At 43.0% G+C, this 72089-nt stretch overlaps 1 protein-coding gene and 1 pseudogene across 6 annotated transcripts; one reads left to right on the top strand and one right to left on the bottom strand.

Annotated features, from left to right (window-relative positions):
• Positions 1-5198: 5198 nt before the first annotated feature.
• MGAT1 (alpha-1,3-mannosyl-glycoprotein 2-beta-N-acetylglucosaminyltransferase) lies at positions 5199-31599 on the top strand. 6 transcript variants are annotated; one of them, XM_027605299.1, is made up of 3 exons: positions 5199-5331; positions 6230-6655; positions 28955-31599. In XM_027605299.1, exon 3 carries the CDS (start codon positions 29078-29080, stop codon positions 30419-30421), a length of 1344 nt encoding a protein of 447 aa, XP_027461100.1. In that variant the 5' UTR covers positions 5199-5331; positions 6230-6655; positions 28955-29077; the 3' UTR covers positions 30422-31599. The 6 variants fall into 6 exon arrangements, with proteins under 6 accessions (XP_027461100.1, XP_027461103.1, XP_027461101.1 ...); XM_027605302.2 differs by lacking the exon at positions 5199-5331 and adding an exon at positions 5675-5895; XM_027605300.2 differs by lacking the exon at positions 5199-5331 and adding an exon at positions 5918-6152.
• Positions 31600-46165: 14566 nt separating this feature from the next.
• LOC113929964 lies at positions 46166-46464 on the bottom strand (annotated as a pseudogene).
• Positions 46465-72089: the final 25625 nt, after the last annotated feature.

The raw sequence follows: 72089 nt of genomic DNA on the forward strand, positions 1-72089 counted from the left end.
TGTCTATAAGAAGTCCAGCTTCACACTTAGCTATGGTGATGTCTGAGCTTGTCACATCCTTTTCAGTCCTGTATTTGCAGTGCAACTTCTGGCGCTCCCCACCCTCCTGCCTTTTTTTTTTTTAAAGCCACAAGAAACATGAAAATGGGAGTGGGGGATATCTGTGTTCAGTGTTCCAGAAAAGTCCACCCTCACCTCCTGGATTTGCTGAAGGGAGTAGAGTTTAGAGAATGGTGTGGTGACTCATGAATCAGATACTAAGAAAGACATTTAGGAGGAGAGTGTTTTAGGAAAGAATACCGACCTGACCAAAGAGAGAGTGAGAAGACAAAGTCAGAACATGCCCACGGTCAGGACTATCTTCACCTGACAGAAGAATCATGGTGTGATAATTATGTGTGTATGGAGAGGGATAACTAATCGGGATAACAGATCATTTAAAATTGAGATTTCCAAAAATCTAGGATGGCACTGGGTATCAAAGCTCTCCAGAAAACACAAATTGTCCCCAAACGCCTCCTCCTTCATCTGGGGATTCTGTGGCCTTTTCTGTGGAGACTATGGTCTTGTCTCCTTATTCACTCCTTATATCACATTTGCAAAAACAGATATAAAAGTCTCTAGTCTACTCCTAAGTATTAATGTACTCTGAAGGCAGAGCATGGGCAGCAAGACCAGACTTCTGGCCTAACAGCTGCTGACACCTGTAATGTCAAATGAGCACAAAGACAGACTTAGAAGGCAAATAACAAACTGGGAAAATATTGGCAACATAAGTAACAGTATTTTATTTTATAGTCTTTTTTTTTAAAGATTTATTTATTTGAGAGACAGCATGAGGGGGGAGGGTCAGAGGGAGAAGCAGACTCCCTGCTGAGCAGGGAGCCTGATGTGGGACTCGATCCTGGGACTCCAGGATCATGACCTGAGCTGAAGGCAGTCACTTAACCAACTGAGCTACCCAGGCACCCCTTATTTTATATTCTATAAAGAGTTCTAGCAAATGAGTGACATGAATATAAAAGATAAAAGTAGGCAATTCACAGAAGTGACATAAAAACAGGTTCCATGCAGGATGCCTGGGTGGCTCAGTGGTTAAGCATCTGCCTTCTGCTCAGATCATGATCCCAGGGTCCTCGGATTGAGTCCCGCATTGGGCTCCTTGCTCAGCAAGGGAGCCTGCCTCTCCCTCTGCCTACAGCTTCCCTTGCTTATGCTCTCCCTCCCTCTCTCTCTCTGACAAATAGGTAAATAAAATGCTTTTTTTTAAAGATTTGATTAGATTAAGATTTAAGGTTTTAAGATTTGACTATCACTGGGTTGTTTTGTTTTTTAAGATTTGATTATTTCTGGATGTTTTAATTTTTTCATTTTGCTTATTTATGGTTTACTGTTTTTCTCTAATGAATGTCCATTTCTCTTATAATAATTTTAAAAACCGGGTAATTACGTGAAAATAAAAGGATAGAAGTAAAGGCATTAATAAATTCTGAATTCACTGGAATTAAACTGTAACTGATCATTAATAACTAAACAAATCATAAAGTGATAGCATTTACCTTGAATTAATTAGATTTAGTTTTTCCACCATCAGAAGTAATAAGGCCTAGAATAAAAAGTGACTTGAGTTATAGAAAATAGTCACAATGCAGGCATTACCTGTCTTTGAAACGTGAAATCTGTACCTGTTATGTGTTTATATGTGTGGGGCCTAGAAAACATTTGGAAGGATATCCACTAAATTTAAAAGTGGTCCCCTTCAGCAGGATGGGATTAGAGGAGGAAGGAAGATAAGTTTTTCTTGACGCTACTCTGTATTGTTTGACTTACTGGAACAAGCATGCAAAAATCTAAGTATCTTTAAAAAGCATATTATGAATATTTACAAATATGAACAATATCTATGGTATGGTGAGAAAAAAGGTCAGAATGCAAAATATACCATATCATGTATCTACATGTGAGAAAGGCCTGGGTGGGAATACTCTATCATGAAAATAGTTGTTCATTCATTAGTTCATTTATTCCACAAATATTTGTTGAGCACCTACTAAGGGTTAGGCACTTGGGATATAGCAAGGAATCAAGTAGCCAAATATGGCTCCCCTCATGGAATTTATATTCTAGCAAGGGTAGACAGACAATAAGTAGTAAGCACAGTAAATATGTTAGTTGGTAAGTGAGTGCTATGGAAAAACTGGAGCTGATTAAGATAGACTAGCACTGCTGTGAGTGAGGAGGAGGGTTACATGGGTTGGTCAGGGAAGGCCTGACTGAGGTGACATTTGAGAAAAGGTTTGAAAGAGGTGAGGGGGTGAATTAGACAAATATCGAGAAGAGCTTTATAAGCAGAGGGGACAGCCAGTGCCAACGCCCTGAGATGGGTTCAAGGAAAACCAATGAAGGCAGTGTGGCTGAGTCAGAGTAGGCAGAGGGACAGCAGGTCAGAGATAAGCAGGGCAGTTAGTTGGTGTTGGCCTCTGTAAGGAATTTGGCTTTTTACTCCAAGTAAACTGGGCAACCACTGTGTGGTTTTAAGTGGAGAAATGCCAGGATCCCTTTGGCTGTTGTACGGAGATTAGGCTTTTGCTGGGGGGGGGGGGGGGGGGGTGGGCAGTATAGCAGAGACCTGGTTGTTTGGGTGAGGGATGCAGGTTGCTATGGGGATGCTGTGGTGTTGGATACTAGGTATAGTTTAAATGCAGAGTCAAAATTTCCCAATTGGGTAGAGGATGTGAAAGAAGTGTATGAGGATGGCTTTTAAGGTTTAGGCCTGAGTGAACGAAGTGGAGTTGCCATTAATTCAGATGAGAAAGAGAGCTGGGGGCGCCTGGGTGGCTCAGTCGTTAAGTGTCTGCCTTCAGCTCGGGTCATGATCTCAGGGTCCTGGGATCAAGCCCCGCATCGGGCTCTCTGCTCAGCAGGAAGCCTGCTTCTCCCTCTCCCACTCCCCCTGCTTGTGTTCCCTCTCTCGCTGTGTCTCTGTCAAATACATAAAAATCTTTAAAAAAAAAAAAAAAAAGAAAGAGAGCTGGATGGAAGTTTGAGCTGGGGAAAGAACTTATTTGTGGACCTGTTATGTTTGAGTGTAATAGCAATATAAATTCTGTTTGAAGAATGTTTCTAATATTATGATGACATCTTTCCAAAGAAATCATTTCAAGACTCTTGATTCAGCAATTATTACGTTCCCAGTACTGAAAATATGCATTAGTCACTTGCTAGTAATCTGGAGAAATCATGGGAACAGAAGATATGCCAGAAGACTGGAGCCTAGTTCCAGTTTTCAAAAACGGGGAAAAAACCGAGGGCTGCAAATCCATCCACAGTCCTGGCAATATTCTGGAACATGTGAACTCCAAAAATCAGTTATAGCTCCTCTCGGATTCAGCTTGGAGTTGAGCAAGTCAGACCAATATATGTAATAGGAAAAACCCAAGCTTTCCTTTCATGTCTTCTTTCCTATTCTAGAGAACTCTTCACTTCTGATAACGTCTGACACCAAATATGTGGGGTTTTTTTCCCCCCAACCTAGCAATTTTCTCTGACACCAGCTGGTTATTCCACAATTTAACTCAATTCTGACACTATCTACCTGGAGATAGCTAGCATCAGATCCCCCAGTTCCATGAGACTGACCACACTTCAGATACCAACCATATGTAGCAGGTCCCCAAGTTACCCACAACTTCTATCTGACTTGGCTCCTCCCCTTGGATTTGATTATTTGCTAGGGCAGCTCACAGAACTCAGGAAAGCACTTGTTTACACTCACCGATTTATTAAAGGATAAAGGATACAGATGAACAGCCAGATGAAGAGATACAATAGGGTAGGGTATGGGAGGGTGCCAAGTTCAAGAGCTTGGAACCAATGCAACCACAGTCAATGACCAAATATTAGAACAGAAGATGCTCCTAGTGTTCATATCACTCAGGAAATTCCAAGGGTTTTAGGAACTTTGAGCCAGGAATGAAATGAAGACCAAATATACATATTCCTTCTTCTAAATCATAACATCTCATAAGGTAGGCCAGAAGACTGAAACCTAGGTTATCAGAAAGGAGGTAAAAACAGAGGCTGCCAGTCCGTTCATGACTATGAACGGCAAGATTCTAGGACATGTCATTAAGGGGAGGACATAGGAACTCCAAAAATGAGTAGTAGCTCCTCTTGGATTCAAGTTGCACTCAAGAGCAAGTCAGGCCAATACATTAAAAAAAAAAAAAAAAAAGCAACCGGGGCCATTTTGGGACTTGCAAGTCCACTGCAGGAGTGGAAAGGTTTCTTCAGAGAGAGGTCTCAGGTGCAACGCGAGAGCGGCAGTACTGGGTAGTGTTACAGACTGGGAGGCTGGAGGCCGTCTCTACCACCTTCCAGTCCTGTAACGGCAGGCTGACTCTCTGCTGTTCAGGGAGTGGTAACCAAGTATTAATACTGCGCGTATTAATACTTGTAAAGTGCTTCGCACAACGTGTACAACGTGTACAGAAGACGCGGGGCGGGGGAGGGCATTCATTCTAGAGCACTCTTACCCTTTCCTTTCTCTTTTCTGACCCAAGGAAACGTCCTGCCAGGACGAGAGAAGCAGCGAGAAAGAGCGATGAACAAAAAACTTTCCTTTGGTTCTGCTACATAGCTGTCGGCACAGGAACGGTTAACCCAGGCCTCGGTGCTTTCCGAATTGTGTCTCGCCGGGAGGACCCACAACCTGAGAGCGGAGCTGCCTGGGCCGCGGGCAGCACCGGGTCCGCAGACGGTTGCTAGGCGATCGGAGGAAGGCCGGGGGCCAAACTACCCTACCCCCTTCCCACCCACGTCCCACCCAGCCAGGCCGGCCAAGCGTCAACACCCGCGACCCGCCGAGGCGCCGCGACGCATGCGCTCTTCCTACCGCGCGGCGCGAAGTGACGCGCGCTCCCACTCGCCGCCGTACTCTCTGCCCCGCCCCTTCTTGTACGCTCGCCCCAAGCTCAGTTCTCTTCCAGACCCGGTCTTGCCCACACCGCGTCTTCAGTCTTGTGAACAGTGCAGACCCACGTCCCGCGCTCCCGTGGTGGCGGTGGTGATGGGCGGGAGGGAGGGGAGCGGGGTGGGGTGGAAGAATGAGGCGGGATGAAGGGAGGTGGCAGCTGCCGCGGACTCACTTCCGGAGCACGGGCGGAAGTGGCTGCGGTGGATGGGGGCGGGGGAGGAAAGGAGCGCGAGGGGAGGGCCCGGCCGCCGGGGGTCGAGGGGGTGGGGCCTGGGCCGCTGGTCGGGACCCAACCTGGGGCCTGGACTCCGATCTGGGAGGGCCACGGCTTCTGAGACCAGGCGGGCAGGACCCAGGTAACGACCCATCGCAGATGGGGTGAGGGTCGTCCAGGTGGTAGAGGGGTGGGGGTCACAGTCTAGAGTCTAGGGAGGGTCGCAGTGTCACTCCCTTTCCCCGTGAACACGGAGCACGGGGTTCGGAGGAGAAGGGTGGGAGGAGTTAAACTTGGGGGGGGGTCATGTGAACGCCACGCCCCTACAGGAAGGAAGAGGGGGGTGTGTGTGTGTGTGTGTGTGTGTGTGTGTGTGTGTGTGTGTGTGTGTGTGTGTGTGTGTGTGTGTGTGTGTGTGTGTGTGTGTGTGTGTGTGTGTGTGTGTGTGTGTGTGTGTGTGTGTGTGTGTGTGTGTGTGTGTGTGTGTGTGTGTGTGTGTGTGTGTGTGTGTGTGTGTGTGTGTGTGTAAACTTAGAAGAGAGGGGACGACCGGAGTGGGCTTCCCAACCGAGAAATTGGAACACTCTGCAGCTGGCAGGACTCAGGCCTCTCTTCCAGGAGAGTGTTCTCTCAGTGGCCCTGGGAAGGAGTTTGAGATGAGATTAGGAATTCCATCCCTGGCACAGTTTTGGAAGCAGACGGGGAGGTGAGGGTGAAGGGAAAGGAGCAAAGAATGTATGTGGAAGGTGCCAGCATCTAGGTCTGGAATGGATTTAGTTCATTTTGGGAGAGCTGACCCGGCGATTAAAACACTGAACAGTCTAAGAAGCTTGGGAGATGTAGGAGATTAGTGTGTGGCAGTAAGACAAGAGGGAGAAGGAAGAAGGATGTTCTTTTCTGTGTTTCTTAGAAGACAGTCTCCATTGATGATAGAGCAGGGTAAAGGAATCTAATTTTTTTTAGGTAAGGGATCTGGTCTTAGGAATCCATTTGGGTATATAATAGATTAGAAAGTGTCGTAACGTTTAAATATTCCACAGGTTAACACTGAAATCAGCCTTCTGGCCATGCCGGTTCTATGGCCTGTTTCTTCTCATGAACCCCAGCAGAAGACAGACCGGCCAGTCCTCACAGTGGATAACTTCCCTTCCTTGAGCAAGAGATGGGATAGAACCTGGGATCTGCCCAACACCAGACTCTGGGCTTAATAAGCCAGCTGAATGAAGGAATGTAACAGACCCCTGGGAGGGACACCGAACCCTGCAGTGGGGGGGGAGGGGCGTGGACATACCCCTTCCCCCCCAGACTCCTCCCCCTCAGTCCACTCAGCCATGGCCTTTGGACCTGGATAAGAGGAGAGAAGCTGCACTTTGTTTGGTGTGTCTGATTTGGGATTCTTAAGTTTTGGAAATGGAGTGCTGGAAGGGGGTTTGATGATCTCCAGGGGAGCAGCTGAGAGAAGAAAGGTAAGGTTCCTGTCTCACTTCCCACTGGGTGTCTTGCTGCTTTTGTGCAGAAAATGTTGAGTGGGGCAAATCTGGAGACGCTGCCATTTAGGAAGTGCCTGATGAGAACCCTTACCCTGATGGGTACACAGGAAGCTTCACCTCTGTTTCACTCTCTTACTAGAGTGCAGACTTGTTCCCAGCCTATCTTTACCCAGGCAGAAGGAGTACCTTGCAAGGGCTGTGTGCAATGCAATTGTGAAGTTAGGCCTAGGAGAACATGAAAAGAATTTAGGCTTCTGAGGAGAGGTTAGATTAGAGATTAGATTATTTATAAGGGCCAACACTGAGTCAACACATTTTGGGCTAAGTAATACTCTAGGATGGATTACCTAGGCAGAGGCAGGCTGCTGTGTTTTGGGGGAACTAACTGAATAGAACTGCCTTGGGGGAGGGTAGAAGATGGTCTAGGTAACTTCCTAAATTGTCTTTCTTCCTCCTCCCTCTAAAGGGGGTTTAAGCCATGAAGCCTTATGCAGATAGCAGAGGAACAGAATACAGGTTTGAGATCAGTTGAATTTTTGTTCTAGCTCTGACTTTCTTAGTGTGCAACCCTAGATATATGGGTTAAGCTCTGCCATGTTCTGTTCACCTGTAAGATGGGGATAACTGACTTTACAGGTCCCTCACAGGTTGTTACAGGAAGCAAATGAAATGATAGATTTTGAAAAGTATCCAGGGCCGTGTCCATGGAAAACAGTACCATTGACATTGCTTGATAATGCTTGTATAATTAGTACATCCAAAAAAACTCTGAATTAGGAGTTCTTTTATTGAATTAGTGTATTGGCGAAAGCCTTGGATGTCCTCAATGAAAAGCCTGCCCTGAATTTGTCTCATCTTGTTCCTGTTAAACAATACTTGGGACCATCAAATGGTGGAAAAGGTGCACGGGTCCTTGGAGAACTTAGATTGAGGGACTCTGGTCCTCAGGGCTCTCCACACTTGTGATAAGTATGCCTCTTTGGGGTAGCAGATTAAAGAGGGGTGGAGGAAAGTATAAGTCTCAAGGGCCAAGTGTGTGGTTAGGAGACAGAGCTCCATTTCTTGGAGTAAATGCTAGGCCTTTTCTTCCTGTGCCATATCCTGGTATTCTCTCCTGCTCTTGAACATGACAGTTTTTTTTGGACTGCCATCTCTAGCCCTTTATATTTTTGCAGGCTCTCTTTCCAAAGACCTGTTCATAGTTACCTTCTCACCTCCTTCCTGCTCCTTCCTTGAACTCCAGTTTACCTATGCCAAGATACCTGCTTTTCTCAGTGACAACAAACAGAAAGGAGATGTGTTGGGAATTTTGATAGACAGTGGGGTATGGTGGCCTGGGGGCACAGGGCAGAAAGCTTGGCTTCTAGCATCTCCTTGCCTTTTACTAGCTGTGTAACACCTGGAGCTCACATTCATTGGGGTTGGCAGCAATAACTAAGGTCATTTGCAAGCTGAAAATCGTATATTTATGACTTGGTTTCTTTTTTCCCCCTCCTTCACCAGCCCAGTGGTGAGCTGTTCCTTCTCTGATCTGAGGCTGGCTTGGGGCAGTATCTTTCAGCCCAGGCTTCTACTTTAGAAGGTATAGATTTCAGGGTGGCATGTCACTTCCCCCAGCTTAGCCCGGCAAATTCCTGGTGCCAGTCCTTGCGAGGGATATCTGGCCCCAGAATGCGTCTGCAGCCCTCACCTTACCCGGAAGGCCTGTGAGTGCACAGAGTTGTGCTATATTTATATGGCACTTATGTTACGTGAAGTGTCCACGCTGCTGGGTCACTTTTCTGTCACCACACTGTTGTAAGGAAGAGAGAGCAGGGATTATTCCCCCAGTTTGATATGTAAGGGGAAGCTACAGAAGCCTTGAGCACAAAGGGCTTGCCTAAGTGTGGAGAGGCAGATACTGTAATCACCTGCCCAGTGCTGGGCCTGCCCAGCATCTGACCTGATGAGGGCCATCTGCATTCTGCTGCAAACCTTCAGGGAGGGGAATTCAGTGCCCTGTCAGACAGCCTCTTTGGTAAGACCTTTCCTCCCTAGACTGAACCAGAATTCCTCTCCCCTGTCATTTTCACCGAAAGTTCTAGTCCTGTGCTCTGCCTGACCCTGTCACAAGATAGCTTTCTCAAGACAGTCATCGGCCTTCTCACAGGGGTACCAGGATCTCAGACCACTTACCCAGGACCTGTGGTAGACTTAACCAAAAGCTGTGGATGTGTTTTAACTGAATTTATTTATACCATTCTGTCATACAAGAGGAATTGTATGTGGCTAACCAAAAGTCTCATTTCACAGACATTGCTCACTGGTCCTTGTATTAATCTTTTCTCTTTTCTTTGATCTTGATGAGCTGTGTTTCTGGGTCTCCAAGGGGAGTGGGGATGTTGGGAGAATGGGAGAGGGAAAAATAGACACAACATTGATTTAAAACTTTGATTTTACTTCTTCCAGCCAAGATCTGTCTTTTAAGTTCAGAGCATGAATTTTTTTCTAAATTGTAAAAAAATTCAGGGTATCTTAGGTATGGTTTATGGGAAGGCAATTGGAACAATTTTCACTTCCTTCTTATTTTTCCAGTCCTCTTTTGGAGGTGGTGGGGGTGGGCAGGATACAGTATTTTCACTTCTAATTCTCTCTTATCTTGTGATCAGATCTTCCTATTTCTTCCATTTTCATATATTCCAATTTCAGTTTCATTCCCAGAATTCAGGTACCTAGCTCCTTGTTTCTGTCTTTCTTCCCCCTTCTCCCCTCCATAACACCTCCTCATGAAATCTCCATCAAAAGCCCAGGACCTCTTTTCCCAGGTCAATGTGGCACCTATCACCCTGGCTTCTTGCCTCTCAGACCAAATGTTTTCTCTTGTTTCCATCCAACAATTCAGCCCAAACCAGTTCTCTAACCAGGCTCTTTCTGCTTGGGACAGTCCTTTTGCAGCTGGGGAATTTCTACCCTTAGATCTTCCTGTGAGCCTTGGAATTTCAACAAAGGATTGTAGTCGTTGGATGTTGAGTTCTGGTGCACAAACAGTACCCCATTTTGTCCCCACTGAACTGCCTTCGATAGAGAAGGATTATTATTAGAGGTGGGAATGTGACATCTCATGGGCTGGTTGGTCTGCCCCACTTTTCAGCATCCTACCATGTCCTTTGTCCTGGAGGGTGATTTTAGCTCCTGATATCTTGTATCTACAAACCAGTATTTCCCAGCTTTTTACACTTCTCGGAATTACCATTTTCCTTCTTACTTTGACATGGAGTGTGAGTGTGTAGGCCTCCCATATCCCCCAACTCCCTTCGTAAGGAAAGCATAAAGAGAGGGCAGAGATGCAGAGACAGTGGCTACTGGCTGGCATATGGGCATGGGCTTGCATTTCCTGCCATGGTCCATGAAGTCAGCTCAGCTGGAAACCTTGGACACACACACACACACACACACGTCCAGCCTCAGTAAGGTGTCAGCTCTTTTCTCACTCTGCTCCTTCAGGGCTAGGCTCCAGCTGCTTCTGCCAGAACTTCCCTGCTGCCCCACTGTGCACCTGTCATGTTGGACACACAGCCATCTGAGAGCATTTGCACTCAAGGGTGTGTAAGTGGAAGGAATAAGTGCAGAAATGCCTGGGTCTAAAATCTGGCCATACCCCTCACTAAGTCTTGGGACCTTCAGCCAGTTGGCACTTATTCTGAGATTCACACTCCTGATCTGTAGAATGGGATGATAATGCACACTCTGCAGAGCTGCTGGGAGGGTTCTGCATGTGGAGGCTTCTGTGCAATTGGTTTATTTCCTTAGCCCCAGGCAGGGGGGCCTTTAGGGCATGCCCTGCCTTTTTGTGTCTCTAGAACCCTTCATAATTCCTGGTTTCATGTAGAAACAAGTTAGTGAGCGAAATCAGTCAGTAAGCACACACTGCTAAGTTCCTGCCTGCTGTGTGGAACACAGGAGGGAAGTGGATTGGGGGAGGGCGTTGTGCTTGTACAGCGTGTCCTCATCACTTTGGTAGGGCTGGCCCTAGACTGGGTGTGCATGAGTAGCCAGTAGTTCTCAGTTCCCCACCCTCACTTCCCAGGATCAGACACAGACATCAAGGCTTTTCCAGGGGGCTCCCTCACCCCCTTTCATAGGGCTACCACATCATCCTTTATTCCTTAGGTCTCATGGTTCTTACCCCAGGGACAAGTCTGTCCTCTGCTCCTGTACTCAGAGTGAACAGCTCTCATTACCCACCTCGAAAGAAAAAAACAAAAAAAGTATTTAAAAAAGAAAAAAGAACAACAGCTGGCCCCCTTCTGCTTTTGGCAGCAGGTGTTTCCTCTCTGGCTTCTTTTTTGGCACCTTGGTTCTTGTTCTCACATCCCTGCACCCTGTGGCCCCTGTGTTGCCCCAACTCCTCCCTCCCGGAAGCTAGAGTTTAGCAGGTTGATGAGCGCTGTCCCCAGACCTTGGCCTTGGATTTGGTGGACGCACCATCTGGCTGCCCCGCCTACCTCAGGCAGGGCTCTCCCCATCAACTCTATGAGGCTCCGTGCTCTGGGGCTAGGGATGGCAAGACTCCCGAAGTTTCGACTGGACAGGGTTGAGGGGTCGGGATTGTGAGCAGGGAAGGGCCCAGTGTAACAGCTGTCAACACAGCGCCTCCTGAAGTTCAGGACCCCGGAAAACTTGGGATGTCCGGACGGCCGGTAATTGCCGCGTCGGGCGGAGGAGGCGGGCCGGGGAAGCAGGGCCCCCGGCTAGTGCGGGCGGCCAGTCCCGCCCCTCGGCCCTCCCCGCCCCTCGGCCCTCCCCGCCCCGCCCTTCTCGGGGAAGGGCCACGTTGCTCGCCTGGCGGGCCGGCCCGGCGCATGTAGGAAGGGCCGGCCGGGAGGAAGGCGCCGGCGTCCGCGCGAGCGCTGGAACGCGCCGGGGCACCGGGCTCGTCCCCCGCGCCCCGGGGCGGCCCAAGTTCAGGTCCGGGAGGTTGGGAGGACCTGGTGAGTAGGGGCCCGAAACGCCGGCGTCCGTCAGTTCTGAGGCTTGTCCCGGGGAGGGGATGGAGGTCCGACTGAAGGAGGCCCCGCGGGAGCAGAGAGGGCGCTCCCGGGGCTCGGGTCCCGGCTTGAGAAGCGGCTCCTCTCCGAGCGCTCCGTGTCCCCCGACAGCCCGGGTGCCCGGGAGCCCCAGCGAGAGGGACTTGGCCCGGCCCGCCCCGGGTTTCGGCCGCGCACCGCTCCCGAGCCGGGAAGTCGAACTCCGCGTTGCGTTCTCGGAATCCCGGGCCTCCAGCTGTTGGAGGGAGGGCGGGCTCCGCGGGGAGGGAGGCGGTTGTGAAACTCGGTGGTAGGGCGTACGTGGGTGCGGGGCCAGAGGAGGTGGGATTACTGCAGAGAGTTTGGGGAGCGGGAAGGGGAGGTGGCCTTTGCCAAACCCCACCCCAGCGTCCTTTCCACTGGTTACTAGGGTTCTTTTACAGCCGCAAGGAAAAACTGACTCCATATGAAAATATGTAAATTAGAAAAAAAACTTTTTCCTACTTGTTAGCTAACGTGTGTGGTGGGGTCGGGGGCTTCTGAGACGTACAGAGCCCCCATCTTATAAACTGGAGCAGAGGGGCTGTGTGGCCAGCTGATCTGCGTTTGTACTGAACAGTGAGCCCCAGGGTGAGGCTCCACCTTGGTTAACCCTTGCCCCTGTGGCCTGTTCAATTACTCTTTGCGTTAGGTCATCACTGGCTGGGAGAGCCAGCTTTGTTTTCTGTCGTTTGTAACAGTTTTCAGACCATGGAGCCTTTTCTTTTAGATGCTTACATCCCCTGAGTCTGCCTCCCACGGTGAATCACCCCTGTCTGACCCCGTTACTGGAGACCATTGAGCTCTTCTGGATTCCTGCTTCTGTGTCCTTTTCTGAGTTAGCACTGTAGTTTTGTTTAACCTCAGTTGCATATGTGACACCTTAAACTCACTTCCTGTTTGGGACATTGGGGGAAATTGTCCTATGCTTTTCATCATCAGAAACCAGGGAACCTGGGGAAGATCCAAATAATTTCTTTTTCAGTTCAGCTAAGGGAACCAAGGTGCAAGTGGGTCAAGTGACTTGCCCAAGGTTACCTGGTTTCCCAGGCTTTCATACTTTTTGCTGTGCTAACATCATGCTTTCTTTTATCCTTTTCTTTTTCAGGATGAATAACCTGCATCCCTTCCTCCTAGGTCTTACTCTCTAAGCTCTTGAATTATTCAGTGTATCTTCCCTGACTTCTTTTCATTTCTTCCGTCCTTGTGAAAGTATGGAGCCTGATACATGATGCAGGAGTCTAGCAGAGGCCTAATAATGAACGATAAAGTAATTCAGTTAGGTCTCCATTATCTGAGGTGTATTCTGTACTTTGGATTTTTTAGGCAGTGTTTTTTAACATGGTAAGCAAGACAAAGAAGAGATAGCCTGCAATATTACTTTAACTCCCATACTTTTTTTGAAGCTAAGTATGACTTTTCCATTATTGCTCATGAAGGGAAGTTAACTATCTGGTGTTCTTTTGCTGTTTAAGATATAGTTTTGCCAGAGAGTGGGGACTGGCTGCAGAATACCATGGAATCAGGGTGTTGGAAAGGGATCACAGCTTCTAGGCAGTCCTTCAGAGGGAAAAAACTGAGACCCACAGGAGTTGGGACCTGCTCAGAGCCTCCTGGGTTTGGGCTAAGGGTTTTACACACTAAAAATGCTCACTCATCTTCCACCACGGTGCAGATGTCTTTGTACCTGGTGGTGTGGATCAACTGTGTCACTTCCCTAAAGGAGTGTGAAAATTCTAGCAAATCAGAACTAGTTTTTTTTTTTTAACTTTATTTTAAAATCAGAACTAGTTTTGAATCTGTGCCTTGCAGGCAAATGTGCATTAATAACAGAACATCAGGAGCTCAGGTCAGAGTTAAGGACTCTTGTTCTATTTTAGAAAAGGAAGGTGTGGCAGATTATATTTTCCCAAAATGGTCACCCCATAAATATCCCATTCCACTTGTTGTTACAATTGGACATTGTTCTCCACCCACCAGTGGTGGGATCTATGGTTTTCTCCCTTTGAGTGTGGGCAGGCATTCATGATTCCTCTGACCTATGAGTAAAAGACAGAAGTGATCCCAGGCTGGATCATGATAAGGATACAGTTTCACCTGGTTTGCTGTCTTTCTTGGGACACTCATCTTTGGAACCCAGCCATCAAGTTCAGAGGAAACCCAGGCCACGTGAAGAGGCTACGTGGAGGTGTTGCAGCCAGCACTTCATCAAACCATGCTAACATCGACCTGCAGACATGTGACCGAATAAGCCTTTGAGGGAGAGTCCACCCCCCAGCTTTTGAGTCTTCCAGCTGAGGTCCCAGACATCATGGAGCAGAAACAGGTCATCTGCTTTGCCCCACTGTCCAAATTCCTGACCTTTTGAAACTGTAGGAGAGAATAAATTATAGCTATTGAACATTAAGTGTTTTTATTGTTCAGTAATAGCTATTGGTAAGGAAGGGAATATGAGTAGAGGCAGACCCTCAGATTTTGGACTTGGGGCTTTGAGCACAGAGGACAGGAGGAACACTTGCTGTGCTTATCAGGGGTACTTAGATTCTGTTTTACTCATTATTTCAGGTACTTACTGCTATATCACACATCACCTCAAAACTTAATGGCTTGAAACAACAGAATCATTTTATTCCTATCTTAGCTCTGTGGTTCTTGCTCGTGGTCGTTCAACGTGGTTGCAGTCGGATGTGGCCACGGCTGGGATCATCTGAAAGGCTTCCTCCCATGTCTGATTGTTGATGCTTGCTGTTGGCTAGAACCTTAGCTTGGGTTGTGAACTGGAATACCTGTGGGTGGCCTGTCCTTGTGGCTTGGGCTTCCCCCAACTTCTGTGGCCGCATTCAAAGAGCATGCACCTCAGGAAAAACAGGTGGAAACTGTATTGCCTTTCGTGGACTAGTTTTGCAAATCATGCGTGGTCACTTCCTCCATAGCCACAGATCAAAGAGGGAACGTAGACCTCGCATCCCCCACCTCTAGTGGGAAGAATGGCATTACATTTTTGTAAGAAGAGCATGTGGGGGGGGATATGTGGTGATCATCTTTGGAAAATGTAATCCTTCACTCTCATGCTGCTGGTTTGGTCTTTCTCCCTGATTCAGTTAATAATGCAAGCAGTCTGCCAGCTAGCCACTTGAACTTCATATGTGTGTCAAGCACTGTAATAGGGTTAAAGGTCATAGAGCTTTTTTCCTCAGGAGTAAGGTGAGAACCACATAAGCACAGCCACAGATTCTGTTACAGTGTGAAGGGGAGAAACAGGAGGTGTGGGGAGAGTGTGGTGTGAGGGTTGTTGTGGGAAGGCCTGGCTCTACCTGGGATGTTATGGAAGGATTTGCTGAACCGGGCTCGAAAGAGTGTGTGAGTTCCTACAGTGGGTCCATGGGTGATGTTTCAGGATGAAGGAACAGCTGGAGCTAAGACTGCAGCATATAAGTGTACTTGTTGGGGGAAATAAGTAGCTTGCTGAAGCCAGAGAATGGGGTTCAGAGGTTAATGGTTGGGGGTGAGCTTGAAAAAGGATGTTGAAGTTAATTTGTTCTGAAGGCCTTGTGTGTCCTAATGAATTTGAGTTTAATTCTGTGAGCAGTGGTAGCCCCTTCCTGGTTTTTAAGGCAGGTTAGTGTTGTGACCAGCTGTGCACTCTAGGAAAGAAGGATGCTCTGGTGCTGTTGGGAAGGTTGCTTAGGGGAATGCAAGATTGGCATTAGGTAGACTAGCTGAGAAGCTACATCAAGAGTTCAGGCTTAAAAAACAGTATCGCATAAGGAAAGAGAGTTCAGGTTCAAGGGCTTGAAATGGGACTGTGGCAATGAATGAGTAACTGTCTCTTCGATTTTCATAATTCTGAAAGGCTTGGGGCTGGATATGTTTCAGAATTTAGAATTTTTTGAATTTTAAAAAGATGATCTGGTGCATTTATTATATAGTATGAAGTGTGGAACAGCACACCATAATCCAGCATCTTAATTTCTGTGGCAAATGTATAAATAGTCACACTAAATGGATAATAAATACTATAAATAGCCTTACATTAGATCACATCAGATTTCACCAAAGGTTTTACTGCCAAATGAGTGTAGAAAACTTCTCTTTTTCAGTGCTTTTTGGCCATGGGACTTGTAGGTAAGGGATTGTGGGTGAGTGGCATCTGCACAGAAGTCACTTTTTAGGTCATTGGTAAATCTCTCTTGATGGTCAAAGATCCTAGCACAACAACTTGGCTGCCCTGGGGAGCTGGTGCCCGTTCTTGAATAGTTTGTAGCTGAGGGGGTTTAACAGATCTTGAGCAAGAAGTTGCACTGATAGCAATGATTGTGATTGTGAAGGGGGGGTAGACTTCACATTGTCTGACATCTTCCCTGGCAGAGACATGAGTGAAAGCACACCAAATGAAGGAGGGAGGGAGGAACAGACCAGTCATTCAGGCACATGCAGAGGCCTTGAGGCAGGCTCAGAAGGATCTAATAGAATGGAGCAGAGAGAGCCAGCTGGAGAGGGGATGGAGGAGTGACTGGCTTAATTTATGTCACAGCTGGGCACTATTCTAAACACCTGATGCAGATTATCTCACCCAATCTTTATAGCAGTCCAGTGTGGTATTCTATTGTAATTTCCATATTAGAAGTGAGAAGATTGAGTTTCAGAGATGTGAAAAAACGTGGGGTGGTGCCAAGCATTTGTTACTCCTGATGGTAGGCCTGAGAGCAGCACTTCCTCAATGAATGTGTTGGCTTGCTGGCTTTACCATCCCTTGGGCACAGCACATGTGCTTTTGTATGCACACACCATTCATTAACTTCCATACAGAGGAGGATCCTGTCTGGAGAGTATGTGAAGAAGCAGTAGGAAACGGCACTGGCTCTGGAAGAGTCTGTGTAGAGAGCAGTGGGGCTTGGGAATAGACATGTTGCGTTCTCTCTGGAAAGAGGACCAAGTTCTGTTTCACAATTTAGAAAAAAATGGTCATGATCTGGAGAACGACGGCCTGAGCCCTTAGGTAGAGGCCTCGGCTGGACTGGGACAGCTGTTTCCTGTGGGCCGTCCAGCCATGCTTTATGCTTACAAACATGCTTAGTCCAGTCCTCTGAGGGATTGAGAAGATTGCTTTGATCCGCATGGCTTAGAAGGATGGGAGACAGGAGGGCTTCTCGGCTTCCGGAAGTGGATGTGGACCACCTAGTTCCTAATGTCTGGAGAAGAGTGAAGGATTTTACATGTCATCTGCACGGTAGAAAGGATGTGGTCCCTTGGGGTTTTCCCACCAGTCTGAGAGCTTGCTGGTCTGAGGTGGCTCATCGATAAGTCAGAGACAGGTCTGTTCCTCCAACTTTGAGGTAGCATTTCAGATGATGGAGTTCAGTCTCTTTTTTCCTTCCTCCATCCCTTCCTGCCCAGTCAGTTAGGAGGCAGGAATTCAGGGGATTGGGAACCCTGGATAGGAGATTGGAGGGAAAGATCCAACAATGACCACGTCCTGCGGGGCAGTGAAGAAGTTAACTGGAAATCTGTTATCTCTCTCTTCTAGGAAACTCTGATTTGTATATGAGCACTGATAACATAGGAATTTAATGACACAGTAGAGTGGAAACGGACTTGAGTTTTCCTTTTTATTTTCTCTCCTTTTTTCACGTTAATCACCATACATTACATCATTAGTTTTTGATGTAGTGTTCCATGATTCATTGTTTGTGTATAAAACCCAGTGCTCCATTCAGTACATGCCCTCTTTAATACCCATCACCAGGCTAACCCATCCCCCTACCCCCCCCAGAACCCTCAGTTTGTTTCTCAGAGTCCATAGTCTTTCATGATTCATCTCCCCCTCCAATTCCCCCCCTTCATTTTTCCCTTCCTACTATCTTCTTCTTTTTTTTTTTTTAACATATAATGTATTATGTGTTTCAGAGGTACAGGTCTGTGATTCAACAGTCTTACACAATTCACAACGCTCACCATAGCATATACCCTTCCCAATGTCCATCACCCAGCCACGCCATCCCTCTCACCCCACGCCACTCCAGCAACCCTCAGTTTGTTTCCTGAGATTAAGAATTCCTCATATCAATGAGGTCATATGATACATGTCTTTCTCTGATTGACTTATTTCGCTTAGCATAATACCCTCCAGTTCCATCCACATTATTGCAAATGGCAAGATTTCATTCCTTTTGATGGCTGCATAATATTCCATTGTGTATATATACCACATCTTCTTTATCCATTCATCTGTCGATGGACATCTTGGCTCTTTCCACAGTTTGGCTATTGTGGACATTGCTGCTATAAACATCGGGGTGCACGTACCCCTTCGGATCCCTACATTTGTATCTTTGGGGTAAATACCCAGTAGTGCAATTGCTGGATTGTATGGTAGCTCTATTTTCAACTTTTTGAGGAACCTCCATACTGTTTTCCAGAGGGGTTGCACCAGCTTGCGTTCCCACCAACAGTGTAGGAGGGTTCCCCTTTCTCCATATCCCCACCAACATCTGTCGTTTCCTGACTTGTTAGTTTTAGTGATTCTAACTGGTGTGAGGTGGTATCTCATTGAGGTTTTGATTTGGATTTCCCTGATGCCGAGCGATATTGAGCACTTTTTCATGTGTCTGTTGGCCACTTGGATGTCTTCTTTGGAAAAATGTCTGTTCATGTCTTCTGCCCATTTCTTGATTGGATTATTTCTTCTTTGGGTGTTGAGTTTGATAAGTTCTTTATAGATTTTGGATACTAGCCCTTTATCTGATACATCATTTGCAAATATCTTCTCCCATTCTGTCGGTTGTCTTTTGGTTTTGTTGACTGTTTCCTTTGCTGTGCAAAACTTTATCTTGATGAAGTCCCAAGAGTTCATTTTTGCCCTTGCTTCCCTTGCCTTTGGCAATGTTTCTAGGAAGAAGTTGCTGCAGCTGAAGTCAAAGAGGTTGCTGCATGTGTTCTCCTTTAGGATTTTGATGGACTCCTGTCTCACATTTAGGTCTTTCAACCATTTTGAGTCTATTTTTGTGTGTGGTGTAAGAATGACACTTTCATTCTTCTGCATGTGTCTATCCAATTTTCCCAGCACCATTTGTTGAAGAGGCTCTCTTTTTACCATTGGACATTCTTTCCTGCTTTGTCAAAGATTAGTTGACCATAGACTTGAGGGTCCATTTCTGGGCTCTCTATTCTGGTTCATCGATCTATGTGTCTGTTTTTGTGCCCATACCATACGGTCTTGATGATGACAGCTTTGTAATAGAGCTGGAAGTCCGGAATTGTGATGCCACCAGCTTTGCTTTTCTTTTTCAACGTTCCTCTGGCTATTCGGGGTCTTTTCTGGTTCCATACAAATTTTAGGATTGTTTGTTCCATTTCTTTGAAAACAGTGGATGGTATTTTGATAGGGATTGCATTGAGTGTGTAGATTGCTCTAGGTAGCATTGACATCTTCACAATATTTGTTCTTCCAATCCATGAGCATGGAAAGTTTTTCCATTTCTTGGTGTCTTCCTCAATTTCTTTCATGAGTATTTTATAGTTTTCTGAGTACAGATCCTTTGCCTCTTTGGTTAGATTTAATCCTAGGTATCTTATGGTTTTGTGTGCAATTGTAAATGGGATTGACTCCTTAATTTCTCTCTCCTGTCTTGTTGGTGTAGAGGAATGCCACTGATTTCTGTGCATTGATTTTATATCCTACTACTTTACTGAATTCCTGTATGAGTTCTAGCAGTTTTGGGATGGAGTCTTTTGGGTTTTCCACATACAGTATCCTATCACCTGCAAAGAGTGAGAGTTTGACTTCCTCTTTACCGATTTGGATGCCTTTGATTTCTTTTTGTTGTCTGATTGCTGTGGCTAGGACTTCTAATACTATGGTGAATAGCAGTGGTGAAAGTGGACATCCCTGCCATGTTCCTGACCTTAGGGGGAAAGCTCTCAGCTTTTCCCCATTGAGAATGATATTCGCTTTAGGTTTTACATAGATGGCTTTTATGATATTGAGGTATGTACCCTCTATCCATATACTCTGAAAAGTTTTGATCAAGAAAGGATGCTGTACTTTGTCAAATACTTTTTCTGCATCTTTATTGTAAGGATCATATGCTTCTTGTTCTCTCTTTTGTTAATGCATTGTATCACGTTGATTGATTTGCGGATGTTGAACCAACCTTGCAGCCCAGGGATAAATCCCACTTGGTCGTGGTGAATAATCCTTTTAATATACTGTTGGATCCTATTGGCTAGTATTTTGGTGAGAATTTTGCATCCATGTTCATCAAGGATATTGGTCTGTAATTCTCCTTTTTGATGGGGTCTTTGTCTGGTTTTGGGATCAAGGTAATGGTGGCCTCATAAAACGAGTTTGGAAGTTTTCCTTCCATTTCTATTTTTTGGAACAGTTTCAGGAGAATAGGTATGAATTCTTCTTTAAATGTTTGGTAGAATTCCCCTGGCAAGCCATCTGGCCCTGGGCTGTTGTTTTTGGGAGATTTTTGATGACTGCTTCAATTTCCTTAGTGGTTATAGGTCTGTTCAGGTTTTCTGTTTCTTCCTGGTTCAGTCTTGGTAGTTGATACATCTCTAGGAATGCATCCATTTCTTCCAGATTATCTATTTTGCTGGCATAGAGTTGCTCATAATATGTTCTTATAATTGTTTGTATTTCTTTGGTGTTGGTTGTGATCTCTCCTCTTTCATTCATGATTTTATTTATTTGGGTCGTTTCTCTTTTCTTTTTGATAAGTCTGGCCAGGGGTTTATCAATCTTGTTAATTCTTTCAAAGAACCAGCTCCTAGTTTCATTGATCTGTTCTACTGTTCTTTTGGTTTATGCGTCATTGAATTCTGCTCTGATCTTTATTATTTCTCTTCTCCTTCTGGGTTTAGGCTTTATTTGCTGTTCTTTCCTCAGCTCCTTTAGGTGTAGGGTTAGGTTGTGTATTTGAGACCTTTCTTGTTTCTCGAGAAAGGCTTGTATTGCTATGTACTTTCCTCTTAGGACTGCCTTTGCTGCATCCCAAAGATTTTGAACAGTTATGTTTTCATTTTCATTTGTTTCCATGAATGTTTTTCATTCTTCTTTAATTTCCTGGTTGACCCATTCATTCTTTAGTAGGATGCTCTTTAGCCTCTATGTATTTGAGTTCTTTCCGACTTTCCTCTTGTGATTGAGTTCTAGTTTCAAAGCATTGTGGTCTGAAAATATGCAGGGAATGATCCCAGTCTTTTGGTGCCAGTTGAGACCTTTTTTGTGACCTAGGATATGATCAATTCTGGAGAATGTTCCATGGACACTAGTCAAGAATGTGTATTCTGTTGCTTTGGGATGAAATGTTCTGAATACCTCTGCGAAGTCCATTTAGTCCAGTGTGTCATTTAAAGTCTTTATTTCCTTTTTGATCTTTTGCTTTGATGATCTGTCCATTTCAGTCGGGGGGGCTGTTAAAATCTCCCACTATTGTATTGTTGTCAATGTGTTTCTTTGCTTTTGTTATTAATTGGCTTATATAATTGTCTGCTCCCATGTTAGGGGCATAGATATTTACAGTTGTTAGATATTCTTGTTGGATAGACCCTTTAAGTAGGATATAGTGTCCTTCCTCATCTCTTATTACAGTCTTTGGTTTAAAATCTAATTTGTCTGATAGAAGGATTGCCACCCCAGCTTTCTTTTGGTGTCCTTTAGCATGGTAAATGGTGTTCTACCCCCTCACTTTCAATCTGGAGGTGTCTTTGGGTCTAAAATGAGTCTCTTGCAGACAGCATATCGATGGGTCTTGTTTTTTAATCCAATCTGATAGCCTGTATCTTTTGATTGGGCATTTAGTCCATTTACATTCAGGGTAACTATTGTGAGATATGAATTTAGTGCCATTGTATTGCCTGTAAGGTTCCTGTTAGTGTATATTGTCTGTGTTCCTTTCTGGTCTATGTTACTTTTAGGCTCTTTATTTGCTTAGAGGACCCCTTTCAATATTTCCTGTAGAGTTGGTTTTGTGTTTGCAAATTCCTTTAGTTTTTGTTTGTCCTGAAGCTTTTTATCTCTCCTTCTATCCAGCCTAGCTGGATATAGTATTCTTGGCTGCATATTTTTCCCATTTAGTGCTCTGAATATATCATGTCAGTCCTTTCTGGCATCCCAGGTCTCTGTGGTTAGGTCTGTTGCCAGTCTAATGTTTCTACCATTGTAGCTTACAGATCTCTTCTCCAGAGCTGCTTTCAGGATTTTCTCTTTGTCTCTGAGTCTCATAAGTTTCACTATTAGATGTTGGGGTGTTGACCTATTTTTATTCATTTTGAGGGGGGGTTCTCTGTGCCCTCTGGATTTTGATGCCTGTTCCTTCCCCAGATTAGGGAAATTCTCTCCTATAATTTACTCCAATATACCTTCTGCCCCTCTCTTTCTTCTTCTTCTGGGATCCCAATTATTCTAATATTGTTTCATCTTATGGTATCACTTATCTCTCGAATTGTGCCCTTGTGATTCAGTAGTTGTTTATCTCTTTTTCTCAGCTTCTTTATTTTCTATCATTTCGTCTTTTACATCACTAATTCTCTCTTCTGCCTCATTTATCCTAGCAGTTAGAGCCTCCATTTTTGATTGCACCTCATTAAGACCCTTTTTGATTTCAGCTTGGTTAGATTTTTGTTCTTTTATTTCTCCAAAAAGGTTTTTCTAATATCTTCCATGCTTTTTTCAAGCCAAGCTGGTATCTTTAAAATCGTCATTCTGAACTCTCGTTCCGACATCTTACTAATGTCTGTATTGATTAGGTCCCTGGCAATTTGTACTGCCTCTTGTTCTTTTTTTTTTTTTTTTTTTTTGAGGTGATTTTTTCCATCTTGTCATTTTGTCCAGAGGAGAATAGATGAATGAGAGAACAAAATGCTAACAGGGTAACAATGACCCCAGATAAATACACACTAAACAAATCAGAAGAGACCTGAAACCGGGGGGGAAAGAAAGAGAAAGAAAGAAAAAAGAAAAAGATTTAAAAAAAAAAACAGAATATGATCAGATATGATCAGGCTGGTGCATAGATCAGTGCCACACACTAGATTTTGGGCATATTTTGGTCTTAGAAGAAAGTGCCTCTCAAAATTTTAAAGAAAGGAAAACTTATATATGTACAAAAATAAGGGTAAATAATATGAAGGGATGGAATATGACTGCAAAGATGAAAATTATAAAAGGTTTTATAAAAGGAATTGATAAGAAGTTTGTTGCAAAAAGAAAGAGGAATTAAAAAAATGAAGAGAATGTGATCCGGCAGGAGACTAGTACAAAGCCATACACTAGAGATTTAGGGTGTATTTTGGTCTGTTAGAAGAAACTGTATCCCAGAATTTAAGGAGCGAACAATATGTATGTATATACCAAAAATAAGGTTAACTACTATGAAGGGATAGAATATGACTCTAAAAATGAAAAGTAAAAAAGATTTTTTTTAAAAAGGGATTGATAAGATGTTGGTTGCAAAAGGGAAAAAAATTCAAGAAAAAAGAAAAAGGAAGTTAAAAAAAGAATTAACTTTGAAAGACTAAGGAATCATGGGCAAAAAGCCATGAATTCTATGTGCAGTATTCCCCTAGTGCTGGAGTTCTGCCGTTCTCATTGATGGGTAAACTTGGTCTTGGCTGGCTGTTCTTGCTGATCTTCTGGGGAGGGGCCTATTGCCGTGGTTCCCAAATGTCTGCTGGAGGCGGAATTGGCCTGCCCTTGCCGGTCCGGGCTAAGTAATCTGCTTGGGTTTGCTCTCTAGAGCTTTTGTTCCCTCCAACCTTTCCGCACAACTTTGGAGGATGAGAGTGAATATGACAGCCTCCCAATCTCCACCCCGGAGGAGCCGAGAACTTGGGGCCCCGCTCCTCAGTGTGCCCCCAGAGAAAAGCAGTCAGTCACTCCCGTGTTCCCGGTCTCTGGCCGCACTCTGTGCTCACACGGCCTGTGACCGAGTGTTTCTATCCCTGGCACCCAACTCAGTGTGGAGTCTCCAAACCCACCAGATCCCTGCGGTGCGCTCCCGTGCTACTCCTCCTAGAGGAGGAAGGGGAGTCTCCCCGGATCTGCTGCTTGTTGGGTCCCTGCTGGAGGAGCAGTGGCCCGACTGTGCCGCGGATCGCGGATCACAGTTTATGGCAACCCCGAGCTGAGAGCCCACGCCTTAGCTCCGTCTCTGCAGCCGGCTTCCCCCCTCCAATACCTGGGAGCTCTGCCGCCCTCAGGCACCCCCGATCTTTCTGTGACCCCGAGGGTCCTGAGATCACAGTGTCCCGTGAGGGTTCCACCGCCCGCTTAGCCACTGGAGCGACGTCCCTCAGTGGAGCCAGCTTCTAAAAGTTCCAATTTTGTGCTCCGCGGCTCTATCACTTGCCAGAAGCGGCCGACGGAGGCCCCCTCCCCCACTGTCTATCCTCCCAAATATCGCCTTAGATTCACTTCTCCTCATGTCCTACCTTCCAGAAAGTGGTCGCTTTTCTGTTCAGAGAGTTGCTGCTATTCTTTTCTTCGATCTCCTGTTGAGTTTGTAGCTGTTCAGAATGGTTTGATCCCTAGCCAGCTGAATTTCTGGGACCAGACGAAATCCAGGTCTCCTACCCCTCTGCCATCTTGCTCCTCCCCCTCCCGGACTTGAGTTTTCTGAGGGACTGGTGCTATGGAGTTGAGGTGGATGGTTTCTCAGAAGACAGGTGGAGGTGCTGCCAGCAGGGGCTTGGGGAGTCTCCCCAGGAGGAAGACATAATCCATGTTCCTTTAGAGACATAATCCATGTTCCTTGAGCAGGCAGATCCATCAACACTTTGATCTTTTGACACTGGATATGCCTGCTCAAGAGTCCAGAAGTGCAGAGATGAGATCTGGAACCTGAGATTTTGGTGGCTGTGAGGCAGAGGGTAACTGGCAGAGCAGCAGGCACAAAAGGGCACATACCTAAAGCTTCAGGGTGTGAGGAGTGGAGACTAGAAGTAGGAAAGCCAGGGAGAGAGTTGCATGGTCTGTAATGTCAACTGTCTGGAAATTGGAGGGTGTGGTAGATCCTTTCAAGTAGTGAGTTCTGGTAGGGGAAGAGGGTTGGTAGGGCCATGCCTTTCTCTAGTAAGATGCTGTCCCAGTCCCTTCCCAGAGCCTGGCAGTCAGCAGGTGTGTGCTGAGTGATTAAGGAGTTCAGGACAAATGGATTGCTTCAGTTGCCCCTACTGATGTGCCTAACTGGGGCCATATTGGACAAAACTAGTCACAACTGTGGGCCATGTCCCCATATTGATTTTAAGAAACTTTATTTGGAAATAATTTCAATTTACAAAAAAGATGCAACAATTAAAATAGTATAAGGACACTCATTCCTTTACTCAGATTCACCTATTAGCATTTTGCCACATTTGCATGCTCTCTCTATGTATACATGATATTTATTTCTGAACCATTTGAGAAGTTGGCTCTGTCATGACTCTGTACTCCTAATTACTTTAGTCTGAATTAGCTAAGAATTGGGATATTATTTTCCATAACCACAGTATGGCTATTTGTCAGTCAACATGGATACTTTAATTGACTACCTACATTCCAGTTTTGTCATTTGACCCAATAATGCCTTTTCTTAAAGGGAAAGTTTTATTGAGGTATAGTTGACATAGAGTAAAGTGCACATACTTAAAACGTACAATTTGATAAGTTTGTAACTATTTACCCCAACAAGATAACAGCAGAGTTTCCTACTGTCCCTTTGTAATACCCCCCCTCACTGTCCTCACTGCCTCCATGCCTAGGCAACCACTGATTTGCTTTGTCACTATCAATTACTCTGTATTTCCTGGAGATTTATATAAGTGGACTCAGTGTATGTGCTCTTATTTCAGTCATTCACAAATCGCATATTTTGAGATTCATCCATGTGTTGTATGTGTCAGTAGTTTATTCCTTTGAATATTATTCCATTTTATAGGTAAGCCACAGTTTGTTTATCTGTATTCCTCTGTTGATGGGCATTGGGTTTTTCCCAGGTTTTGGTGATTATGAATAAAGCTGCTATAAACATTCAAGATAGTTTTTGTATGGATGCATGTTTTTATTTCTCTTGGCTATATATCTAATAGTGGACTTGGTAACTCTGGCATTTTGACAAACTACCAAACTGCTATAAAAGGACATTAATTCCATACCTCACACCATATACAAAAATTAACTCAAAATGAACCATAAACCTAATTGTAAAACCTAAAACTATAAGACCTGAAAGAGAAAACATAGGGAAAGATATGTGTGATTTTGGCAAAGATTCATTAGATACAATGCGAAAAGCATGATCCACAAAAGATGAAACCCTTGATAATTGAATACCATTAAAATTAAGACCTTCTGGGGCTTCTGGGTGGCTCAGATGGTTAATAAGTGTCTGCCTTCAGCTCAGGTCATGATCCCAGGGCCCTGGGATGGAGCCCCAATTCATCAGGCTGCTAGCTCAGTGGGGAGTCTGCTTCTCCCTCTCCCCCTGCCTCTTTCTCAAATGAATAAATAAAATCTTTAAAAAAAAATAAAGATAAAATTAAGAACTTCTGTTTTTCATTTGACACTCTTAGGAGGACAACTGTTTGAATTTTTGCATCTGATGGGTGAGAAATTTTATCTTAGTAGAGTTTAATTTGCATTTTTCTTGTAAGTGAAGTATCTTTTCATATGTCTAAGGACCATTTCAGTATCTTTTTGTGAGTTGCCCTTGTCTCAAGACGAGGAGTTTTGGCTTTTTACCCCCTCAGTTTAAAAGTTCTTTGTCTCCTATCTTCTTATTTGTATATATATTGCAACATTCTCTCCCAGTTTGTATTTTAACCTGGCTAATGGTGTTTATATCATGCAAAAATGTTCTTATTACTGCATCTAGATTTTGAATCAAACTTAGCCTTTATCTGTACTCAGGTTATAGAGGAATTGACCCGTATTTTCTTCTAGCACTTGTATAGTTATATTTTTTATATTTATTTATTTATTTTAGATTTTATTTATTTGGCAGAGAGAGACACAGCGAGAGAGGGAACACAAGCAGGGGGAGTGGGAGAGAGAGAAGCAGACTCCCCACCAAGCAGGGAGCCTGATGTGGGGCTTGATCCCAGAACCCTGGGATGATGGACTGAGCCACCCAGGTGCCCCTATTTTTTATATTTATATCTCTAATCCACTTGGAAGTTATTCTTCTGTACAGGTCTAATTTTGTTTTTCAAATAGCTACATAGTTGTTATAACAACTAATAAGACCATTTTTTTTGCCCTAGTAATTTTTAAATATCACCTGTATCATGTATTAGGTTTCTACATGTATTTGGGTCTATTTTCTATAGTTTAAATTGTATTTCTTTGGATGATCTGTTTATTTACCTACTAGCATCACATAGTTTTAATTATAGAAGCTTTGTAATGTGTAGTATTTTAATGGCTGGTAGGGTTAGTCCCTCTTTCACACGTTGTTTTCATTATTTTCCTAGATGGCCTTGTATGTTCTTTTTTTCTTTCATTTTTTAATTTATGTTCAATTAGCCAACATTCAATACATCATTACTTTTTGATATAATGTTCAGTGATTCATTAGTTGCATATAACACCCAGTACTCATCACATTACTGTTGGTTTGTCTAGCTCCCAAAAAACGTATTTTTATTGAGATTTCTGATGGTGGTCAGATGTCCTAACCAAGAACAAGGATGTGTAAGTCCTCCTTTATGTCTTTAGGAACTATAGTCTTATTCATGTAGGTTTTGAATATTTCTTGTTAAGTTTATTCTTACATAATCATTTTTATGGCTGTCCTAAATAGGGTTTTCTCATCCATTGTGACTTGTAATGAATTATTACTTGTGGATATGAAGGCTATTGATTTGTGCATGTTAGTTAATTATTTATTTTTATTTTAAAGATTTCATTTATTTATTTGACAGAGAGACAGCAAGAGAGGGAACACAAGCAGCGGGAGTGGGAGAGGGAGAAGCAGGCTCTCCCGATGCAAAGCTCAATCCCAGGACCCTGGGATCATGACCTGAGCCGAAGGCAGCCGCTTAACCGACTGAGCCACCCAGGCGCCCCTGTGCATGTTAATTTTTATATCCTGCTGCTTTGCTCAATTCTTCAGTTGTTTGGGTTTGTTTTATCATTGATTCCCTTAGAGTTTCCCAGGCATATTCTTACAGTATCAACAAATAGAGATAGTCATGCTTCTTTTTCTACTTCTGCCTTTGTCTTCTGTAGTCCATTCACATTGGCTGATCCCTCCAACAGAATGTTAAATAGTCATATAGATGGTGGGCAGCTTGGCTTTGCCCCTGACCTTTGTGGGAAGGCCTCTAGTGCTTCCTTATTAGGTAAGGTCTGGCTTTCGCCTAGAGGTGTGATTATATTAGAGTTTTTCTTTCTTTTTTTTTTTTTTTAAGATTTTATTTATTTGAGAGAGAGAGAGAACATGGACGCATGAGCTGGCAGAAGGGGCAGAGGGAGAGAAACTCCAGCAGACTCCCCGGTGAGCCCAGGGCCCGTGTCTCAGGACCTAGAGATCTTGACCTGAGCTGGATACCAAGAGTTGACACTTAACTGACTGAGCCACCCAGGGGCCCCTGATACTAGAGCGTTTTTTTTTTTTTTTAAGATTTTATTTATTTATTTGACAGAGACACAGCGAGAGAGGGAACACAAGCAGGGGGAGTGGGAGAGGAAGAAGCAGGCTTCCCGCCGAGCAGGGAGCCCGATGCGGGGCTCGATCCCAGGACCCTGGGATCATGACCTGAGCCGAAGGCAGACGCTTAACAACTGAGCCACCCAGGCGCCCGATAATAGAGTTTTTAAATCAGTAATCTTTGAGCAGTTTGATTTGAGGAATGGGAGACAGATGGGCTCACCTCCACCCCTGCCCCCAAACTCTGGATGGAAGATGGAACTGAAGTCTGTCAGGTATGGAAGGGAAAATAGGATTCCCTTGCTTCCTCCTTTACAACATCACTCTCTACTTCCTCCTCAAACTGTATTGCTTTTCTGAGGACTCATGGACTCAGTGTGGAGTGGGGGAAGTACGTTGTCCTGTCGTATTTATCCCAGATTAGGAGATAGGCAGCCCTTTTCTAAGAGAGCTCTGGAGTGAGCCTCCTGGCCTCCCTCCTCCCGCACTGTTGCTCCTATTCTTGGGTGCCCCTCCGGCCCCCAGGCCTCCACCCCGGCACAGCCCCATGTCTTTGTGATGAAGGTTGGTTTTCTCTGTCCTCACTGCAGGTACATGGCTGCTTCCTAATCCCGAAGGCCAGAGAGAGCGTCCCTCGGGCTGTGGAAGCCAACTAGGCAAGCCAAGGGCAGCCTCGAGCCCCACCCTTGCCGGCCTCCCCCGTGGGGGCCAGGATGCTGAAGAAGCAGTCTGCAGGGCTTGTGCTGTGGGGCGCCATCCTCTTTGTGGCCTGGAACGCCCTGCTGCTCCTCTTCTTCTGGACACGCCCGTCGCCCGGCCGGCTGCCCTCGGACAGCGCTCTTGATGACGACCCCGCCGGCCTCACCCGCGAGGTGATCCGCCTGGCCGAGGACGCCGAGGTGGAACTGGAGCGGCAGAGGGGACTGCTGCAGCAGATCCGGGAGCATCATGCCCGCTGGAGCCAGCGGTGGAGGGTGCCCACTGCCGCCCCCCGCAGGCCCCCGCGCGTGCCTGTGTCCTCGCCGCCAGCCGTGATCCCCATCCTGGTGATCGCGTGTGACCGCAGCACAGTCCGGCGCTGCCTGGACAAGCTGCTGCATTACCGGCCCTCGGCCGAGCACTTCCCCATCATTGTCAGCCAGGACTGCGGGCACGAGGAGACAGCGCAGGTCATTGCCTCGTACGGCAGCGCCGTCACGCACATCCGGCAGCCGGACCTGAGCAGCATCGCCGTGCCGCCCGACCACCGCAAGTTCCAGGGCTACTACAAGATCGCGCGCCACTACCGCTGGGCGCTGGGCCAGGTCTTCCACCGGTTCCAGTTCCCGGCGGCCGTGGTGGTGGAGGACGACCTGGAGGTGGCGCCGGACTTCTTCGAGTACTTTCAGGCCACCTACCCGCTGCTGAGGGCCGACCCGTCCCTGTGGTGTGTGTCCGCCTGGAACGACAACGGCAAGGAGCAGATGGTGGACGCGAGCAAGCCGGAGCTGCTCTACCGCACCGACTTCTTCCCGGGCCTCGGCTGGCTGCTGCTGGCCGAGCTGTGGGCGGAGCTGGAGCCCAAGTGGCCCAGGGCCTTCTGGGACGACTGGATGCGCAGGCCAGAGCAGCGGCAGGGCCGGGCCTGCGTGCGGCCCGAGATCTCCAGAACCATGACCTTTGGCCGCAAGGGTGTGAGCCACGGGCAGTTTTTCGACCAGCACCTCAAGTTCATCAAGCTGAACCAGCACTTCGTGCCCTTCACCCAGCTGGACCTGTCCTACCTGCGGCAGGAGACCTACGACAGAGATTTCCTCGCCCGCGTCTACGGGGCTCCCCTCCTGCAGGTGGAGAAAGTGAGGACCAGTGAGCGCAGCGAGCTGGGGGAGGTGCGGGTACAGTACACCGGCAGGGACAGCTTCAAGGCCTTTGCCAAGGCCCTGGGAGTCATGGACGACCTCAAGTCCGGGGTCCCCAGGGCCGGCTACCGGGGCATCGTCAGCTTCCTGTTCCGGGGCCGCCGTGTCCACCTGGCCCCGCCGCAGACCTGGGACGGCTATGACCCTAGCTGGAATTAGCAGCACCACCTGCTCCTCCTGGGCTCACTTCTTGCCATCTCGTGGGCTGAGATGGGACCAGGTCCCTGGGCTGCATCATTCTCTCCGTGTGTCTCTCCTGGGTACATTTATCTTTCCTTTTTCTTTTTTTCTTTCTTTTCTTTTTTTTTTCTTTTTTCGAATGGCATTCAAGAGCACAGAGGATAAGGTGAGGGTTATTCTCCTGTTCCCAAGGGGGTCAAATCAGGGGAACCTTGCTGGGGTATGTTGGGTGGTATTAGGCAGGAAACCACTGTGTGGTAGGGAGAGACTCGGGCATGTGGGGGCCACAGACTTCCATGTTCCAGGTTTTCTCCTAGAGCATCTGCAGAGAGGTGGGCAGCTTTAGCTGTCTTGACCAGCTCTCTTTCCCTTGACCTGGCTCTTCCAAGCAGAGTCTGAGCTCACCTCCTGTATCTGCTCCCCATTCTCACCTTCCCCCAATTTGAGGGGTTGTTGGGTTATTTGAATAGGAGATGTAATCTGTGGCCAAAATGAGACTAACCAGAGGAGTGTCATCATCAGAGTCTGGGTGGAGCTGTTGGGCTTTCGGGGTTTACCGCCACCTACCCCTATTTCTCTGCTACCCTCTCCTTATCCCTGATCTCCTCTCTGCTCTTCTTTCCTTGCAGCGTAGCAGTTTGTGATTCTAAGATGAAAAGTTGAAGGGGAAAAGCAAGACTTCTCATCAGCTTATCCCCAGAAGTGGGAAGGGGGTTGGGGAGGCATGGTAGGGAGAAAGCCCTGGTGTGCCGGGACATGCATCCCTCATCTTGCCTCAATGAAACAGACTCTGTTCCCGGGCCCTGGCCTTTCTAAAAATTGATCCCTTCCCCGATGCTGTAGGAGGTTTCCTGCTGGCCTTGTGGAAGAGCGGTTAGCTCCTTGTGTCCCTGCTCCCCCGGGGTTTGGTGCACAGGCTCCTCCCTGAAGGTTGAGGCTTCTGGTGGCCCTCGCAGGGTAGGTGGACTGCCAAGACAGGATGGCTCCTGCCTCCCTCCCCTATCCCCCAGGCATTCCCGTGTCTGCTCAGATTAGGATGAGGATGGCAGGTTGGAGAGCAATGTGTGTGTTTTTGCTTCTGGCCTGACCTCAGTTCATGGAAGAAAATTGAAGCTACAGAATTATTTTCAAAAATAAAGGCTGAATTGTCTGAAAAACTGTGTGTGTGTGTGTGTGTGTGTGTGTGTGTGTGTGTGTGTGTGTGTGTGTGTGTGTGTTTTTATGTGTCCTGGAACAGGACGAGGGGGTGGAGAAGGAGGTGAAGGGTACAGGAAGAAGGAAAAAGAAGGAAGAACAAGGGCTGAGGGAAAGGCCTGGATGACAAGAGGAAGTGGATCAGCTAAAGGAAGGAAAGCAGATGACCGGAAGACGGGAGCTGGGAGGAGTTGGGTGTGAAAGAAAGGCCAGGCGTGGAGGTGGGGGGGAAGGGGGTGGTCTATGGCTACAGTGCCCTGCTGCTAATCTCTGGAGTTGGGCTGTGAACCCTCGGTGGACTTGAGTTTGCTGTAAGCCTGAAGACCTGGTCGGAGAGGACCTAGGCAGTCCCTGACAAAGTGGGGTACTCTGTGCTGGGTGCCGCATTTCCTGGGCCTCTTGGGCCTGCCCCTGAGCTCCAGGATGCAGAGCTGTCTCAGGGAGTGGCACCCAGAGTCCTGACCATGACCCCAGTGGGAATGCCTTTTATACTGCCGCCTAGAGCACACACATAGAGCTGGCAAGCATCCTCTGAGACGTACATCACTTGAAACACATGCTGAGAGTTTCTGTTCACTATTTTTTGATGATTCATTAGTGGGTTTGAAAACCCTGGGTAGGTAACTTTGTTCACAGATACCGTTCTGGAGCTTCACACGTGTGAGCTGTGGAGGGAGTGGGGTCATCTGGTCCCAAAGAGAGTAGTTCCGGCCTCCCTTCTGGGCTTAGGAATGCTGGATGTGCTAAGGGAAGCAGGGTCAGACGTTCATTTTAGTCTTTCAGATTTCTGTAGAGCTAGTTTTGTCTTCCCATGTGCTCCTCGATGGATCATTTAACCCTGTTTGGGGGTAGGGAGGTGGTCGATACCCATGATTTGCAGGCAGGGAAAGGCCCAGTCACTGGGCCTGGACTACTTTGGCTGCCAAACTCCATGTTCTTCACACTAAATGCTAAACAATTGCTCACCAAGCACATTGTTCTGAGTGCTCCGTGGTTAACATGAACTCATTTAATCCTCAAAGCAATTGTGGGTGGCAAGAACTCCTGTTTTAGAGGTGAGGAAACAGGCACATAGAGGTTCCTTTGCCCAAGGTCACACACCTAGTTGGGGTGGACTGGTGGATTTGAAAGGGGCCCATGCTGTGAACTACCCCTGATACTGGACCATTCACTTTCTGTCCTTTACTGCCTTCCTCCAGGGATGCCTCCTCAGTCTCTGGTCTCCCCTTCATCAAGCCCCAGGGTGGTGGATGGGACCTGACTTCCTGGCCAAGCAGCACATGGTCTGCCTGAGGTGGTGGGCTGGGCAGGGGCAGCCCCCCCGGGAGAGATTTGAGAGGAGATGCCACCCTTAGAAGATACCGGCTGGTTTCTCAGGTTTCTCCTGAAGCAAGGAGAACTTTTGGGGTCTCTGGGTCCTGTTTCTCTTCCTTCCCATGTAGGTCCTTGGGCCACATTTGCCCTGTCATCTTCACATGCGGTTCATGTGTACTTGGCTCCTCTCCCTTAAGAACCCTATGATCCTCCTGTGTATGCAAAGCATGTACAAATACCAAATGCAAAAGTACCATGTATTAAAGATTTCAGGATGAACCTTGAGTTCAGAGATTTAAAGGTAAATCCAAAGAGTTCACCCAGCTCCCTGCAGCTCCCCTGCCAGGGGGGCCTTCCCCGAAATAGCTGGTGACCAACTGGCATGGCTGGTGCTGGTTGCAAGTTCCCATAGGTGGAGGGTCTCAGCTGCCTACGGAAGGCCTTGCAGGAATGCCGTGTGGTTGTGGGTCCAACAGCTGCTCAGGCCAGGCCATCACTTGTCTGGCTTGGCCTTGGCACTTCTACCTCTACCTGTGTCCCACAGCCCCTCCTTCACTTCCTGCCAGCCTCCTTCTCCTGGTTCCTAAGAACCACTGTGTCTGCCTTCCCTCCATGAGTCTTCCCTCCACCAGTCTCTTGTCCTTTGTTATTGTTAACAAATATTCAAGTAAATTTTAAAGATCTGATTGGCCTTATTGAACGACTCATGATCAGGCAGCATCCTATCTGGCAAGCAGAAAGGAGTTCTAAAGCACTACAGGAAGGTAAGGTTTTTAAAGGCAGGACAAGGAAGTCGTAAACAAACAAAGTTATTTTGGGCAAGGTCCCCTCCCTTCAGGGAACAAAAGGGTCTTAGGTGGATTACCTCATCAGTGCTGACCAGGAAATTCCAAACTGGTTAAAACTATATTCCTGGGGAAGATTGAAACTGCAATCAGGTTAGGTATGAAGCCCTGTTTAGTGGCATGGATTTAGCACAAGGGACTCCATTTTGGATCTCTTGTTTCTTTTTAACAGTCTTCTCTCTTTTCTGGGTCATCCTGGTGGAATCTCATTTGTGAGGTGAGTCACCTTCAGTGTGGACACATGGGTGGAGTCCCTGACCATGCTGTCCCTGAGCTGACCCCCCTGGGTATGTTCAGAATCCCACCAGGGCTGAGGGGCCAGGCTAGAAATGGGACATGGGGGACTGAGGATGGGAGCAGGGGCTGAGGCTGGGGCCCTGGCTGGGCTGGAGGGGTCTGTGTTTAATGTTAGATACAATGCCCATTTAAAATGAAAAATAGGGGCACCTGGGTGGCTCAGTCCGTTGGGCAGCTGCCTTTGGCTTAGGTCATGATCCCAGGGTCCTGGGATCGAGCCCCACATTGGGCTCCTTGCTCCGCAGGGAGCCTGCTTCTCCCCTGCCTGCCACTCCCCCTGCTTGTGCTCTCTCCCTTTCTTTCTCTCTCTCTCTCTCTCTCTCTCTCTGTTAAATAAATAAATAAAATCTTAAAAAAATAAAAAAAATGAAAAGTGTAACTTACTTTTTACTTATTACAAAAGCAATACATGTTCATTGTAGAAAATCAGGAAGTGGATAATAATAAAAACATTCACACTTAAACATTCCCCCTTATCTCTGTTTATACCTACCAGGTTTCTTTCTTGGGTAAATAAAACATTTATTCATCAATAAAACCCACGAAGTTACAGAAATATTTATTTGGCTTTAGATGAGTTGAACAGTTACATATACCCTATATACATTGTTTCATAACCACGTCAAATATTTACCTGCCCCATAATTTTCCTCATTTACCCTCTTTCTTGATAATCTTCAACAAACCTGGATTTCAGGCTTTCTGACAGGATTTCTGTAGAAATCAGTGGTTTGCCTCCAGTGGAGCCCTTGAATCTCCAAGGCCCTTGAACTTTGTCCCATCCACCTTCTGGGCTCACCTGGGCAAGTCACAGAATTTATACTTGGAGCAGAGGGGAGGGGAGGAGCACCACCTCTTTTGTTCTGAGGCACAGAGACCAGGTCCGGTGGTAAGTCCTATCATGTGAAGGAACTACTCTAGACCCAGCTCTAGCTCACTGCCTGTATGTCTGACCCTGGACCAGCCATTTGTCCTACCAGAACCTCTTCCTGTGAGGCAGGGACAATAGGGCCTCCCTTTGGGGTGGTTGTGAAGATTAATATGTGTGAAAGCAACCGTCTGAGTCCTCGAGAAATCTCTATCGCTGGTGCTATCTTTCCCCCAGTTTCATTTTTGATCCCACCTTATGGTGGGAGGAAGCAGAGTGGGTACAGGCTTAGCTGTTGAGAGAAAGGGGCCTGGGTTGTCCTGAGGCTGTTTCTCTCTCTCTCCCCCTGTCCCTTCAGCTTACTTGAAATCTGGCTCTTTATACTAAAATGCTAAGACAAGATGTTGAATTGGGCTCAGTGGCGCACAGAAATCACTCATCACGCTGTCTTATGTAAGTGAGAGCTAGGTGGTAGAGGGCTGCATAACAATTCCTGTGTCACCAGGGGCCCAGCTGTCTTCTGTCTCTCTGTCTCACTCCTTAGCAGGAAGTTTCCATTGTAGGTGTTATTCTGGCTGTGGGAGCCCTGGCCATCATGCTCATGGTTTAGGCAGGAAGAAAGAGGAAGGAAGAAGGGCAAAAGGTGAATCCCTGCAGCCAGTGCCCCTTTCTTGGAAGCCAGCAAACAGCCCGATTATAGCTCCTGGGCCAGAACCAGATCACACAGACATACCAGTCTGCTGCAAAAAGTAACTGTTCAGCAGAATCAGATTATGATTCCTCTTGCTAAGGAAGAAGGCAGTGATTGTGTGGGAAGTTTTGGGATGTCTGGCACACACTGGGCCTGGGAGACTGAACTTGGGACAATGACAGGATTTGATGGTGGGGAGATTTTGAGGAGTGCGTTAGGAAACTTGACCTGGAGAGGGGCTGACTTTAAGCCTCCTATGGCCCTAATCCTAGTGGACTGTGTGAGAAGCATGGCCAATGTGCTTATGGGGGTGAGGCTTTCCCAGGGTCACACATGACAACTGAAATTCTTAAAGGCCACTTAGCCCCAGAAATGGTTCTTGACAAGGGAGCAGATTATTTTCCCTTAAGCGTTTTTTTAAAAAGACTTATTTGAGAGAGAGCACAAACGGGGGGTAGGGGAAGAGGGACAGAGGAAGAGAGAGAATCCACAAGCATATCCCCCCACTGGGCACGGAGCCCGATGTGGGGCTCGATCCCATGACCCTGAGATCATGACCTGAGCTGAAACCAAGAGTCAGTCGCCTGACCCCTGACCAAGTGAGCCACCCAGGCGCCCCTCCTTATACCCCACATCATTCCTGGACCCTCTGCCTGCTGGTGCGCTATTGTGGGAAAACTTCCAGGAAAAGTCAGGGCCTGGCACCTTCTGACTGATCCCCATTTGATGTTTTTATTCCTTTTTTTTTTTTTTTTGATGTTATTATTCCTACTGCTCTTTCTTTCTAAGGGAAGAAGAAGGGATTTACATTCTTGTGACCATTGCCTAAGCCATGTACCCACGGATCTGTGTGCCTTTTCCCAGAAGATGCCCTGCACAGCTGTATTAAAAAGCAGAGGACCTTTATCTGATAGGGGGTCAGTCTGGCAGCTGGAATAGAGACCCAGCATGATCCTGGCCTAAATAAGATGGTCTGTTTCTCACTTGCTCAAGGATCCACGTGGGTGGTGTTTCTGGGCTGCTACAGCGCATCCACACCCACCAGGGCTGTCTTTCATTTGTCATCCTGGTATCTTCAACACATGGATCTCAGACCCCAGTCAAAGATGGTATCCTGGCTCCCGTCAGGAAGGAGGAGAAGAGGAGAGAACAAGCCTCTTTTGTTTTAGAACAGAACCCAGAATTTGTACAAACCTTCCCTCACCTCCCACTCACAAGAACTTGTTCTTGCTCCCCAACTTTCAGGGGAGACTAAGGAAATGGAGTGTCCACCATATGTTCAGCTAAAACTTCTCTCACCCCGTAAGATAGGTCAGCCTTCTCTGGGTACAAGCAATACGGCAAAACCTGTCAAAAAAAACCTCTCCTTGAATTTGCAAACACGAAACCAGCCCTACAAGAAATATTGAAAGGGGTCCTCTAAGCAAAGAGAGAGCCTAAAAGTAACATAGACCAGAAAGGAACACAGACAATATACAGTAACAGTCACCTTACAGGCAATACAATGGCACTAAATACATATCTCTCAATAGTTACCCTGAATGTAAATGGACTAAATGCCCCAATCAAAAGACACAGGCTATCAGATTGGATTAAAAAACAAGACCCATTGATATGCTGTCTGCAAGAGACTCATTTTAGACCCAAAGACACCTCCAGATTGAAAGTGAGGGGGTAGAAAACAATTTACCATGCTAATGGACACCAAAAGAAAGCTAGGGTGGCAATCCTTCTATCAGACAAATTAGATTTTAAACCAAAGACTGTAATAAGAGATGAGGAAGGACACTATATCCTACTTAAAGGGTCTATCCAACAAGAATATCTAACAATTATAAATATCTATGCCCCTAACATGGGAGCAGACAATTATATAAGCCAATTAATAACAAAAGCAAAGAAACACATTGATAACAATACAATAATAGTGGGAGACTTTAACACCCCCCTCACTGAAATGGACAGATCATCTAAGCAAAAGATCCACAAAGAAATAAAAGACTTTACATGACACAGTGGACCAAATGGACTTCACGGATCTATTCAGAACATTCCACCCCAAAGCAACAGAATACACATTCTTGTCTAGTGTCCATGGAACGTTCTCCAGAATAGATCACATCCTAGGTCACAAATCAGGTCTCAACTGGTACCAAAAGATTGGGATCATTCCCTGCATATTTTCAGACCACAATGCTTTGAAACTAGAACTCAATCACAAGAGGAGTGTCAGAAAGAACTCAAATACATGGAGGCTAAAGAGCATCCTACTAAAGAATGAATGGGTCAACCAGGAAATTAAAGAAGAATGAAAAACATTCATGGAAACAAATGAAAATGAAAACACAACTGTTCAAAATCTTTGGGATGCAGCAAAGGCAGTCCTAAGAGGAAAGTACATAGCAATACAAGCCTTTCTCAAGAAACAAGAAAGGTCTCAAATACACAACCTAACCCTACACCTAAAGGAGCTGAGGAAAGAACAGCAAATAAAGCCTAAACCCAGCAGGAGAAGAGAAATAATAAAGATCAGAGCAGAATTCAATGATGTGTAAACCAAAAGAACAGTAGAACAGATCAAAGAAACTAGGAGCTGGTTCTTTGAAAGAATTAACAAGATTGATAAACCCCTGGCCAGACTTATCAAAAAGAAAAGAGAAACGACCCAAATAAATAAAATCATGAATGAAAGAGGAGAGATCACAACCAACACCAAAGAAATACAAACAATTTTAAGAACATATTATGAGTAAATATATGCCATCAAATTAGATAATCTGGAAGAAATGGATGCGTTCCTAGAGATGTATCAACTACCAAAACTGAACCAGGAAGAAATAGAAAACCTGAACAGACCTATAACGACTAAGCAAATTGAAGCAGTCATCAAAAATCTCCCAACAGGGCGCCTGGGTGGCTCAGTTGGTTAAGCGACTGCCTTCGGATCAGGTCATGATCCTGGAGTCCCGGGATCGAGTCCCACATCGGGCTTCCTGCTCAGCGGGGAGTCTGCTTCTCCCTCTGACCCTCTTCCCTCATGCTTTCTATCTCTCATTCTCTCTCTCTCTCAAATAAATAAATAAAATCTTAAAAAAAAAAAATCTCCCAACAAACAAAAGCCCAGGGCCAGATGGCTTCCCAGGGGAATTCTACCAAACATTTAAAGAAGAATTAATACCTATTCTTCTGAAGCTGTTCCAAAAAATAGAAATGGAAGGAAAACTTCCAAACTCATTTTATGAGGCCACCATTACCTTGATCCCAAAACCAGACAAAGACCCCATCAAAAAGGAGAATTACAGACCAATATCCTTGATGAACATGGATGCAAAATTCTCACCAAAATACTAGCCAATAGGATCCAACAGTATATTAAAAGGACGACCTCCCACAACCAAGTGGGATTTATCCCTGGGCTGCAAGGTTGGTTCAACATCCGCAAATCAGTCAATGTGATACAATACATTAATAAAAGAAAGAACAAGAACCATATGATCCTCTCCATAGATGCAGAAAAAGCATTTGACAAAGTACAGCATCCTTTCTTGATCAAAACTCTTCAGAGTATATGGATAGAGGGTACATACCTCAATATCATAAAAGTCATCTGTGTAAAACCTACAGCAAATATCATTCTCAATGGGGAAAAACTGAGAGCTTCCCCCCTAAGGTCAGGAATGCGGCAGGGATGTCCACTATCACCACTGCTATTCAACATAGAACTAGAAGTCCTAGCCACAGCAATCAGACAACAAAAAGAAATCAAAGGCATCCAAATCGGCAAGGAAGAAGTCAAACTCTCACTCTTTGCAGATGATATGATACTTTATGTGGAAAACCCAAAAGACTCCACCCCAAAACTGCTGGAACTCATACAGGAATTCAGTCAAGTGGCAGGATATAAAATCAATACACAGAAATCAGTGGCATTCCTCTACACCAACAACAAGACAGAAGAGAGAGAAATTAAAGAGTTGATCCCATTTACAATTGCACCCAAAACCATAAGATACCTAAGGAATAATTCTAACCAAAGAGGCAACAAATCTGTACTCAGGAAACTATAAAATACTCATGAAAGAAATTGAGGAAGACACCAAGAAATGGAAAAACGTTCCATGCTCATGGATTGAAAGAACAAATATTGTGAAGATGTCAATGCTACCTAGAGCAATCTACACATTCAATGCAATCCCTATCAAAATACCATCCACTTTTTTCAAAGAAATGGAACAAATAATCCTAAAATTTGTATGGAACCAGAAAAGACCCCGAATAGCCAGAGGAACGTTGAAAAAGAAAAGCAAAGTTGGCGGCATCACAATTCTGGACTTCCAGCTCTATTACAAAGCTGTCATCATCAAGACAGTATGGTACTGGCACAAAAACAGACACATAGATCTATCAACCAGAATAGAGAGCCCAGAAATGGACCCTCAACTCTATGGTCAACTAATCTTTGACAAAGCAGAAAAGAATATCCAATGGTAAAAAGACAGTCTCTTCAACAAATGGTGCTGGGAAAATTGGACAGCCACATGCAGAAGAATGAAACTGGACCATTTCCTTACACCACACACAAAAATAGACTCAAAATGATTGAAAGACCTAAATGTGAGACAGGAGTCCATCAAAATCCTAGAGGAGAACACAGGCAGGAACCTCTTCGACCTCAGCTGCAGCAACTTCTTCCTAGAAACATCGCCAAAGGCAAGGGAAGCAAGGGTAAAAATGAACTATTGGGACTTCATCAAGATAAAAAGCATGTGCACAGCAAAGGAAACAGTCAACAAAACCAAAAGACAACTGACAGAATGGGAGAAGATATTTGCAAATGACATATCAGATAAAGGGCTAGTATCCAAAATCTATAAAGAACTCGGGGTGCCTGGGTGACTTAGATGGTTAAGCGTCTGCCTTCAGCTCAGGTCATGATTCCAGGGTCCTGGGATGGAGCCCTGGCTCCTGGCTCCTGGCTCAGCGGGGAGACTGCTTCTCCCTCTCCCTCTGCCTCTCCCCCTGCTCATGGTTTCTCTCTCTGTATCTCTCTGTCTCAAATGAATAAATAAAATCTTTTTTAAAAAATCTATAAAGAACTTCTTAAACTCAACACCCAAAGAACAAATGATCCAATCAAGAAATGGGCAGAAGACATGAACAGACATTTTTCCCAAGAAGTCATCTCTCAGGATCAGGGAAATCCAGATCAAAACCTCAATGAGATACCACCTCACACCAGTCAGAATGGCTAAAATATACAAGTCAGGAAATGACAGATGTTGACGAGGATGCAGAGAAAGGGGAACCCTCCTACACTGTTGGTGGGAATGCAAGCTGGTGCAGCCACTCTGGAAAACAGTATGGAGTTTCTTCAAAAAGTTGAAAATAGAGCTACCATATGATCCAGCAATTGCACTACTGGGTATTTACCCCAAAGATACAAATGTAGTGATCCAGAGGGGTACAGGCACCCCGATGTTTATAGCAGCAATATCCACAATAGCCAAACTGTGGAAAGAGCCAAGATGTCCATCAACAGATGAATGGATAAAGAAAATGTGGTATATATTCGCAATGGAATATTATGCAGCCATCAAAAGGAATGAAAATAGCTAAAAAGGAATGAGATCTTGCCATTTGCAATGACGTGGATGGAACTAGAGGGTGTTATGCTGAGTGAAATAAGTCAATCAGAGAAAGACATGTATCATATGACCTCACTGATATGAGGAATTCTTAATCTCAGGAAACAAACTGAGGATTGCTGGAGTGGGGGTGGGAGGGATGGGGTGGCTGGGTGATAGACATTGGGGGGGTATGTGCTATGGTGAACGCTGTGAATTGTGTAAGACAGTTGAATGACAGACCTGATAGCAAAAAAAAGAAGATAGCAGGAGGGGAAGAATGAAGGGTGGAAATCGGAGGGGGAGACGAACCATGAGAGACGATGGACTCTGAAAACAAACTGAGGGTTCTAGAGGGTAGGGTGTGGGGGATGGGTTAGCCCGGTGATGGGTATTAAGGAGGGCACGTACTGCATGGAGCACTGGGTGTTACATGCAAACAATGAATCATGGAACACTACATCAAGAACTAATGATGTAGTGTATGGTGTTTAACATAACATAATAATTTAAAAAATTAAAAAATCTCTCCTTGAAGATTGTGTTTGCTTATTTTCTTTTTAAAGCTTCTATTTAGGAAAAGGGAGCAGCCCCTCAGCCCCAAATGGGGTAGGTGAGTGGTGATCAGGCCTCACCAGAGCCCTCAATGCCCTCCTGGATGAAGACAACAGGAGGAACACACCGTGGGACCAACCAGCTCAGCCAGCTCCATGAAGCCATGCAGTGGGACTAAGGTTAGATCATGAAAAGGCACCCAGCTTCTGCCTGGTTTGCTGGGCTGCTCGAGCTTGGCGTCTTGTGCAGAGCTGCCATGTCAGAAGTCTCGTGACCCTGAGACTGTCTTGCTGGAGAGACCACAGCCATGTGAGCGAGCTGTCTTGCATCTCCAGCTGGCCAACATCTGAGTGCACCTGCATGGGACATCCGAAGGGATAACTGTCCAGGCAAGCCCCTCCTGAATTAACGACCCACAAACAATGAGCGAACTCAAATGGTTGTTTTATGATGCTAAGTTTTGGGGTAATTTGTTAAGTGACAATGGTACCTGGTAGTCTATGTTCTGTTATGGAAATATTAGAAGATTTTAGTAATCAGAAGGGAATGTTTGAACAAATACTTTGAGAATAAGAATTTTTCAACATTTACTCATCAATGCTTAGGAGTGAGGGTATCTAAGAGACTGGTTTTAATATGTAGGCAGAAGTGGTCCTTGAATTCATAGACGTGAGTCTTTCTTTTTCTCCCAAAACTTTTCTCAATTTTATATTCAAGATATTCCCCAGTTTTATTACAAAGTCTCAAACCCACAGAGAAACTGAAAGACTGGTTGCCAAAAAGACTCATATTTCTTCTACTGAGATGATACAACAATTAATATTTTGCCATATGGCAAATACCTGTAAGTTTTTGTACTATTTGACTAGAAAGTTGAAGAATGAATTTTATTTTCAAATAACCTTCCCCCCTCCGATCATTTAAGTCATATATGCTCATAGTATAGCTCTTGTAAAATGTAGAAAGATAAATAGAAAATAAAAGTCCTTCTCCAAAATAAACTCTTCTAGATCTGAAAAAGAAAGAAAATAGTTTACACATAACCCCAGCTGACTTGATTTCTTGGTTTGCTGAACAAGGTGAGCATCTGATTTCGGTCTTCCTTGGGTAGGGGTGCCCTCTACCGACAGCAGGGTGAATTGTCAAGTGGTGGGAATTTCACTCAGACAGTCTCTTGTGGGTTTTGCTTGAATTGATTCCTCAGATTCCTAATTCGTGGATGAATCAAGAAAGTTGAGTTTTTGAAACCACAGAACAGATCCTTAGGGACCCCCTACCTGGGGATTTTACCAGGGTCTTGGGCGAAGCCTGACGTCAAACAGCTAGGCTGACTTGCTTGATCTGGTTATGTTGCTCCTGTGAATGATGGACACAGGCTCCAATCCGGGTCCTGGCAGTTCTCCACCCCAGGATGACACACACGTGTGGCTCCAAACACCCATCTTCCCCTACTGAACTAATGACCCTGATTTTTCTCGGATTCTTTTTCCGTTTCTTCCTTTGGTTCATCCTTCTCATCCCCTTTTCTCCAAACATGTCTTGTTTACACTTCCCACCTTTTGGGACCACTGGCATGAATTCATTTCACTTTTCTTCTTTTTTCCACCGACTTATGCCTCATTGAAAATTTGCACATTTAAGTATTCACATTTACATAACAAGGTCTCTATCAGATTTATAAAAGGAATATGACCTCACTCCATCTAACCCCCCTTTGATGTGCTATGCAATTCTGAAAAGAGGAAAAACTTTTAGCCTATAAATATACGAAGTAATCCCTAATTTCTATTAATCAGGGAAATGAAAACCAAAACCACATAAGATAATTTTATAGACACTTCATTGATCAAAATTAAGATATTTCACATTACCAAACATAGAAGTGGATCCATTGTTGGGGGTCAAGGGAATGTGATTTAGAGCGACTACTTGGAAAACAATTTGAGATGACTTTGGATGGTTGAATACTTGCATACTTTAACACTTATGAATAGAGCCTAGAAAATTCTTGCACATGAGCCTCAGGAGATGTGTGCAAGGATGTCCATACCAACACTGTTCATGGTAGCAAAAAATTGAAAACACTACGATGCCCATTTGTGGGAGCAGATAACATAAATTATGGTATAGCCACACCATGAAATGGTAGTGCCAATGAAAGGAAGTGCCCCACAATTAATGATGGCAACCTTGCTGAGTCTTTGTAACAATGGCGAGTGAAAAAAAACAAGTCCTAGAAAAATATGTACAGTATAATACCATTTGTAGAAGGACTATATACAAGCAAAACTAAACAATGTTGATTAGGCATACATCTCTGTGTACCTCCCTCCCTACTTATCTGTGATGCAGAGGAATTAAAAACACAAATATAGAATAGCACTTACCACCAGTGGGGTCGTATGGGGACAGAATGGTGCAGAAAATAGGAACAGGGTGCAATAGAGAGATATAAATTATTAGAAATATGTAGTTCTTATGTCAGAGTGTTCATTATATTATAAATAGATAAACTAATTAATGCATAAATAAAACATGATGTGGGATTCTATCGGTAAAGATGAAGAGGAGAATGGATATGGAAGGTGAACGAGGAGATGACTCTTCGATTCCTTGCAGGAGTAACAGAACAGAAGGAGGTGCCGTTTAGAGTTACAGAAATAAATTGAGAAATGAATGATGAGTGTGAGGATAATGAACTGAACTTTGAACATTTTTATTTTGAGTTGTCCATGTGACATCCAGTGAGTAATCTAATTTGTGGGTCAAGATCTCAGAGGAGAGGTCTAGGATGGAAAAATAAATTTATAGGTCAAGGCCATGAGAGGTGGGCTTCTGATTGCAATGTTTAGAACTCAGACATGGATGAAGCCAGGCAAGCTTTTTCATACAATGATTGGCCATTTGGATATCCTCTTTTGGAAATTGTTCTCAAGTATTTGCCCATTTTAAGAGATGGGGTGTTTGTCTTTTGATTTGTAAATCTTTAACAAACATATTCTAGGTATAACATCTTTTTGTTTATATCTACTGCACATATATTTTTCTCAGTCTGTGCCTTCCTTTTTATTCTCTCAGTGGTGTTTTTTGATACGCAAATGTTCTTTTTTTTCCTCTTCAAGTTTTTCTTTAAATTCTAGGAAGGTAACATATGGTGCAATATTGGTTTCAGGAGTAGAATTCAGTGGTTCATCACTTACATACAACACCCGGTGCTCGTCACAACAAGTGCCCCCCTTGCCCATCTAGCCCATCCCTCAGCTACCTTGCTCCATCAACCCTCAGATTGTTCTCTATTGTTGAGAGTCACTTATGGTTTTCCTTTCTTTTTCCCATTTCCCATATGTTCATCTGTTTTCTTTCTTAAATTCCACATATTAGTGAAGTCATATGATATTTCTCTTTCTCTGACTTATTTTGCTTAGCATAATACTCTCTAGCTCCATCCATGTCACTGAAAATGGAAAGACTTCATTCTTTCTGATGATTGAGTAATATTCCATTGTATATATCTACCACATTTTCTTTATCCATTCATCCACTGAGGGACATCTGGACTCTTTCCATAATTTGGCTATTATTAATAATGTTGCTGTAAACATCGGGGTGCATGTACTCCTTCAAATCTGTATTTTTGTATCCTTTGGGTAAATACCTAGTAGTGCAATTGCTGGGTCATAGGGTAGCTATTTTTAACTTTGTGAGGAACCTCTATACTGTTTCCAGAGTGGCTGCACCAGCTCACATTCCCACCAACACTGCAAGAGGGTTTCCCTTTCTCAGCATCCTAGCCAACACCTGTTGTTTCCTGTGTTGTTAATTTTAGTCATTCTGACTGGTGTGAGATGGTATCTCATCGTGGTTTTGATTTGTATTCCCCTAATGATGAGTGATGTTGAGCATCTTTTCATGTGTCTGTCAGCCATCTGGATGTCTTCTTTGGAAAAATGTCTATTCATGACTTCTGACCATTTCTTAACTGGATTCTTTGTTTTTTTTGGATATTGAGTTTGTTTGTTTTTTCAAAAAAGGAAACATCGAATTTAATTTAAAGGAAAAAATCAGAAGTTGTCTGAGAAAACAACAGAACAAATCAATTCCTGAAAAAAGAGTTCTGCATCTTAGTGATTACATTTATTGAAACAGTTGGAAAAAAATTAAAAAGCCCTTTAAGAATTTTTGAGTTATCTGCGAATTAACTCATTTCAGTAGTTAGAAGAATCCTTGATCATTTCTTATATCAAAATTTACACAGGTTTCTATTTTGAATGTCTTCTACATTTAAAGAGGCAGTCATACAAAGTCTTCTACACTCTATACACAATAAATTCTGTTTCAGCCAACTCTTAATGGTGGGACAACTAGTACAACGCCATGTCTCCAGACAAAAAGCATCAGAATAGTCCATTTTGTTGATTTCTATATCTCTTCGTATGTTTCCTCATCAATTTCTATAGTGGTCACCGTTTCCTCCCCATCATATTTAAATGCTGATCATAAGCACATAATCTGCTTTGAAGCTCTCGGTCATTTCTCATTTTCACATAAATTTGCTCATCCAGGCTGAGCCCGATGAGATCCAGGGACTCTTCTGTGGTGTTGGTAGATTGTTGCCAGTCCATGTCATCCACCATGTTTCAAACCTTGCATCCTTTACCCTGGTGTTGAATTTGATAAGTTCTTCATAGATTTTGGTTGCTAACCCTTTATCAGATATGTCATTTGCAAATATCTTCTCCCATTCCATTATCTGCCTTTTAGTTTTGTGTTTATTTTCTGTTGTTTAAGATCTTTTGTGTCTTTCAGTCTTGTATCTTATTGAATGATAGCTACCATTAGTTGACATTACCATATTAAGGTAAATTTAATGTTATTAGGATATAAATTTGTAGATTTATGGAATATTTGTGATGTTCTGTTTGAATTTGAATGCTTTTTACTTTTTCTCACTTTCCTTGTCTATGGTTTTCCTCAGAATTGCTGAGAATATAGTGCCTTAAAAGAATGATACCTTTTGTCAATAAACCTTGTGTTTTAAGTTAGTCAGAGAAAGACAAATTCCATATGATCTCACTTTTGTGGAATTTAAGAAAGATATGGAGCAGAAGATATCTGCAAATGATATATCAGATACAGGGCTAGTATTCAAAATTTATAAAGAACTTATCAAACTCAACACCCAAAGAACAAATGATGAAATCAAGAAAATGGGCAGAAGACATGAACAGACATTTTTCCAAAGAAGACATCCAAATGGCCAACAGACACATGAAAAAGTGCTCCACATCACTCAGCATCAGGGAAATCCAAATCAAAACCCCCATGAGATATCACCTCACACAAGTCAGAATGGCTAAAATCAACAAGTCAGGAAATGACAGATGTTGGCAGGGATGCAGAGAAAGGGGAACCCTCCTACACTGTTGGTGGGAATGCAAGCTGGTGCAGCCACTCTGGAAAACAGTATGGAGGTTCCTCAAAAAGTTGAAAATAGAGCTACCATATGACCCAGCAATTGCACTACTGGGTATTTACCCCAAAGATACAAATGTAGTGATCTGAAGGGGCACGTGCACCCCAATGTTTATAGAAACAATGTCCACAATAGCCAAACTATGGAAAGAGCCAAATATCCATCAACAGATGAATGGATAAAGAAGAAGTGTATATACACACACACACACACACACACACACACACACACACACACACACACACACACACAATGGAGTATTATGTAGCCATCAAAAAAACCCGAAAGCTTGCCATTTGCAGGGATGTGGATGGAACTAGAGGGTATTATGCTAAGTGAAATAAGTCAATCAGAGAAAGACATGTATCATATGATCTCACTGATATGAGGAATTCTTAATCTCAGGAAACAAACTGAGGGTTGCTGGAGTGGTGGGGGGTGGGAGGGATGGAGTGGCTGGGTGATAGACATTGGGGAGGGTATGTATTATGGTGAGCGCTGTGAATTGTGTGAGACTGTTGAATCACAGACCTGTACCTCTGAAACAAATAATACATTATTTGTTAAAAAAAAAAAAAAAGATAGCAGGAAGGGAAAAATGAAAGGGGGGAAATCGGAGGAGGAGACAAACCATGAGAGACTGTGGAACTCTGAGAAACGGAGGGGAGGGGGTGGGGGGATATGTTAGCCTGGTGATGGGTATTAAAGAGGGCACACACTGAATGGAGCAGTGGGTGTTATATGCAAACAATGAATCATGGAACACTACAACAAAAACTAATGATGTAATGTATGGTGATTAACATATCATAACAAAAATTTTAAAAAGAGAGCAGCTCTGTTTTCAAGAAGACAAACACACAATTCACTTTATGACATCCACAAAGTTGTATCAAAGTGTTCATATGGTGATCTTTCTCATGTGACTTTAATACAAGGGTACCTTTCCATGCCATTAAAAATGCTTATGTCTCCAATAGAAAATATACTTCTCCTCAGGTCTGATCAGGATATTTTTAATATCAGAACACTTTGTAAAATGTCATTGAATAATTTCACAATTATTTTACCACGTTATTTGTTCTGTATGCAGGCATAGTTATTTTATCCAGTTAATTCAATACAGGGCTTAGAAAATTTTTTCTTTTTTATTATTGTATTTATCCTCCTGAACAGAAAGAGTGTTCACTTTTTTATGTGAAGAAATTTTGACAGGTCATTTCTTGGCTCAAACTCAGAATGTTATTGCTGAGTTTATTCTATAATCACCTGATATATGTGATTTTATAGAGGAGACATTGTATATTTGATTAAATGAACTGTAACTATTTTTCCATGTGTTTAATCTATTATGTGTCAAATTTCTCTCCTGTGCCAGACCAAAGAGATAATAGTTGCCACCAACATATAGCAGTACCCACAGCACATTTGGATCCTGCTATCATGTTGGACTCTAGAGAAATACTAAAATAATATTGGCTTAAAGGCACTATGCTATTCATATTGAGAATCACAGTCCAGTACCAGTAAAGCAACATTTGGGTGTTGGCCACTAGTATAGGTGTAATTATTTAAAGAGTTTATATGTAAATCATTAAAAAAGTAAGACATGGGGGCGCCTGGGTGGCTCAGTTGGTTGGGTGACTGCCTTTGGCTCAGGTCACGATCCTGGTGCTGGAGTCCTGGGATCGAGTCCCACATCGGGCTCCCTGCTCAGCGGGGAGTCTGCTTCTCCCTCTGACCCTCCCCCCTCTCATGTGCTCTGTCTCTCTTCTCTCTCTCTCTCTCCCTCTCAAATAAATAAATAAAATCTTTTTTTTTTTTTTTTTTTTTTTAGTAGGAGTGGTTTATTTAGTCCATTCAAATTGCCTAAGTACCAGGAGTGGGCATGGAGCCAAACCCTAAGATTCCCAGAGCATGTCTTAGGGAGATCGCAGGTTGCCTTAGGGGAATGCTTCTCAAAATATGGTCCCCCACACCAGTAACATCAGCATCACCTGGGAACTTGTTTGAAATGCAATTTCTTGGGCTTCACCTCAGATATACTGATGAGAAACTCAAGGGCTGTTTCATCCAAACCTCTAGGTGATTCTGATGCACGCTCTATTTGAGAACAACAGCCTGGCAGCATCTCTTATGTGTTGGCCAACAGGACCTTAATTTGTTGTTTCCTGATATATTGGTTGCTATAATAATTTAAGACAACACATACTTATATAAAACTAAAAAGAGCTCTATGACCAAATTCTAGAGAGTCCCTCATCCTGGAATACCCATCTCTCAGACACCTCACTCTCTCTCACTTCCTTCAGATCTGGGCTGAAATATTACCTCTCCAGTGAGGCCTTTCCTGTCCATTCAAATTAAAATCATGACCTCATCCTACCTCTGCCTTTTTCTCTGTGGTGTTTGTCATCTTCTAATACATTTTTTTTTTCAAATTTTTATTTAAATTCTATTTAGTTAACATATAGTGGAATACTGGTTTTGGGAGTAGAATTTAGTGATTCATCATTTACATAGTTCTCATCACAAGAGCCCTCCTTAATGCCCACCTCCCTCCATCAACCCTCAATTTGCTCTCTATCGTTAAGAGTCTTTTATGGTTTACTTCCCTCTCTCTTTTTCCCCCCCTTTCCTCTATAGAAATAAATAAAATCTTGAAATAAAATAAGACATGAATCATAGGCTGTCTCCCAAAGAAATAAATTAAAATACATTCAATAAAACAACAGAGATGACAATTTTAATATTTGCTTTTACCTTCCTATGGGATACATGGTTGACCACCTCTAATTCATGCCTACTCTCTCTAAATGACAATCACACACTGAAGAAGCATTTCTGCTGGATTGACAAATAATGTCTTTTTCCAATGACAATCTTGAGGACATTGTACTGAGCCTGGACATGAGAGCACCATATTTCCCATAAATTCAAGTTGAGAAATAAAGTGGAAGAAATAAACTCAATTAAATTTTAATTTCAGGCAAATAATGAAGTTATTTTAGCATATGGATGTCCCAACTATCACATACACATATTACATGCAAGTATGCAAAAAAATGTTATGTTGTTTTCTGAATTTTAAACTTCACTCCATCCTGTATTCAGATTTAGTGAATCTGGTGACCCTGCCATGGAAAAATCATGGGATTTTGAAAACATGGTGCATATCTGGAAAAATGGAATATAAAAAAAATCCAGAGACATCATATAGGTTAATAAGAATGTAGAGGAGAATTTGGTCCTAGATGAAATTCTAAAAACTTGTAAATCTGAATGTCCATCTCAGCACTTACTCTGAGAAGAGACAACCAGGTTGTTCTGGGGCTGAGGCTGAAAATCCTGAGCAGTCTCAGAAGACGTAATACAGATAAAGTTTCTTCTCATTATTATGCCTTACTTGAGGTCATTCTGAGTATGTAAGCCCAATTTATGTACAATATTATAAATAATGGTGGAAAAATATCACCATTAAAATAAACCTAGGAGAAAACACATATCATAAAGTCTGTGGACTTACATAAAATGCCTAAAACAATAAGAAGGTGTAATGAAAGGAAGAAGTCATTTGCAATAACCCAAGTGATAGTTCTCATTAGATAATATGTTATTTGGGAGAAAATAAAGCTTGACAAAATGTATTTCCTCATCTTTATAAACATACTTTTAGAGTATTATTTAATAAATTATGTAATTTTCATCAGTTCTTTGCACATTGCCTGATGTATATATTTAATGGTATAATCTATACGACAAAATTATATCCTGTCTTCTGCATTATTAATGTATTACTCAATAACATTATATTCCTCATTAATCTTACCATATTCTATAAAAATCCTTGTAATACATGACTAGTTAATAGCATGAAGTCATTGTATGAATTGCAAGTGACAAGGTGCTTGTAAGTTGCTTGGGTTCAGTGGCAATAGTGTCATCATGAGAAACACAGCTGACAATTTCAAGCAGGAAAAAAGTCTTTCTAACTAGATCAGTTCCATGAAAATGCCTTTGAAAAAGGTCCAAACACCAAAAGAATAAGTGTGTTAAGCATCAGATATCATTGAACAACTGAAAAAAGTATCTACGGAATTAGACACTAGAAGACACCATTCTTACTGAACGTAAAAAACACTGATTTCTGAATTTCAACACCCAAATTGAAATATACTTGTCACTCGTTGTGAATATGTTTTATGGAACAAATTTCAATTGCAACTTTAAAAAAAGCAAGGATACTAAATTTAGAAGATTTGTTTTATAGTAAGAGATTACTGTGCCTTCAAATTTTGCAAATTATTATTCTATTATCACAAAACAACTTCATCCAAACTAAAATGCACCCAGCAATTTAAAGTTTCAATTTACTTAGAAAATATAAAATATGAAAACTGAATTTAAGAAAATACTTCAAACATGCTGAATATTTCCAACCCCATTCATGTAAACTAGTCATTAACTATGCAGAGATTTAATAAATAGCAAAAGGTTTTATTGCCAGGTCATTGGGGTAGCATGAAAATAGCACTACTATAAAGAATAAAATAATTTTATTTTTATCTACTAAAATTTAATTATTATAAAATGTTTCACAGATGTAATGCTTTCTGACATCCTAATTTTAAACAGTAAAAGCTAGAAATATATAAAAATATATCAAAATTAAAAGAATAAGGAAGTATGACTAAATCATTCTGAATTAGTTCATATTCATTATGATTTTAAAAATTTCAGAGAAATGTATAAAGTAAGTTCTAGTTCAGTTAATTTGTTAACAAAAGCATTCATAAAAGTAAAAAAATTCAAATTAGAATATTGCAAAAACACAAATATCATTACATGAATTTATGAATGTGTATCCTCATAACATTAATTAAACCTACATTTAATCTGGAAACATCAACTGAAGGTAGTTATAATTCAATAAGACATGACTGAAACTATGAAAAGAGAATTCTAATACTTCAACAAAACATCTTGCCTCATCCCACCTCCCATCTGACTCTTGAGTACTCTTTGTTAATGAATCTGAGAAACAGTCACTTACCCAACTGAGGCATTAGAGTGAGTCTGTGTGTGGGAGATGGGACTACAAGAAGTGGTTATAGGGAAGGGATGTCCTCAGCTCATCCCCCCAAACCCATAAGTGTCATGTCACCTGTAGAAGCAGGACAGCTTTAGCTTTGGGATATGTTACCAAGGAGAGACACCACAGGGAAAACTGAAATTACCTAATTCCTGGATAACAATAGATGAGGCATAACTGGGTCCCAAACTTTTCTATATGTAAGATCATTAACATCTCTGGTAAGCTCTATGCTCTTAGTACCTGTCAAAAAACCAAGTCTCCCAATAATCCTAACTTCAAACGCATAGAACACCATGTCAGATTGCCCAATGTATCTCTGATGGTTCAAGAGCTTATTGACAGCCTTCACACATGTTCTAAATTAGTCTTAGGGTCATAGCTAGATGATACAGCACATTTGTGGGAATGAAAAAAAAAATGTCTCCTCTACTTCACTTCTGTGAATCTTTCTTATAGGGAATTCAACACTGGGCCAGGGCACCTCCATGGTTAGAAAAATGCAGGCTACATTCCAACACCTAATCCTCCACCTGTGTGGCCAGGTGCACTTAGGAAAGGAAAAAACAAAAACAACAGCAACAAAAAACACAAACAAAAACACAAACCTCCAAGCAGCTCTTAGGTTTGAGACATACATTCTTCTCACTAAGGTATCTTATTTGGCATGGACTTACAGGATCTTTTGGTGGAGTGATCTGTCACCCCAAACCCTCAGTCTACTCTTTTTTTTTCTTCTCATAGTGCAGTTGTACTTCACACACTCAGCAAAAGGGAAACAACCCTTTAGAATCTTACATATTATTTGCCTTTTTGACTCCCATCAAGAAAAACTTTCTTATAACCACCTTTAACCTTCATCCTTATTTTTAAATTTTATTTATTTATTTTTTAATTTTATTGTTATGTTAGTCACCATACAATACATCGTTAGTTTTTGATGTGGTGATCCATGATCCATTGTTTTCGTATAACACCCAGTGCTCCATGCAGTTCATGCCCTCCTTAATACCTGTCACCGGGCTAACCAATCACCCCTCCGCCATCCCCTCTAAAACCCTGTTTGTTTCTCAGAGTCCATAGTCTCTCATGGTTCATCTCTCCCTCCAATACCCCACCCCCTCATTTTTCCCTTCCTCCTCCTAGTGTCCATGCTATTCCTTATGTTCCACAAATAAGTGAAACCATATGATAATTGACTTTCTCTGCTTGACTTATTTCACTTAGCATAATCTCCTCCAGTCCCAACCATGTGGATGTAAAAGTTGGGTATTCATCCTTTCTGATGGCTGAGTAATATTCCATTGCATATATGGACCACATCTTCTTTATCTATTCATCAGTTGAAGGGCATCTCGACTCTTTCCACAGTTTGGCTATTGCGGACATTGCTGCTATGAACATTGGGGTGCATATGGCCCTTCTTTTCACTACATGTGTGTCATTGGGGTAAATATCCAGTAGTGCAATTGCTGGGTCATAGGGTAGCTCTATTTTTAAATTTTTGAGGCACCTGCACACTGTTTTCCAAAGTGGCTGTACCAAATTGCATTCCCACCAACACTGTAAGAGGGTTCCCCTGCATCCACAACCTCTCCAACATTTGTTGTTTCTTTCCCTGTCCATTTTTGCCATTCTAACTGGTGTAAGGTGGTTTCTCAATGTGGTTTTGATTTGAATTTCCCTGATGGCTAATGATGATGAGCATTTTTTCATGTGTCTGTTAGCCATTTGTATGTCTTCTTCAGAGAATTGTCTTCTCATATGTTCTGTCCACTTTTTGACTTGATTATTTGTTTTTTGGGTGTTGAGTTTGAGAAGTTCTTTATAGATCTTGGATACCAGCCCTTTATCTGTAGTGTCATTTCCAAATATCTTCTCACATTCTGTGGGTTGCCTCTTTGTTTTGTTGACTGTTTCCTTTTTTTTATTATTGTTATGTTAATCACCATACATTACATCATTAGTTCTTGATAGAGTGTTCCATGATTCATTGTTTGTGCATAACACCCAGTGCGCCACACAGAACGTGTCCTCTTTAATATCCATCACCAGGCTAACCCATCCCCCCAATCCCCTCCCCTCTAGAACCCTCAGTTTCTTTTTCAGGGTCCATCGTCTCTCATGGTTCCTCTCCCCCTCCGACTTACTCCCCTTCATTCTTCCCCTCCTGCTACCTTCTTCTTCTTTTTTTTCCTTAAAATAAAATGCATTATTTGTTTCAGAAGTACAGATCTGTAATTCAACAGTCTTGCACAATTCACAGCTCTCACCATAGCACATAACCTCCCCAATGTCTATCACCCAGCCACCTCATCCCTCCCACCCCCCACCAATCCAGCAACCCTCAGTTTGTTTCCTGAGATTAAGAATTCCTCATATCAGTGACGTCATATGATACATGTCTTTCTCTGATTGACTTATTTTGCTCACCATAACACTCTCCAGTTCCATCCACGTCATTGCAAATGGCAAGATCTCATTCCTTTTTATGGCTCCAAAATATTCCATTTGTATATATAACACACCTTCTTTATCCATTCATCTGTCGATGGACATCTTGGCTCTTTCCACAGTTTGGCTATTGTGGACATTGCTGCTATAAACATAGGGGTGCACGTACCCATTCAGATCCCTACATTTGTATCTTTGGGGTAAATACCCAGTAGTGCAATTGCTGGATCGTATGGTAGCTCTGTTTTCAACTATTTGAAGAACCACCATACTGTTTTGCAGAGTGTTTGCACCAGCTTGCTTTCCCACCAACAGTGTAGGAGGGTTCCCCTTTCTCCGCATCCTGGCCAACATCTGTCGTTTCCTGACTTCTTAATTTTAGCCATTCTGACTGGTGTGAGGTAGTATCTCATTGAGGTTTTGATTTGGATTTCCCTGTGCCGAGCGATGTTGAGCACCTTTTCATGTGTCTGTTGGCCATTTGGATGTCTTCTTTGGAAAAATGTCTGTTCATGTCTTCTGCCCATTTCTTGATGGGATTCTTTGTTTTTTGGGTGTTGGGTTTGATAAGTTCTTTATGGATCTTGGATACCAGCCCTTTATCTGATATGTCATTTGCAAATATCTTCTCCCATTCTGTCGGTTGCCTTTTAATTTTGTTCACTGTCCTGTTGCTGTGCAGAAGCTTTTGTCTTGATGAAATCCCAAGAGTTCATTTTTGCCCTTGTATCCCTTGCCTTTGGCTATGTTTCTAGGAAGAAGTTGCTGTGGCTGAGGTTGAAAAGTTTGCTACCTGTGTTCTCCTTTAGGATTTTGATGGACTCCTGTCTCACGTTTAGGTCTTTCAATCATTTTGAGTCTATTTTTTTGTGTGGTGTAAGGAAATGGTCCAGTTTCATTCTTCTAAATGTGGCTGTCCAATTTTCCCAACACCATTTGTTGAAGACACTGTCTTTTTTCCATTGGACATTCGTTCCTGCTTTGTCAAAGATTAGTTGACCATAGAGTTGAGGGTCCATATCTGGGCTCTCTATTCTGTTCCATTGATCTATGTGTCTGTTTTTGTGCCAGTACCATACTGTCTTGATGATGACAGCTTTGTAATACAGCTGGAAGTCCGGAATTGTGATGCCACCAGCTTTGCTTTTCTTTTTCAATATTCCTCTGGCTATTCGGGGTCTCCTCTGGTTCCGTACAAATTTGAGGATTATTTGTTCCATTTCTTTGAAAGAAGTGGATGGTATTTTGATGGGGATGGAATTGAATGTGTAGATTGCTCTAGGTAGCATTGACATCCTCACAATGTTTTTTCTTCCAATCCATGAGCATGGAACGTTTTTCCATTTCTTTGTGTCTTCTTCAAATTCTTTCAGGAGTATTTTATATTTTTATGAGTACAGATCCTTTGCCTCTTTGGTTAAATTTACTCCTAGGTATCTTATGGTTTTGGGTGCAATTGTAAATGGGATCGACTCCTTGATTTGTCTCTCTTTTGTCTTGTTGGTGTATAGGAATGCCACTGATTTCTGTGCATTGATTTTATATCCTGCTACTTTACTGAATTCCTGTATGAGTTCTAGCAGTTTTGGGGTGGAGTCTTTTGGGTTTTACACATAAAAATATCATATCATTTGCAAAGAGTGAGAGTTTGACTTCCTCTTTGCCAATTTGGATGCCTTTGATTTCTTTTTGTAGTCTGATCGCTGTGGCTAGGACTTCTAATACTATGTTGAATAGCAGTGGTGATAGTGGACATCCCTGCTGCGTTCCTGACCTTAAGGGTAAAGCACTCAACTTTTCCCCATTGAGAATGATATTCGCTGTAGGTTTTTCATAGATGGCTTTTATGATATTGAGGTATGTACCCTCTATCCCTATACTCTGAAGAGTTTTGACCAGGAAAGGATGCTGTACTTTGTCAAATGCATTTTCTGCATCTATTGAGAGGATCATATGATTCTTGTTCTTTCTTTTGTTAATGTATTGTATCACGTTGATTGATTTGCGGATGTTGAACTAACATTGCAGCCCAGGGATAAATCCCACTTGGTCATGGTGAATAATCCTTGTAATGTACTGTTGGATCCTCTTGGCTAGTATTTTGGTGAGAATTTTTGCATCCATTTCACCAAGGATATTGGTCTGTAATTCTCCTTTTTGATGGGGTCTTTGTCTGGCTTTGGGATTAAGGTAATGGTGGCCTCATAAAATGAGTTTGGAAGTTTTCCTTCCATTTCTATTTTTTGGAACACTTTCAGGAGAATAGGTATTAAATCTTCTTTAAATGTTTGGTAGAATTCCCCTGGCAAGTCATCTGGCCCTGGGCTTTTGTCTGTTGGAAGATTTTTAATGACTGCTTCAATTTCCTTAGTGGTTATAGGTCTGTTCAGGATTTCTATTTCTTCCTGCTTCAATTTTGCTAGTCGATACATCTCTAGGAATGCACCCATTTCTTCCAGGTTATCTAATTTGCTGGCATAGAGTTGCTCATAATATGTTCTTAGAATTCTTTGTATTTCTTTAGTGTTGGTTGTGATCTCTCTTTCATTCATGGTTTTGTTGATTTGGGTCATTTCTCTTTTCTTTTTGATAGGGCTGGCCAGGGGTTTACCAATCTTGTTAATTCTTTGAAAGAACCAGGTCCTAGTTTTGTTGATCTGTTCTACTGTTCTTTTGGTTTCTATTTCATTGATTTCTGCTCTGATCTTTATTATTTCTCTTCTCCTGCTGGGTTTAGGCTTTATTTGCTGTTTTTTCTCTAGCTCCTTTAGGTGTAGGGTTAGGTTCTGTATTTGAGACCTTTCTTGTTTCTTGAGAAAGGCTTGTATTGCTATATACTTTCCTCTTAGGACTGCCTTTGCTGTATCCCAAAGATTTTGAACAGTTGTGTTTTCATTTTCATTTGTTTCCATGAATTTTTTTAATTCTTCTTTAATTTCCTGGTTGACCCATTCATTCTTTAGTAGGATGCTCTTTAGCCTCCATGTATTTGAGTTCTTTCTGACTTTCCTCTTGTGATTGAGTTCTAGTTTCAAAGCATTGTGGTCTGAAAATATGCAGGGAATAATCCCAATTTTTTGGTACCAGTTGAGACCTGATTTGTGACCTAGGATGTGATCAATTCTGGAGAATATTCCATGGGCACTAGAGAAGAATTTGTATTCCGTTGCTTTGGGATGAAATGTTCTGAATATGTCTGTGAAGTCCATTTGGTCCAAGGTGTCATTTAAAGTCTTTATTTCCTCGTGGATCTTTTGCTTAGATGATCTGTCCATTTCAGTCAGGGGGGTGTTAAAGTCCCCCACTACTATTGTATTGTTGTCAATGTGTTTCTTTGCTTTTGTTATTAATTGCCTTATATAATTGTCTGCTCCCATATTAGGGGCATAGATATTTACAATTGTTAGATCTTCTTTTTGGATAGGCCCTTAAGTAGAATATAGTGTCCTTCTTCCTCTCTTATTACAGTCTTTGTTTTAAAATATAATTTGTCCGGGTGCTGGGTGGCTCAGTTAGTTAAGCGACTGCCTTCAGCTCAGGTCATGATCCTGGAGTCCTGGGATTGAGTTCCTCATCAGGCTCCCTGATCAGTGGGGAGTCTGCTTCTCCCTCTGACCCTCTTCCCTCTCGTGCTCTCTATCTCTCATTCTCTCTCTCTCAAATAAATAAATAAAATCTTTTAAAAAAATAAAATAAAATCTAATTTGTCTGATATAAGGATTGCCACCCCAGCTTTCTTTTGGTGTCCATTAGCATGGTCAATGGTTTTCCATCCCCTCCCTTTCAATTTGGGGTTGTCTTTGGGTCTAAAATGAGTCTCTTGCAGACAGCATATGGATGGGTCTTGTTTTTTAATCCAATCTGATAGTTTGTGTCTTTTGATTGGGGCATTAAGCCCATTTACGTTCAGGGTAACTATTGAAAGATATGAATTTAGTGCCATTGTATTGACTGTAAGGTGACTGTTACTCTATATTGTCTGTGTTCTTTTCTGATCTATGCTGCTTTTAGGCTCTCTCTTTGTTTAGAGAACCTCTTTCAATATTTCTTGGAGGGCTAGTTTTGTGTTTGCAAATTCCTTTAGTTTTTGTTTGTTCTGGAAGCTTTTTATCTCTCCTTCAATTTTCAATGAGAGCCTAGCTGGATATAGTATTCTTGGCTGCATATTTTTCTCGTTTAGTGCTCTGAAGATATCATGCCAGTCCTTTCTGGCCTGCCAGGTCTCTGTGGATAGGTCTGTTGCCAATCTAATGTTTCTACCATTGTAGGTTACATATCTCTTCTCCCGAGCTGCTTTCAGGATTTTCTCTTTGTCTCTGAGACTTGTAAATTTTACTATTAGATGTCAGGGTGTTGACCTATTTTTATTGATTTTGAGAGGGGTTCTCTGTGCCTCCTGGATTTTGATGCCTGTTTCCTGCCCCACATTAGGGAAGTTCTCTGCTATAATTTGCTCCAATATACCTTCTGCCCCTCTCTCTCTTTCTTCTTCTTCTGGGATCCCAATTATTCTAATGTTCTTTTGTCTTATCGTATCGCTTATCTCTCGAATTCTGCCCTCGTGATCCTGTAGTTGTTTATCTCTCTTTTCCTCAGCCCCTTTATTTTCCATCATTTGGTGTTCTATATCACTGATTCTCTCTTCTGCCTCATTTATCCTAGGAGTTAGTGCCCCCATTTTGTTTGCAGCTCATTAATAGCTTTTTTGATTTCGACTTGGTTAGATTTTAGTTCTTTTATTTCTCCAGAAAGGGTTTCTCTAATAACTTCTATGCTTTTTTCAAGCCCGGCTAGTATCTTTAAAGTCATGATTCTGAACTCTAGATCCGACATCATACTAATGTCTGTATTGAGTAGGTCCCTGGCAGATGGCACTACCTCTTGTTCTTTTTGCTGAGGTGATTTTTTTCCTCTTGTCATTTTGTCCAGAGGAGAACAGATGAATGAGAGAACAGAATGCTAACAGGTTAACGATGTCCCCAGCAAATATACTCTATACAAATCAGAAAAGACCTGAAACCAGGGAAAAGAAAGAGAAAGAAAGAGAAAAAAAAAAGAAAGAAAGAAAAAGATAAAAACAAACAAAAGCAGAACAAAACAAAACAAAAAGAATATGATCAAATATGATCAGGCTAGTGCATAGATTGGTGCCACACACTCGATTTTGGGCATATTTTCGTCTGTTAGAAGAAAGTGCCTCCTAAAATTTTAAAGGAAGAAAGACTTATATATGTACAAAATAAGGGTTGATACAATGAAGGGATGGAAGATGACTGTAAAGACGAAAATTATAAAAGATTTTATAAAAGGAACTGATAAGATAAGAAGTTGTTTGAAAAAAGAAAGAAGAAGATTTAAAAAATAAAGTAAAGAAAAAAGTAGAAGGGAGAGAATGTGATCAGGCAGGAGACTAGAACAAAGCCATACACTAGTGATTTAGGGTATAGTTTGATCTGTTAGAAGAAACTGTATCTCAAAATTTTAAAGAGAGAACAACTTATATATATGCCAAAAATAAGGGTAACTACTATGAAGGGATAAAATATGACTCTAAAAATGAAAAATAAAAAATGTTTTTTTAAAAAAGGGATTGATAAGATGTTGGTTGAAAAAGGGAAAAACTAAAATTAAAAGAAAAACAGTTAAAAAAATTAACTTTGAAAAACTAATGAATCATGGTAAAAAAGCCATGAATTCTTTGTGCAGTATTCCCCTAGCGCTGGAGTTCTCCTGTTCTCCTTGATCGGTAAACTTGGTCTTGGCTTGCTGGCTGTTCATGCTGATCTTCTGGGGGAGGGGCCTGTTGCCGTGGTTCCCAAATGTCTTTGCCAGAGGCGGAATTGCCCCACCCTTGTCGGTCCAGGCTAAGCAGGCTGCTCGGGTTTGATCTCAGGAGCTTTTGTTCCCTGAAAGCTCTGGGTACAGCTTTGGAGGACCAGAGTGAAAATGGTGGCCTCCCAATCTCCGCCTGGAGGAGCTGAGAACTCGGGGCCCCGCTCCTCAGTGCGCCCCCAGAGAAAAGCAGTCACTCCCATCTCCCCGGTCTCCCGCCGCACTCCGTGCTCACCCGGCCTGTGACGGAGTGTTTCTATCTCTGGCACCCGGCCCCGTGTGGAGTCTCCAAACCCAGCAGATCCCTGCGATGTGCTCCCATGCTGCTCCTCCCAGGGGAGGAAGGGGAGTCTCCCCGGCTCTGCCGCTTGTTGGGTCCCTGCTGGAGGAGCAGTGGCCCGACTCGGCCAAGGAACACAGTTTATGGCAACCCCGAGCTGAGAGCCCGCTCCTCAGCTCCGTCTCTGCAGCCGGCTTCCCCGCTCAGATACCTGGGAGCTCTGCCACACTCAGGCACCCCCAGTCTTTCTGTGACCCCGAGAGTCCTGAGACCACACTGTCCCGCGAGGGTTCCACCCCCAGCTTAGCCACTGGAGCGACGTCCTTCAGTGGAGCCGACTTCTAAAAGTTCTGATTTTGTGCTCCACGGCTCTATCACTTGCCAGAAGTGTCCCACGGAGGCCCCCTCCCCCGCCGTCTATCCTCCTGAATATCACCTCGGATTCACTTCTCCGCACGTCCTACCTTCCAGAAAGTGATCGCTTTTCTGTTCAGAGAGTTGTTGCTATTCTTTTCTTTGATCTCCTGTTGAGTTCGTAGGTGCTCAGAATGCTTTGATCCCTATTCAGCTGAATTCCTGAGACCAGACGAAATCCAGGTCTCCTACTCCTCTGCCATCTTGCTCCGCCTCTCTGACTGTTTCCTTTGCTGTGCAGAAGCTTTTCATCTTGATGAAGTCCCAAAAGTTCATTTTTGCTTTTCTTTCACTAGCTTTTGGAGATGTATCTTGAAAGAATTTGCTGTGGCCGATGTCAAAGAGGTTACTGCCTATGTTCTCCTCTAGGATTTTAATGGATTCCTGTCTCACGTTGAGGTCTTTCATCCACTTTGAGTTTATCTTTGTGAATGGTGTTAGAGAATGGTCATTTTTCATTCTTCTGCATGTGGTTGTCCAATTTTCCCACGCCATTTATTGAAGAGACTGTCTTTTTTCCATTGCATGTTTTCTCCTGCTTTGTCAAAGATGATTTGACCATAGAGTTGAGGGTCCATATCTGGGTTCTCTATTCTGTTCCATTGGTCTAGATGTCTGTTTTTGTGCCAGTACCATGCTGTCTTGGTGATCACTGCTTTGTAATATAGCTTGAAATCGGGCAACGTGATGCCCCCAGCTTTGTTTTTCTTTTTCAACATTTCCTTGGTGATTCAGGGTCTTTTCTGATTCCATACAAATTTTAGGATTGTTTGTTCCAGCACTTCGAAAAATGTCATTGGAATTTTGATCGGGATGGTATTAAAGGTATAGATTGCTTTGGGTAGCATAGACATTTTAACAATGTTTATTCTTCTGATCCATGAGCATGGAATATGTTTCCATCTTTTTGTGACTTCTTCAATTTCTTTCATGAGTGTTTTGTAGTTACTAGAGTATAGATCCTTTACCCCTTTGGTTAGGTTCATTCCGAGGTATCTTATGGTTTTTGGTGCTATTGTAAATGGAATCATTTCTCTAATTTTTCTTTCTACTGTTGCCTTGTTAGTGTATCAGAAAGCAACTGATTTCTGTGCATTGATTTTGTATCCTGCCACATTACTGAATTGCTGTATGAGTTCTAGTAATTTGGGGGTGGAGTGTTTTGGGTTTTCCACATAAAGTATCATGTCGTCTGCAAAAAGAGAGTTTGACTTCTTTCTTTGCCACTTTGAATACCTGTTATTTCTTTTTGTTGTCTGATTGCTGTTGCTAGGACTTCTAGTATTGTGTTGAAAAATAGTAGTGAGAGTGGGCATCCCTGACATGTTCCTGATCTTAAGGGAAAGGCTCTCAGCTTTTCCCCATTGAGGATGATATTCACTGTGGGTTTTTCATAGATGGATTTTATGAACTTGAGGAATGTTCCCTCTATCCCTATACTCTGAAGAGTTTTAATCAGGAAAAGATGTTGTATTTTGTCAAATGTTTTTTCTGCATCAATTAAGAGGACCATATCCTTCTTCTCCTTCCTCTTATTAATGTGTTCTATTACATTGATTGATTTGCGAGTGTTGAACCACCCTTGCATCCCAGGGATAAATCCAACTTGATCATGGTGGATGATCCTTTTAATGTATTCTTGGATCCTAGTAGCTAGGATTTTTTTGAGGATTTTGGAATCCATATTCATCATGGATATCGGTCTGAAATTCTCCTTTTAGATGGGGTCTTTGCCTGGTTTGGGGATTAAGGTAATGCTGGCCTCATAGAATGAGTTTGGAAGTTTTCCTTCTGTTTCTATTTTTTGAAACAGCTTCAGTAGAATATGTATTATTTCTTCTTTGAAAGTTTGGTAGAATTCCCCAGGGAATCCATCAGGCCCTGAACTCTTGTTTTTTGGGAGGTTTTTGATCACTGCTTCAATCTCGTTACTGGTTATTGGCCTATTCAGGTTGTAAATTTCTTCCTGTTTCAGTCTTGGCAGCTTATAGGTTTCCAGGAAAGCCTCCATTTCATCCAGATTGCTCAGTTTATTGGCATGTAGTTGTTGATAATAATTTCTAATAATTGTTTCTATTTCCTTGGTGTTAGTTGTGATCTCTCCCCTCTCATTCATAATTTTATTGGTTTGGGTCCTTTCTCTTTTCTTTTGGATAAGTCTGGCCAGTGGTTTATCGATCTTTTTGTTTGTTTGTTTGTTTGTTTCTTTGTTTTTGGTTGTTTTTTTTGTTTATCGATCTTATTAATTCTTTCAAAGAACCAACTTTTAGTTTCATTGATCTGATCTACTGTGTTTCTAGTTTCTAATTCATTGATCTCTGCTTTAATTTTAATTATTTCTCTTCTAATGTGTGGCTTAGGCCTCGTTTGTTGCTTTTTCTCTAGTTCTTCAAGGTGTAAAGTTAATTGGTGAATTTGGGATTTTTCTATTTTTTTGAGTGAGGCTTGGATGGCTATTATTTCCCCCTTAGGAACGCCTTTGCAGTACCCCATAGGTTTTGGACTGATGTGTTTTCGTTCTCATTGATTTCCATGAATTGTTTAAGTTCTTCTTTGATTTCCTGGTTGACCCAAACATTCTTGAGCAGAGTGGTCTTTAGCTTCCAAGTTTTTGAATTTCTGTCAAATTTTTTCTTGTGATTGAGTTCCAGTTTTAAAGCACTGTGGTCTGAGAATATGCAGGGAATAATCTCAATCTTTTGGTATCGGTTGAGACCTGATTTGTGACCCAGTACGTGGTCTATTCTGGAGAAAGTTCCATGTGCACTCGAGAAGAATGAGTATTCTGTTGTTTTAGGGTGGAATGTTCTGTAAATATCTATGAGGTCCATCTGGTCCAATGTTATCATTCAAAGCTCTTGTTCCCTTGTTGATTTTCTGCTGAGATGATCTGTCCATTGCTGAGAGTGGAGTATTGAGGTCTCCTACAATTAACGTATTGTTATCACTATGACTCTTTATTTTGGTTAACAGTTGGCTTATGTAGATGGCTGCTCCCATGTTGGGGGCATAGATATTTACAATTGTTAGATCTTCTTGTTGGATAGACCCTTTAAGAATGATATAGTGTCGGGCGCCAGGGTGGCTGAGTTGGTTGGGCGACTGCCTTTTGATCAGGTCATGATCCTGGAGTCCCAGGATCAAGTCCCGCGTCAGGCTCCCTGTTCAGTGGGGAGTCTGCTTCTCCCTCTGACCCTGCCCCATCTCATATGCTCTGTCTCTCTCATTCTCTCTCTCTCAAATAAATAAATAAAATCTTAAAAAAAAAAAGAATGATATACTGCCCTTCTGTGTCTCTAATTACAGACTTTAGTTTAAAATCTAATTTGTCTGATATAAGAATTGATACCCCAGCTTTCTTTTGAGGTCCACTGGCATGGAAGATAGATCTCCATCCCTTCACTTTCAGTCTGGATGTCTTTAGGTTCAAAATGAGTCTCTTGTAGGCAGTATATGGATGGGTCCTGTCTTTTTATCCAATCTGCAACCCTGTGCCATTTTATGGGAGCATTTAGGCCATTCATGTTGAGAGTGATTATTGAAAGATATGAATTAATTGTCATCATGTTGCCTGTGAAGACGTTGTTTTTATAGATTGTCCTTGTAAATTTCTGTTGTATATCACTCTTGGGGTGTTTCTCCTTTTATAGAACCCCCCTTAATAGTTCTTGCAGGGCCGGCTTGGTGGTCACATATTCTTTCAGTTTCTGCCAGTCGTGGAAGCTCTGCATCTCTCCATCCATTCTAAATGACAGCCTTGTCGGATAAAGTATTCTTGTCTGCATGTTGTTCTCCTTTAGTACCCTGAATATGTCTTGTCAGGCCTTTCTGGCTTGCCCAGTCTCTGTGGATAGGTCTGATGTTATTCTGATGTTCCTCCCTCTGTACATAAGGAACCTCTCCCCCCCCAACTGCCCTTAAGATGGTTTCCTTGGTTCTAAGATTTGCAAGTTTTACTATTACATGCCGGGGTGTTCGCCTGTTTTCCTTGATCTTGGGAGGGTTCCTCTCTGCCTCTAGGACGTGAATGTTTGTTTCATTCCCCCAGATTAGGGACGTTCTCAGCTACGATTTGCTCAAATACATCTTCTAGTCTTCTCTCTTTCTCCACTCCCTCCAGGATTCCAATTATTCTGACATTGAAATGCTTCATGGTGTCACTTATTTCTCTGATTCTATTTTCATGGATTCTGAGTTGTTTTTCCCTGGCTTCCACTTTTCCCTTTCTATCTATTATATTGTCTTCCAGATCACTTATTCGTTCTTCTGCCTCAGTTACCCTAGCTGTTAGATTATCTAAATTAGATTGGATCTCATTGATAGTATTTTTAAGTTCTGCCAATTCAGCTTTCATTTCTGCCCTTAGAGACTCTATGTTGCCATTAATTGATTTCTCCATTCTAACTATTGTCTTCACAAATGCTAGCCTGAATTCCATCTGCGACATCTTGGTTATATCTGCATCCATTTGTAAATCTGCAGCATAAGTCATAATCTCTGAGTCTTTTCTATTTGGGGGGTTTCTCCTCCTAGTCATTCTGTTTTGGGTGTTTGAGGGAATGTATAGAGTCCAAATTATTGACCAAAACCCAAGTAAGATGCACCTGTTTTCTAGGGACCTTAGGGTTGCTGGCCTCTTGTTTTTGCAGCCTGTCTTCTGGGCGAGGGGCCTGCCATGCTCTTCCTCAGGCTACCCTGTTTGGGCGGAGTTGCCCTGCCCCCCCTGTGGCAGAGGATGGGCTCAGCGGGAATCAGGTTTTGGGGCTTTTGTTCTCTCATGGCTTTCCCTGGTGGCTTTCCACATCTCTTCCACGAGTCAGAGCAGAAGAGACCGTTTCCAGCTCTCTGCCTCAGAGCAGAGAGACCTCAGTCTGTTCTCCAGTGAACTCTCCAGGCCACACCATCTCCGTTTCTGTCTGTGCTTCTATAAACTGCAGCGGCCTGGATTGTGCACCCCTCCGCAGCACCCCCAGTCCTGCCTCCACGTTGGAGCACCTCTCTGCCCTTTGTGCTTCTAAAACCGCCAGCCACTCCCAGTTCGCACGCGTGACCCCACCGCTCTGTGTTTCCACCCCGGGGGGCTGCCCTAAAGTCCTTTCCCCATGCTAATGGTCTGCGAGTCCGTGCCCCATCCCCAGCATCCCAGGCTGTCGCTCACCAGCAGTGTAGGATCCCCACGGCCAGGCACCCTCCCGCTGCCATTTATCCTCTGCTATCTGCCCGCAGAATCAGGGCTCCCCGCTTTGTACCTGGAAACCAACTGCCTACGATATTCTGTTTGTAGAGATCCAGATATTACATCTCAGGCTGGTTTTGTGGGCACTCAGACTGGTCTGGTAGATATCCAGCTCAATTCCAGGACCAGTTGAAATAGGGTCCCCTACTCCTCCACCATCTTTCCTTCTCTCCTATCCTTCATCCTTATAACTGCATGTATGTTTCTTTATCAAATATCATCTGGTATTCGACCAGTGACTTTTTTTCCTGAAAACCAATGAAAAGGCTACATCTGTATGATTTCAACTATGATTACCTTCAGAAAAATAAAAATTATAGAGAAAATCAAAAGATTGTTGATTGCCTCAGCTTACAAGAGAGAGGGATGAATATTTGGAATACAGAGGACTTTTAGGAGAATGGGTACGCCTATACACCTGATTCTATAATAGTGAATACAAGCAAGTATACATTTCTCCAAACCAACAAAATGTGTAACACCATGAGGGAACAAAAATTTAAACTCTGGACTTTGGGGTGATTATGATGTGCCAGTGTATGTTCATCAATTGTAACAGATGTACTACTCCAGTAGAGGATGCTCATACTGGAAGAGGCTATGCATGTGTGGAAACAAAAATATATCTGTAGCTTTATCTCAATTTTTCTGTAAATAAATGTTTTAAAATTTTAAGATGTTTACAAAACATAAGATTTACTACATAAACATAGTGAAGAGGGGATCTCTCTATTTGTAACACCTGACACCTGATCATGCACCAGGCCACCACAGTCTCAGCACTTTCTGATTGTAGGGTTTAAACAAAAATCCACCATCTAGAGGAGAGAGGCAAGATGGCAGAGTAGTAGGGGACCCCTTTTCTACTGGTCTCCTGAATTTAGCTGGATATCTACCAAACCATTCTGAACACCCAAGAAATCAGCCTGAGATGTAAAAATATATATCTGGATCTCTATAAGCAGAAAAGTGACTGCTTTTTGCAAGGTAGGAACTGCGGAGTCATGAATCTGAGGGGGGATATCGGAAGATAAACAGAAGGGAGAGGGAGCATCCATAAGCTGGCTCCTGGAAAGTGATATGACACCAGAGTGCAAAAGCACCCTGCACCTGGGGACCAGGCAAAAAATTGCAGTGTAGTAGTGTCTGGGAAAAGGCTTTTAGAGCAGTGATCAGACAGGATCCAGGAGCTGCAGGTGCAGGCATGCAAGCCCATGGCTGCTCGTGGTTTTAGAAGCACAAAGGGCAGGGATACATCCGAGTTCATGGGACCACTTCTGAGAGAGTCACTATGGGTGCACACCATGGGAGGCTGCAGTTTTCAGCGGTGCATACGGAAATGGACTCTGTGTCCTGGAGGGTTTAGTGAAGAGAACAGGCTGCAATTTCTCTGCTCTGGGACAGAGGTTTGGGTGAGGCCATTTTCACTCTAACCCTTGGAAGAGGTGCAGAAAAACACCAGAGAACAAAAGCTCAAAAAATCAGTTTCCACGGAGCACAGCCACTCCCTACCATAAAGGGCAGGCCAACTCTGCCCAAGCAGGGTTGCCTGAGAAACAGCTCGGCAAGCCCCTCCCCCAGAAGACAGAGAGGAAGAACAAGAGGATGACAACAGTATGGTCCCCCAAAAACTGTAAAACCCCAACACCAGGGGAAAATGGTATATTGAGGTCCAGGCCTTGTCTCACAGCTTGTTTATTTTTCAGATACAACTCTCTTTTTCTTTTTATTCTTTTTCTTATGCTTCTCTGGGTTTTTTTTTTTACATTTTTGTCATTTCAGCTAGATGTTTAATATATCAACTTCTATTTCATAGTAGCTTTTTAACGTGTACTTTTTCACGTAATATTTTTTACAGATATATGCTTCGATGTAGTCCTTTTTCCCCTATTCAATATTACCTTTACATACAAGTTTTACTTTCCCTGTAATTTTGGGAAGTAGTGTCCTCTGACAAACAGAACGAAATACACCGAGAAACAACAGAAACACCTTACTTTGTCCACACTGAGAGATTATAGCCCACTTCCCCGTGCCCACTTTTTTTGGGCAATTTTTAATTTTTTTAAATATTTATCTTAATTTTATAAATTTCTTTCTCTGCTTCACTTTGGCATTTTTTTTTTCAGCAGGGGCTTCTCACCACTCCAGATATTCCTAGGGTGCATGATGCTTCAGTCCTGGTTGATATATTGGACTCTGTACATTCCCTCAACTATTCCTCAACAGAATGACAAGGAGGAGAAACACCCAACAAAGAAAAGAACCAGAGGCAATGGCCTCTGCCACAGACCTAATGGATGGATATAAGCAAGATGTCAGAGATAGTCTTCAGGGTAGCAATTATAAAGTCAATAGCTAGGCTTGAGAAAATCATTAGCCACAGTATAGAATCTCTGAGGGCAGAAATGAGATCTAATCAAGCTGAACTTAAAAATGCTATGAATGAGGTGCAGTCTAAACTGGATACTCTAACAACCAGGGTAAATGAGACAGAAGAACAAATTAGTGATCTAGAAGATAAGCTGATAGAAAGGAAGGAAGCCTAGGACAATAGAGATAAACAGGTAGAAGCACATGAGATCAGACTTAGAGAGATCACTGACACCATGAAACGTTCCAATGTCAGAATTATTGGGATCTCTGAGGGGGTGGAGAGAGAGAGGACTAGAAGATATATTTGAGCAAATCATAGCTGAGAACTTCCCTAATCTGGGGAAGGAAATAAGCATTCATGTCCTAGGGGCAGAGAGAACCCCTCCTGAGATAATAAAAACAGACCAAAAAACCCCTGGCATATAAGAGTAAAACTTGCAAATCTTAGAGCCAAGGAAACTAGAGCAGCTAGAGGGAAGAAATTTCTCACATACAGAGGGAGGAATATCAGAATAACATCAGACCTGTCCACAGAGACCTGGCAAGCCAGAAAGGGTTGGCAAACCATATTCAGGGTACTAAATGAGAAGAACATGCAGCCAAGACTACTTTATCCAGCATGGCTCTCATTCAAAACAGAAAGACAAAGAGCTTCCAGGACTGGCAGAAAATAAAAGAATATGTGACCACCAAGCCAGTCCTACGAGAAATATTAAGGGGAATTCTAAAAAAAGAAGAAAACCCCCAAGAGTAATATAGACCAGAAATTTACAGACACAATCTATAGAAACAGGGATTTTACAGGTAATATGATGGCACTAAATTCATACCTTTCAATAGTTACTCTCAATGTGAACAGCCTAAATGCTCTCATGAAATGGCACAAGGCTTCAGGTTGGATAAAAGGACAGGACCCATCCATATGCTGTCTACAAGAGACTCATTTTGAACCTAAAGACACCTCCAGACTGAAAGTGAGGGGATGGAGAATGATTTATCATGCCAACGGACCTCAAAAGAAAGCTGAGGTAGCAATTCTCTTTTCAGACAAATTGCATTTTAAAACCAAAGACGGTAGTAAGAGATGTAAAGGAACACTATATCAGACTTAAAGAGTCTATCCAAAAAGAAAATCTAAAAATTGTAAATATCTATGCCCCCAACATGGGAGCAGCCAACTACATAAGCCAACTATTAACCTAAATAAAGAATCATATTGATAATTATACATTAATAGTAGGAGACTTCAACACTCCACCTCTGCAATGGACAAGTCATCTAAGCAGAAGATCAACAAAGAAACAAAAGCTTTGAATGACTCATTGAACCAGACGGACTTCATAGATATATACAGAACATTCCACACTAAAACAACAGAATGCTCATTCTTCTCAAATGCACACTGAACATTCTCCAGAATAGATCACATACTTGGTCACAAATGAGGTCTCAACAAATACCAAAAGATTGAGAGTATTCCCTGCATATATTCAGACCACAGTGCTTTGAAACTGGAACTCAATCACAAGAAGAAATTTAGAAGGAACTCAAATACTTGGAGGCTAAAGAGCATCCTGCTAAAGAATGAATGGGTCAACCAAGAAATTAAAGAAAAACTTAAACAACTCATGGAAACTAATGAGAATGAAAACACATGGGTTCAAAACCTATGGGATACTGCACAGGTGGTCCTAAGAGGGAAGTACATAGCCATCCAAGCCTCTCTCAAAAAATTAGAAAAATCACAAATGCACAAGCCAACCTTACATCTAAAGGAGCTGGAGAAAGAATGGCAAATAAAGCCCAAACCAAGCAGGAGAAGAGAATTCATAAAGATTAGAGCAGAAATCAATGAAATAGAAACCAGAAGAACAGTAGAACAGATCAACAAAACCAGAAGCTGGTTCATTGAAAGAATTAATAAGATCAATACCTCTGGCCAGACTTATCCAAAAGAAAAGAGAAAGGACCCAAATTAATAAAATCATGAATGAAAGAGGAGCGATCACAACCAAAACCAAGGAAATAGAGACAATTGTTAGAACATATAATGAGCAGCTATATGCCAACAAATTAGGCAACCTGCAAGAAATGGATGGCTTCCTGGAAACTTATAAACTACCAAGACTGAAACAGGAAGAAATAGACAATCTGAACAGACCAATAACCAGCAAGGAAATTGAAGCAGTCATCAAAAACCTCCCAAAAAACAAGAGTCCAGGGCCAGATGGCTTCCCAGGGGAATTCTAACAAACATTTAAAGAAGACATCATATGTATTCTGCTGAAGCTGTTCCAAAAAATAGAAATGGAAGGAAATTTTCCAAACTCATTCTATGAGGTCAACATTACCCTGATCCCAAAAGCAGACAAAGACATCATCAAAAAAGAGAATTACAGACCAATATCCCTGATGAACATGGATGCCAAAATTCTCATCAAGATCCTAGCCAATAGGATCCAATAGTACATTAAAAGGATTATTCACCAGGACCAGGTGGAATGCATTTGACAAAATATAGCATCCTTTCCTGGTAAAACTCTTCAAAGAATAGGGATAGAGGGAACATACCTCAATATCATAAAAGCCATCTATGAAAAGCCCACAGTGAATATCATTTTCAATGGGGAAAAAGTGAGAGCTTTTCCCTTAAGGTCAGGAACACGACAGGGATGCCCACTCTCACCATTATTGTTTGTCATAGTACTAGAAGTCCTAGCCTCAGCAATCAGAAAACAAAAAGAAATAAAAGCATTCATATTGGTTAAGAAGTCAAACACTCTCTCTTCGCAGATGACATGATACTTATCTGGAAAACCCAAAAGACTCCACCCCAAAACTGCTAGAACTCATACAGCAATTCAGCTCATGGCAGGATACAAAGTCAATGTACAGCAATCACTTGCATTTCTATAAACTAACAACATGCCTGAAGAAAGGGAAATTAAGGAATCGATCCCTTTTACAACTGCACCAAAAACTGTAAGATATCTAGGAAGAAAGTTAACCAAAGAGGTAAAGGATCTATACTCTAGAAACTACAGAACACTTAGGAAAGAAATTGAGAAAGACACAAAGAGATGGAAAAACATTCTGTGCTCA

The sequence above is a fragment of the Zalophus californianus genome, chromosome 5 (genome assembly GCF_009762305.2).
Source record: "Zalophus californianus isolate mZalCal1 chromosome 5, mZalCal1.pri.v2, whole genome shotgun sequence".
Classification (NCBI taxonomy): domain Eukaryota; kingdom Metazoa; phylum Chordata; class Mammalia; order Carnivora; family Otariidae; genus Zalophus; species Zalophus californianus.

What these genes read in the sequence shown, in the direction of transcription:
- MGAT1 (XM_027605299.1), top strand. Translation starts at nt 29,078, where the DNA reads ATGCTGAAGAAGCAGTCTGCAGGGCTTGTGCTGTGGGGCGCCATCCTC.